The sequence below is a fragment of the Populus alba genome, chromosome 6, assembly GCF_005239225.2.
Source record: "Populus alba chromosome 6, ASM523922v2, whole genome shotgun sequence".
Lineage (NCBI taxonomy): Eukaryota > Viridiplantae > Streptophyta > Magnoliopsida > Malpighiales > Salicaceae > Populus > Populus alba.
This window is the reverse complement of record NC_133289.1, coordinates 16,124,691-16,196,779: the sequence shown is the minus strand read 5'-3', so window position 1 is coordinate 16,196,779 and position 72,089 is coordinate 16,124,691. Positions and strand designations below refer to the sequence as shown.

The window sequence follows — 72,089 nt, the reverse complement described above, 5'->3', positions numbered from 1 at the left end:
TATACATTTAAAAACACATTATTCAAGAGTCATGGGGTAAGGGTATTTTTTCTTTTCTTTTCTTTTCTTTTTTTTTGAAGTTTGGTCACCTCTATGAAGGAGTTGCTTGATTCACTTGTCATTCTACAAGTAGAATGTCAAAAATATCGGTTTTTGAATAAACATCAAACCATTTTCGAAATCAAAATGCCAGATCAATTTTTTCAAAATTCCAATAGTGAAACTGATTTTGGTAAAAGTAATGAATTGAATCTATGAGATCATGCGAGGCTTCAAGGGTGTATTTATTGATTCTTTGAAATCAATAACATTTATGAGAGAGAGAAAAGATATGCAAAGTGAATTTCTTGGCCAAACTTTTATTGATTTGATGAGAACTTATACAGTCATCAATGACTCAACAATCATGGATAATATTTCTTTACAGAATCAGAATTCACTGGCCTACTCAAATCTTCTCCATCCATTCCTGTTAGTATCAATGCTCCTCCAGAAAATGCCTTCTTTACTACATAAGGACCTTCATAATTGGGTGCCCATTTGCTGTGGTTCTCACTAGGTAGTAATAAGATTTTTCTCAATACAAGATCTCTTTCTTTAAACTCTCTTGAATCGAACTTTTTCTGTCATATGCTCTTGCTATCCTGTTTTGATACAGTTGATGGTGACAAATCGCCGCTAATCTCTTCTCACTGATCATATTTAACTATTCATATCGTATCTCAGCCCATTTAGCCTCTTCTAGCTCAGACTCCATTAGGACCCTTAGAGAAGGAATTTCTACTTCCAAGGGCATCACTGCCTCCATTCCGTAAACTAGTGAATAAGGTGTAGCCCCAGTTGACGTCCTTACTGCTGTTCGATATGCATGTAGAGCATAAGGAAGCCATTCCTGCCAATCTTTGTAAGTAACCACCATTTTCTGGACAATCTTCTTTATGTTCTTGTTAGCAGCTTTAACAGCACCATTCATCTTTGGTTTGTAAGGTGATGAATTGGAATGCTTGATTTTCCATTTAGTGCATAATTCCACAATCATCTTCCCATTGAAGTTCTTGGCGTTATCGGTTATTATCCTTTCTAGCAGACCATACCTACAAATTAGGTCTCTCTCAATGAATCGCTTGACCACCTTCTGAGTCACATTAGCATATGAGCAAGCCTCTACCCACTTTGTAAAGTAATCAATTGCGACCAAGATAAATCGATGCCCATTGCTGGCTTTTGGATTAATAGGCCCAATCACATCTATTCCCCACATCGCGAATGGCCAAGGTGACACCATATTGAATAAGGGCACTGGGGGTGCATTGATTTTGTTGCTATACACCTGACATTTATGACATTTTCGGACAAATTATATACAATCCTTCTCCATGGTCAACCAAAAATACCCAGCTCTTTGCATTTTTCTCGCCATCATGTGTCCATTTGCATGGGTGGTGCAAATTCCTCCATGCACTTCATACAAGGCTTTATTGGCTTCTGATCTGTCTAGACATCTTAGTAGAGTCCCATCAAATGACTTTTTGTATAAGATTTCTCCATCTATAAAGTATTCCATTGCCATTCTTCTCAGAGTCTTCTTATCTGTTTTTGAAGCTTCATAAGGATATTCCCGATATTGGATGAATCTTTTTATATCTGCATACCAAGGACTTCCATCCACTTCTTCTTCTACTAAACAATAATGAGCAGGAGAACTTCTGATATCAATGCCTATAGGATGTACTCTGATACCACAATCAATTGTGGCCATTGAGGCTAAGGTTGCTAAAGCATCTGCAAACTGATTCTTATCCCTTCCTAAATGATTGAACTCTATCTCTTCAAAGTCTTCAGCCAATTTGGAGAGATATTCTTGATATGGTTTCAATTTCTCATCTTTCGTCTGCCACTCCCCCTTTGTCTGGCAGATTATCAACATAGAGTCTCCATATACCTCTAATTTCCTTATCTTCAACTCCAATGCAGCTTCCAATCCATGAATACAAGCCTCATATTCAGTTGTCTTGTTTGTGCAATTGAACTGCAACTTAATGGATATGGGATATTGTTTTCCTTCTGGAGAAATTATTACAGCACCAGCTCCATTACCAGATACATTTACCGTACCATCAAAGTACATGGTCCACCAATCACCTTCTATTACCAGCACATCTTCATCAGGGAAGTCAAAATTTAATGGCTCATAGTCTTCAATAGCATTATCAGCTAAATGATCTGCGATTGCACTTCCTTTCACAGATTTTCTTGTTTTGTAAATGATATCATATTCAGCCAACAACACTTGCCATCTGGCGAGCCTATTTGACATGTATGGTTTTTCAAAGATATATTTGATAGGATCTACCTTTGAAATTAACCAAGTGGTATAGTATAGCATATACTGTCGGAGCCTTTTCGCACTCCAAACCAAACCACAACACAGCTTCTCAATCATGTTGTAACGAGATTCACACTCAGTGAATTTCTTACTCAGGTAGTAGATGGCTTGCTCCTTTCTCCCAGACTCATCATGTTGGCCAAGCACACAGCCCATTGCTGATTCAGTCACTGTTAAATACAAAATGAGAGGCTTTCCCGGCACCGGTGGCACCAATAGAGATGGGTTCTGCAAATATTGTTTAATCTTATCAAAGGCTTCTTGACAGTCCTCATCCCATACTCCGGGGTTTCTCTTTCGAAGTAACCGAAAGATTGGTTCACAAGTGACTGTAAGTTGTGAAATAAATCGAGCAATATAATTTAAACGCCCCAAAAAGCCTCGAACCTCTTTCTCAGTTTTAGGAGCTGACATAGCTTGTATGGCCTTCACTTTATCATGATCTACTTCTATGCCATTATTGCTCACCACAAATCCCAATAACTTCCCAGACTTCACCCGAAATGTGCATTTTGCAGGGTTCAGCTTTAATTGATATTTTCTCAACCTTTCAAATAATTTCTTCAGAGCTGGGATATGGTTTTCCTCATCCTTAGACTTAGCAATCATATCATCCACATAGACCTCAATTTCTTTATGCATCATATCATGAAATAGTGTCACCATTGCTCTTTGATAAGTTGCCCCAGCATTTTTCAGTCCAAATGGCATAAACTTTATAGCAATATGTTCCCCACGGGGTAAACAAATGTTGTTTCTTCTTGTCTTGCTCGACCATTTTAAATCTGATTATACCCAGAGAAACCATCCATAAAAGAGTAAGTAGAACTCTTAGCAGCATTATCTACTAATACATCTATGTGGGGTAAAGGAAAATTATCCTTCGGGCTTGCCTTATTCAAATCTCGGAAATCCACACAATACCCTGATTTTGTTGTCTTTCTTGGGTTACTACTACGATATTGACACCCCATTGAGAATAATCAACTACTTCCAAGAATCCAGCATCCCACTGTTTTGTTATCTCTTCTTTCACTTTGATTAGTATATCCGGCCTTGTCCTCCTCAACTTTTGTTTAACCGGCTTACAACCTTCTATCAAAGGTAGTTTATGTACCACAATATCAGTATCCAGACCAGGCATATCAGCGTAAGACTAGGCAAAAATATCAATGTATTCTTGTAAAAGAGCAATCAATTCACTTCTAACGTCAGCAGAGATTAGCTTCCATATTTTCAACTCTCTTTTATTATGTAATGTGCCCACATTTATCAGTTCTAGTTCTTCTTTTGCAGGCTTCCATGTGCGATCAAATTGTTCCGTTAACTTTGCGAATTCATGAATATCCTCCTCACCAAATTCTTCCTCATCCATGGCAATTATAGTTTCATCAAAGTTAGGCCAATTATCCACAGTGCAATGAGTTTGTGGGGTGTACGACGATCCGCTTTCAAATTTCCTGAAAGCGGAAAGTGTTTTGGTTATGAGTGTATAGTTCTGGGAAAGTAAATAAATGAACAGAGAAGAAAAAAAAACAACACGATTGAAAGAAAATATGCATGATCTCATTGAAACTTAAAGGATAGAAGGGCTTAACCACAAAACCTTATTGCCAATCTCTTAAGCCATGATGATTTGGCAAGGCATAATTATTCAAACAATACAAATAATGAAAAACAACGAATAAGCAATCAAAACATTACTTTTTGAAAACAATTGGGACTTCTTGAATTTCCCAATTTGCTAAATCTTCTCCCTCAGCCAGTTTCCTCACTAATTCTGATGAGTCGTCTTCCAAGACACCAATAGTCAGCTGGGGAAACTGTTCATGAGCATTATCCTCTTCCTTTAAATCTTGTTCACCAACGTATTCAAGATAATTAATAGTAGCACCATTGAATTCTTTTCTTAGTCCCCCCTCATAATCCTCTGTTTTTATCACATATGCGGATCTTGGAAATGTTACATGGATTGGTGGGATCTCTATTCGGTCTTCATCTGGTTCTCTTCTCTCAATCCGGGCTATTCTCTTTTCTCTTTTAATTTCAGCTGCTCTTTTGAAATCTGCTTTCCCAGGCTTAAACCCTAAGCCAAACCTTTGATCCGCGCACTTCATTTTTATCATATTAATCCTCTCAGGCATTCCGGTAGTATGGTCATATTGAAATGGCAGTCCATGCTTTAAGAAGTTATTTAGCAGCCATTTTTGCTACTTCGGAAATTTCTGGCTTTCTTCGTACTGTATTTTCGGGTACCCATTCAACATTTACAACTTCAAATGCATGCAAATTTCCATCCTTACTTTCTTCAGTTTCTATGTAAGGGATCGACACATTTTTTATCATTGACAAAGTTTCCTCAGCTCTCACAGTCACCAAATTCCCATTGATGACAAACTTGACTCGTTGATGTAAAGAAGATGCGACAGCTCGGGCTGCATGGATCCAAGGTCTTCCAAGTAACATACTATATGATGGATGAATGTCCATTACTTGTAATGTGACTTGAAATGGTTGTGGGCCAATGATTAGTTCAACATCAATACTCCCAATGATTGGTCTAGGTGACCCATCATATGCCCTAGCAGTCATGGTACTTGGCTTCATGTGAGAGGCATCAACTGGCATTTTATCAAGTACATGTCTTGGCAATACATTGAGAGCAGAACCATTATCTATAAGCACTTTAGCAATCACACAATCCTTGCATTTTACCGTGATATGCAATGGTTTATTATGACCGGTCCCTTCATGATCTAGCTCATCATTGGTAAAATAGAGGTAGTTGCTAGCTTGAATCCTACCCACCAAATGTTCTATGGAGTCTTGTGTGATATCCTGAGGAACATATGCTTCATTAAGAACCTTCTGAAGTGCGTTCCTATGCAATTCTGAACTCAATATTAATGATAACAAAGAAATCCTAACGGGTGTTTTCTTTAGCTGATCAACCACACTATATTCGCTGTGCTTCATCAATTTCAGAAATTCATTAGCCTCTTCATCACTTACTGGCTTATTAACCTCATCTGTCTTTGTCAATTCCACCATGTCCTTTCCTTTGGCTTTTCTATGGTTTTCCAACTCTTCAGGAGTAAAACATCTCCCACTCTGAGTGAGTCCTCCTATTTCAGCATGAAAAACAAGGGCAGGATTTTGTGTTGTGACAAGAATAACCATAATTATAGGGTTGGGCATTATAGCTTCCGTTAACAGTATTCATAAGCTTAGTTATGATCATTTTTGGTGGACCCTTTTCGGTTGGTACATATCTACAAACTTCCACTTTTTTGTTACAACCCATCATTGTTCCTACTAACTCATCTTCTTTGAGTTTCATCAATCTTAACATTCCCAACGCCATCATATTTTCTACCTCCAAATGAAACTCCTCGCACGAGTCAATATCATGCCTAAACCGCTGATGATATTTACAATACTCATTCGCATTCCTTACAGTTTGTATTTTGACTGGTGTCTTTAGATAATCTGTTTGCCTTAACATCCCATACAATATATCCATTGTCACCTTTAAAGTTGATGTACCTCCCTTTCCTATCTCCAAGCTATTAACTCCCCCACTTCCAGAAGCATGATTTGGTAGAGGGTTAAACTTCACATTTGGAGACTCATCAAAAGAAATCCACCCAGCTTTGATGAGCTGAAGGATTTTTCTTTTGAATGCAACACATCCATCAATATGATGACCAACAGCACCAGCATGGTATTCACATTTTTGATCGGGTTTATACCAAAAAGGAAATGGTGGTTGTAAAGGTTCTAAGGGAACAGGTGCTACCTGACCAATACTAAGCAATCTTTGGTGCATTTCAGTAAGAGACATGGGTAATGGTGGAAGTTGCACTTGATCTATTGGAAAATTTCTTCTCGGACGGTAGGCATTATTAGTTTGGTTGTTTATTGGGTTATTTTGGGTGTTTGTAGGTGAAGAGAATTTTATATTGGATATAGAGGGGGTAGGTGTAATACTGTTGAAGCTGTAATTATCTTGGTAAGTGTTCTTCCCTCTACTTTCCCTTTCAACATTGTGAACTTCCGCTTCTTTTCTTTTTCCAATAAAACCTCTTTTTTCAGTAGGATCCATGATCCTACCAGTCCGAACAGCTTGTTCGATCCTTTCAGCTATAACAACCAAATCAGAAAAATTTTGTGCAGCACTACCTACCAAGTATTCAAAGTATGGGGCTTTGAAAGTGTTGGAAAATAAACCAGTCATCTCCCTTTCCGACAATGGAGGATTTACTTGCGCGGCTGATTCACGCCACCTTTGGGCATATTCTCTTACAGACTCCTTATTGCCTTTTTCCATGGCTTGCAGACTTGATCTATTTAGGGCAATGTCCATGTTGAACTTATACTGTCTAATAAAAGCTTCAGCTAAATCCTTCCATCCTTTAATCTTGGTATTATCCAAACGCATATACCAAGCAAGAACAACATCACTTAAACTATCTTGAAAGAAATGGATCAATAACTTCTCATCATGGACTACTTTAGCCATCTTATTACAGTATGCTTTAAGATGGGTGATTGGGCATTGAGTTCCAGTATATTTAACAAATTTTGGAACTCTGAATTTTCTGGGAATAACCACATTAGGCACTAAACACATTTCAGCAGCCTTTACCGGATCATACAAACTATTCCCCTCTATTGCCTTCATTCTTTCTTCTAAAGTAGCTAGTTTTTCCTGACCATTTTCCTCTATGATCTTGTTCCTTTGAAGTTCTTCTTCTATCAACACAGTATGGGGGACCCTCATTGGATGTGCTAATTGAGTAGGTGCGAAATGAGCAGCATGTTGAGGCTCAAATGGCGAAACAATAGGAGGCGGAGGTTGAGGTGTAAATGTTTGTTGAGAAGATGTCCCTTCTCCAACTCTAGGCCTCAAAGCCTGTTCAAGCAAGTTGGTAAGCCTTGCTACATCCTCTTTTAGGCTTTCCAGCTCTCTTTGGTGTTGAACCAGCTCTATTTGGTGTTGAATTTCTAGCTGATTTCTCTCTTCATTTTCCATTTTCTTTCGTGAACGAGTATTATGAATACGTTTAGGTTGGGGACCTATATTTCACCTGTTATATGCAGAATATGACAATCTATAAGCAAATGTATATGATGCATGAATGTGAATGCCACATATTGGATATAGATTCGCTTTTTGTTGGTGACATATGGCCATCATTCTTTGGATATATGGGTTGAGCTTGAACTTGATATCATTGTTGCGATGTCGAGAAGAAATCTGCTTAGCTTTTTGACATTTGGGCTTTCAGCTATATACACATATCTTTGCATTGAAAAATATGGGTCTCAGCCCTCTTATTACTTATTCAGAAACTTACAGTGAAAAATTAATATAATCTATTACAGGACAAAAAAACACTGCCTCTAGTAGCTATTGCTTTCAAAAAAAGATCGGTGTTATCCATGCTTCTTCGATATTTCATTATATCTCCTCCCACCTGACGAGCTTCCACTCGTAATAAATGGGCTTCTGCAGCTGCTCGATTAATCTGATCTTATAGTTCCCTTATCCTCTCAGTATGAATCAAGTTGTTTCTAGACAAAAAGTTATTGGCATCATCCAATGTTTGATTATGTTGCTTTATCATTTTTTGGTTTCCCATAAGTTGTACGGTCTTTAATTTTTCTTTGTCCAACTTAGATCTCAACGCTTCTGCTTCAGCCTTATGATTGTTCAACTCTGCTTTCTGCTCTTCGTGCATTTTAGTTAAAGCCTCCGCTCTTCCCAATTGGTCTTTAAACTTAACAATGTCTGCCCGACGCATTTTCAATATAGCTTGTGTCTTGATGGCTGACTCTTCCCAATGCTTAGCTTTTTCCATGTAATATGTCATGTCCTGATTAATTGTCTTTTGTGTTTCCAAGTCAGTCTTTGCCTTTATCAAGTCTTGACCACCAGAGTCCCTTTCTTCTTCAGCTATTTTCCTTAAACCCTTTTCTTTGGCTAGCTGCCGCTCTAAAGACACTCTATGTTCCTCATTTTCTTTAAGCTCAACGTGTAACGCTTTTACTTGTTTTCTTAATTCTTCTTCACAGTTTACTCTTTTTCTTCGAATGCCCACAGACTCAGAAACTTCTGCCATATAAGAGACTCCTTCATTACGCCATTCAGAATACTTTTCACTAACTGTAGGATTCCTTAATCCAGTCTCCTTTTTCACAAGTACCAAAGACTTCCAATCCTGTTTAATGCTCTCCAACATCTCCATGGTAGCTCCTTTGTACACTCCAGTAAATTGAGATAAACCAACCGTTCTTGGGATGCTTTGTATGCCCCCAAACTGTCTTGCAACTAAAGCAGGCGCATAGCTAATATATCCAGTCACTCCAATCAAAGGTACCCAAGGCTTCTTCCCGCAACTCATTAAGTACGTTACATTTCTCATCCAAGGAGCTCTCCAATTAAACTTGCTTCGTGGAATTCCTTGTAATTTTACCCCCCAGTCATCTTCAGAAAAAATTTTCCATTCACTTGATACCAATAACTCTAGTGGCCTTTGATCAAACCACCAAAAATTCCGCAATATTGGTGTCTCGGATTCTATATGACTTACCATCCAAATGAACAATAATGGCACACAACATCTCATAGAACCTTTTCCAGTCTTTTTGCAATGATTGAGGGATAAAAAAGTTTCAGCCAAAATCGCAGCAGAAGGATTAATTTTAGTCTTCTCATACTCAACAAACAAATGGGCTGCCTCTAAACTAACAATTCCAGCAAATGAAGGGCACAAAATCAACCCAAATATTCCCAAAGCCAATATTCTGTATACTTCTACTTTAGCACATGGATTAGACTTTTTAGCAATCAACAACTCTTCTAGCCGTTTCCATCTCAAACCCCCGGAATTATTTTTTTCTCTATACAAACTCATTTGCTGAATTCCCAATAACTTAGCAAGCTCCTCTATAGTATCCTCAGTCTTATGATGAAAGTAAACCTTATGTATATCCTCAGGAAATTCTGTCAAAACACCATATTCTTCAATGGTAGGAACCATATCGACATCCCCAAATGTAAAACATCGATAATCAGGATCCCAAAAATGAATCAGAGCTCTTATGGCCAATGGCAGTACCGGCACATTTAAAAGATGCAAAACTCTCCCATATATCTTAGTAAATTCTGTCTCATCATCCAAGTATTTGGTGAGTGGAATCAAACGAATGGCATCATTTATTACACATCTCACCTCTTTTAGCAGCGGTATCCCACTATCATCCAGTCTAGGGCAGTCTCCCTCGGTTATATGCAATGATTCAGATTCAAGCCCATACTCAATAGTGTTGACTTCTTGATTAACAGCCATTATATCACCCGAAATAATAATCCTGTTATGAAATGATATATGTTAAGCTTTACTTTAGTGAAACTTACATAGGGAACAACCTAAAGGGTAAGTTCTAGTCATTACATGCTTAGGGTAGGTTGTTATCTAGTCTTTGAAAGGTCTTTCGCATGCTCAGTGATCTTCCTCGAAAGGTTGATGTGAGGCTTACAAGTAGCGTGAAGATAGAGGCCCTGAATAATATCAGTTTAGGCATACCAACCACTATCAAGTAAACAATCAAGCGAAAGTTGGATGGTTTCACGAGTCTTACCCAGGCCAAAGCTATTGGGGTACCGCTACTCTCCAACTTAACATAAAGTTTGTATAACAGATATTTATTATGAAATGCGTGGTGTGTGAAGGCACAAATCTATATTCAATGTATATGATGACATGAAAAAAATGGATGCTAAGGCAATAAAAAAAATAAACTAAAAAAAATAAAAAAATAAAAAACAACACAACAAACATTTATAGCAATTTTAACAAATAAAGACAAAGCTTAGTCTTAGGTTCCCAGTGGAGTCGCCATTCTGTCGCACCCGACATCGCGGCGGCCTTAAAAATTAATTCTCAAATTATGGAAAAAGAACAGATTTCTGGCATTGTGTTCTTTTAGGGGAAAATGTCTTTGTTTAAGGAGTCGCCACCTAGTACTATGGTCACTAGGAACCCTAACTGGTCAACAGAGATTCTATTATCTGAGACTGGTTACGTAAAAGGAAAGATATTATCACCCCTTAAACGTCCTACCTAAGGTAGGCTGCATTGCTGGTCTTTGTTATTAATTGCTAACATTTTTATTGGTTTATACTATGATTTCTTGTGTACAATATTCCTGACTCTGGCTATTGGTTTAACCCAGCCCACCATATATATTTTTGGGGCTGGGCTGGGCAAAACCCAGCCCAGCATACATACCTTTGGCTGGGCTGAACCCAGCCAGTGACCCGGTTTAAAAAAGCAGATGCACGCGTGAAACAGATCACGCGTGCATCAACAGTGCGAAGGTAATTAAATTACCTTCGCACTGTTCAAACGTTATTTGAACAACGAAGAACAGGAAAAAAAAAATAAGAAGGCACACCTGTTTCTGGCGATTGAAGAAGATTGCGATGCTGGTGACTGTTGCCCTCGTCCGGCTGCTCTCCCTTCTCTCCTCGCTGTGACCCCCCTTTGTTTTCCTTGCTTTTGATTTCTCGATTCTCAGTATGAAGAAGCTGAGAGGTAATGGGTTCTTTGAGGGTTTTCTTTTTACTGATTTCGGGTTGCTTTTTCTGCAGGGATTATCACAATGGCGAAGCTAATTCTCCTTTTTAGTCTAGTTTCTCGTTCTCACTTTCACTCTGTATATTTTTTTTTGGTTCTGTTTTGTTTTGCTGCTTGTGGATTGCTCTTTTTCTTTTTGGGTTACTTTTTTTTTGCTCTGTTTTCTCGTTCTTCTCTGTTTTTTCTGGGTAAATTCTCTGGTTCCTCCTCTCTTTTTTTTTGTGTTGTCAATTTTTGGGTATTTATAGGGATCAATTTTCCTCTCCCTCAGCCTCACGTCTCTCCTCTTGATAAGCACGGCTGAGGGAGACGGTTCCTGCTAGGACTCGAATTCGAAGTGCCATCTTTATCTCGCCAGGCTGTAATTATCATGAAGATAATTATTGCTTTTCTATATTTTGAATGGGCTAGGATACTGGTGTTTCACGCTTTTGTTTCCTTCTTTGTAGGCAGACGTTCGGTGTTTTGGAGACGAAGATGACGGACAGCACCTGATTGAAACGGTGTTGTTTTTGGGCTGAGAATGGTTATTTCCAATCTAGTCCTTGAAGTTTCTAAATCCTTGCATTCAAACCCCTGGTCTTTTAATTTTCAAGATTTACCCTCCTTAAAATTAATTTAACAATAAGTGAGTCAAAATTTGGTTACAACAATGGGCAAAAAAGAATTTGATGAACTGGGATCATGAAAGCAAAATAAAATCTAAGAGTGTAGGTGAAGGTTGCATATTGGAAGAAGAAAATGGGAATACATTCTCATTAAACTGAGCATGTCGAGTGACAAATACTCGATGTGATATAGGATTACGACACTAAAATCCTTTTGTAGGAAGAGTGGTAACCGAAAAAAATGCAAATGAGGCTTTTTGGTTCAAACTTGTGTTTGGCATAATCTCACAGGTTTGGAAAACATAAGTATCCAAAAACTCAAAATGTAGCATAGATGGGAGACTTATCATACAAAATTTCAAATGAAGATGTCTCATTCAAAATCGATGTGGGCAAGTGATTAATTGTGAAGACTATTGTACTGAAGGCTTCAACCCAAAAATAAAGAGGGACAGTAGTATGAAAGAGTATTGTGAGGCTTGTTTTCATGATATGCCTATGTTTTCTCTCAGCTCTACCATTTTGAGAGGGTGTATAGGGATAAAAGAATTGATAATGTATGCCGCATTTGGTTAAGTGAGAATGAAAGTTTGTATTAATGAATTCCTTTCCCCATATCACTTTGAAAATTTTTTATTTTTACCAGGAACTAATTTTCAATAAGAGTTTGGAATTTTATGAAGGTTTGGTAAAAGTTAGTTTTGTGTTTTAATGGATAGAACCAAGTAAAACATAAGTGATCATCAATAAAGATAACATAATATCGATATTCTGATATTGAAGTTATTGGTGTTGGACCCTATAGGTCATAATGTATCGGACCAAGTATGGTTTTTTATTGACTATCATTTGTTGGAAATGGAAGTTTATGGCTTTTAGACTTTTAACTACTAACACACAGAGATGGATTCGGTAATATAGAAGTGAGAGACAGAGAGCCCTTTTTATTAAGCATGAAAATTATTGTTGATGAGACATGGGCTAAACAGGCATGCCAAAATTCAAAGAAATTACAAAAATTAGGTTTGCTAATGACAATAGAGAAAACTTAGTTTCCACATGTCAATATATAAAGACCACCAACATGATTACCGCTTACCACCACCTTTCGAGTTTGACGATTCTGTATGATAAAATCATTGTTAGTAAAAGAGACGGACAAAGGATAATCATTAGTTAGTTTACTGGAAAAAATAAATTTTTTGTTAAGGTTGGCATCACAAGAACATTATTTAATTGAAGAGTGGGAGTAGGAAAACAAGAACCGATATATGTGATGGGTAAAGAGGGTCCATTACAAACAATAACTATGTCCTTGCCAGTGTATGGTTCACCTTATCAAGTCGAGACACATCGGAGGTCATATGGGCAGATGCTCCCGTATCAATATACTAATCTGTAATGTCATTGCTAATGGTGTAGTTGGCAAGAGCTTCATCAAGGTTTGCATCAGATTTGGTGTATCTGTTTTTGTAATTCGTGACATATTCCTTTTTCACAATATATTTGGCATCAAGGGAGACATTTATATTGTTGCTTGCTACGGTTACCTCTCTTTGATTAGCCTTTTTTATATTTGTTTTGATAGTTGTTTGATATTTTAGTTCGGTTGGAAGGTGCAGGGGAGGAATTAGCCACATACACAGAGACACCACCTGTATTATGATCAATGAAGCTAGAAAAAAGATCAAAGCTCTCTACTTTAGGAACAATATCTTTGAAACTTAGGATAGGAATTAAAAAGAGTTGAGTGGTAGAGAAAGTTGAAACTTCATGGCCTAAACCACATAAATACCAATGCACTTTGTCAGTGTCTTTAATTGGACATCCCATTGCTAATAATTAATCACAATGAGCCTTGAATACTTAAGAGTATTCAGAAACACTACGAGAGCCACATTTTATGAGATGAAGTTCATCTTTTATTTGAAGTTTACAGACCTTAGATTTGTGGCTAAAAGCAATCTCATGAGAGTGTTAGACATCTCTTGATGTTGTAAGGCCAATGGTAATAGAGAGTGCTTCCTCTGTGAGAGAGGAAAGAAAGAGGCTCATAACTAGTTGGTCAAGTTGATTCCAAAGATTGTGGACTATGAGATCAGTGGTAATAGAGGGCATTGAAGAGCCATCAACATATCTATAAAGTTTTTGGCATTGTAGTAGAGAAACAAATTGACTGCGCTAGAGGAGAAAGTTAGTGGATAATAGCTTGATGGTAACCATGTGAACCATGGTGTTGAAGGAGAGAATAGATGAAGAATTTTCTAAGACCATAGAATTGAGTGGAGGTTAATCCTATAGGTCATCTGATACCGTGTAAAGGTTTAAAACCAGTAGTGAAACCACAATGAATGCTTATTGTGTTGGGAGTTTCATTATATAGAAAAACTTTACAAAAGTAAAAGCTAAGCAATATTTGTACGTGCTATACACGGAATGGTATCCATACATTCTATAATTAGAATTAATCAACTCCTAAACTTTGTACAGCAACTGTAATGCCATAATTTTCTCCTCAATGCTTGGACAGATTCTCTCCTTTATTGTTGTCTTAATTGTCTCTAAAGAATGATCCTGTGTTGTCACCAATATATCCATGATTGTTTACTCCTTATCGATCATGACTTCTAGTTTTCATGATCATCACTTCGACTTCTAATCTCATGGTCAATTATTCTTTATCTTTTCTAATTGATTTGGATTCTTCCAATAACTTATTGAATTTAGGCTTTCTTTTCCTATTTTATAGTGAATACCTACTATTCTTACTTAGTTGACATGTGAATATTTATTTTTTAATGTAAAAAATAGTCATTATAATTTTTTAAGAACAAATAAAGAAATATCCCACATCATTTGATAAGATACTTAAAGCAATTATCATTTGATAATATATACTTGATACGAAAAAAAAAAAAAAAAACAACATAAAAAAGATAGTAAGTACAAACAATACAACATTCTTCCGAATAGGATCACCATACAAAAATTCTAATTCAAAATTTTAATATTGAATCTTTACTCTTCATGTATAGTCTCCTAAAATACAAACTTAAAAATACTATTTATACTAGTCCTAAATCTAAACTAAATACGAAAAAATAAAAATTCTAAACTAAATTTTTTCTAAATCGAGTGAGATAAAAATAATTATGAATTTTTTTCCTAAACTAAATAGGAGAATAAAAGGACTATAAAATTAAATATCTTCTTAAACTAAATGAATAAAAATAACTAAGTAAATAAATGATTTCTCCTTAAAAACCCTCTTTTATCAATCTTCCCAGGTTGAAAAAAAAAAACTCATGTTCAAATTATTCTTATATCTATCTTACGGATGTTCAATCAAGACTCTCCAACATCTTCTCTTTCTTCACTTCAATTGTATAACAATTTTAGATACTAACTTGAAAAACATCAATTGACAAATGATTTCTTTTCCACTAGCTTGTAGAGTAATGAATCACAAACCTCTAATTTGCTTTATCAACAAATGATGTATCCATATAACATTTGAATAAATCTATCTATGTGATAATAGTAAACTTGTAAAAAAAATAGATTCGCATAACATAAATCAATTTTTTGATGTGGATCACTTTCCATGTTCTTTTTGCAACTACTCTAACTTATTAATGAGGGCACTATTGATGACATCATCATAGTCATTGTTGTCGTTTTTATGTTATCATTGTTAACATAATTATCATTAAAATAAATATCATAAATTGATGGAGAAAACAAATCCATGTATATCTCATTATAAATGGGATCACCAAAATTTGCATAATATTCTTCTCAATCAAGAAGCTGCCTCATTTATCATGCATCTTAAATAGGTTCTCAAAATTAGCTATGGATTCATGATCACTCACCTCCAATTTTTTCTTCTTCATCTCTATTAATTGACTTAATAATTCTTCAACTTGTCTATGCAAGTTTATCAACGCTAGTTAATAGGTTAATTCTGCAATTTATCTCTACATGTCTTCTAACACTAATTCCTTGATGCCTCTTTCTTGAGAGGGAACCTCTTCATCCCATGCTATACATGCATGTTATGTTCTATGATCACCTCTTTTAACCATAATTATTCAACAATACATAGCAACTAACCACTAAGGAATCGTTAAATTGTAATACTAATTGACAAAAGCTTATATACCAAATGATGTAGACAGAAAAAATATACATAAAAAAAAAAAAAGATAACAAGCAGAAGCAATACAAAATTCTACCGCAAAAGGTCACAACATGAAAATATATATTAATTCAAAATTTTATCACTGAATATTTTCTATTTAACTTAGTCTCCTAAAATACAAACTAAATAACCATACGATTATACTAGTCTAGCATAGAAGTTCTCTTTGAGCTTGTTCCCTTCAGGTAAAATGCTTCTTACCCAATCAATAATTTTGTCATACCCGACCTTACTCAGCCCGTGATCTGACTTGATGGTAAACACCTGTGCCATGGCCGACAATTTACTATGATTTGTGCAGCCATCCCATAATGATTCGTCAGAATCTTTCAACAAATCAAAAAATCTAGCTGCCTCTACATTAGGTTCTTCTTCTACAATTGGATATTGACTGACATTACCTTGATTCATTCTCATTGCATCCATAACCATGTTTCTGTAAGGATTAGTGTTGTTGTTTGCCGCTTCATGCACGTTGCTAGCATTAGAAGTTGACCCAACCACCGTTTCTCTCATTCTCCTATTACTAACAAATACCTCTCCATGTGCATACCAACACTCGTAATCCTCCACAAACCCTTTGTGTAGAAGATGCATCATTACAACATCTGGATGCAGATACTTTTTATTTTGACACTTCCTGCATGGACACCTAATACCGCCTTTAGTAAAATTTATGGGAATAGATGTTGCGAAATTAATAAAACCCTGAACCCCGTTACAATAATCCATCCTCCACAATCCTTGGGGTGAATCTAGATACATCCATGAACGATCATCCATGACTTCTATCGAACCTCTATAAAATTATGATGACATCATGTATATATTAATTAACTAAGTTCGGTAAATAAACTTGTAAATATATTACTTTACCTCGAGATTATCCAACAAACCAAACATAACTTCTCATAAATATTAAATATTCATTATCATTTATCAATGTCCATACAAATTAATATATTATATAAATTAACATAAATTACCACTTTGCAATACCATCGATAAAACTTAAAACGGACCAATTAAGCAAGCTATTAATTATTTCAAAACATAACATGTAATTCGGTAATTCCACAAAGTTTTAACAATTTACAAACAAATACAATCTTACAAAATCTAAAACAAACCATAACAGGTATAAAATTATACATTCATAAACTACAAGTTTGTTTGAGAAATAACAATAAAACATGTACATCTACTAACAAAAATACATATACTAAAAAAACAATAAAATTGACATTTAAATGTTAAAATTTAAAAAGATAGAATTACTTACAAAAATTGATAAAATTCATCGGTAAATCAAAACACGGATGTTGTGACCACAAAACTTCAAGAAATACAACTGCTGAGATGAGAAAGATTTTTGTTTGGAGGTGAGGGGGGGCTGGTTTATTGCAGATGGGGAGACTTAGGATTAGGAAGAAGAAGGAGAAATGAGGGAAAAGAGTGTCGGCAGGGCGGCCATATATTCACTTTTTCCGAAGGAATCACCGACGGAATAACATCGTCGGTAATTCTGACGGGAAATTGACACGTCACCGCACGGACCTGTTTTTTAAATCCCTCGGTGATTCCATCGGTATTTTTGACGGTGCATCGGTCACGTCACCCGTACGGATCTGGCCTTTCAAATCCGTCGGTGATGTCGTCGGTATTTTTTACGGTGAACCGGTCACGTCACCCGCACGGGTCCCAGGTTTTCAATCCGTCAGAAAAATCACCCGCCAAAATGTACCCGCCCTTTTTTCATTAATTCTGAACTTTCCATCCATAATTCGGTCGGTAATTACCGACGGTTATATTCTGTCGGTAATTACCGACCGAATTACGGACGGAAATATTCTATTGGTAATTTCGACCGAAAAATACCGACAGAAATATTCCGTCGGGGATTCCGTTGGTATTTAGCGAATTTCTAGTAGTGTAGGTCTAAATGGAATAAGAAAAAATATAAAATTACTAAACTAAATAAGAAAAATAAAATTTTTAAACTACATAGAAAAGAATAAAAAAACACATCATAAAAAATCTTTCTAAATTAAGTAGAAATGAAATTAAATAAATATATAATAAATAATTTCACCTAAAATACTCCGACATCATTACTGCTGTTTCTAAGGGAACTATATTATACTTTGTCAATCTGTCTGATCGAGAATCCAGGCTCTTGTAGCAAAGACAAATTGCTAGTTAAGAAAGTAGGCATTAGGGGTAATGGACTCGAAACATAAATATGTAGGGACAATCACATGAGGTCGTGTAAGAAATAAAACTAGAAAACTGTCCCCAACCGTTCTCGTGACATTAGTAACATCAGCCATTAATGTTTATTGCCCTAATACTCCAATTATTTAACCAATATGAAATTTCTTTCTCTCCTTTAATGCAGCCACAGCCTGTACTTGAGGAAACAGCTGTGCATTTCAAATCTAATTTGGATTCTTCCTTACATTTATTGTGCTAAAAAAACTGGTGTTAAATAATGTGTCCACGCATTTTTTTTTTAATTTTCAATTTATTATATTTTTCTTTTTGAGACTATGAGACCTTTGGATTTTGAATTACAGTACAGGAAGTCTCTCCTCTCTTAGCTCATCCTAAGCGTAGGTGGAGTTTATGATTAACCTTTGCTAGTCTAGCACACTGTCTTTTTTACAGGTGAATAACTTGCAGCATCCAGGTGATGATTTGAGACACAAGGAAATGGTTCTGCAGCAGAAGACGATCCAAATTGTAGATGAGAAAAGTGATTATGCATATGATTTATTTATAGTAAATTAGTTGGTTGCATGTGATATTAAATTTTATTTATATAAATGTATTTATTTATTTGACAAAAATAGAAATTACATAAACATATAATTATATATTATTTAACTGTGATAAACTGTGATATTTTATTTAATAAGTATAATACTTCAAATATTGTTATTTTTGAACAACTTATTTATTATACTATCATAAATTGATAGATTATTGAATTTCTCATAAGCAACATTGTTGATTTTTATTGTCCAAAAGCTTCCAAGTCAGTTGACTTTAAGCTATTAGGTGTTAAAACACCCCTTCAGGCTTAATTACTTAGGTTAGAGAAACTACAAAACCAAAATTATCTATGTTTTTGTTATCATTAATATATATATTTTTTTGAAAATTATATACTATCTATTTCTCTTAGTTAATATATTTAACAAAAGAACATAAATAATGTAATAGTCCAATGTGCAACTCACATCATATGTTAAAGTATGTTTGTGAAATAGATAATACTTGTTATTTATGTAATACTTGTTAAATGAATATATTTTAAGAAGTATGATAAAACCTTGTTATGAATGTTGAAAATAATCATTGAAAAATATTTAGTAGGATACATCTCAAGAGTCCATAAAATTCCTTTTTATTCTGTCATCCTAACAATGTTATGTCAAATGGTTTTAATAACAACAAAAAGTGAGTTAGTTTTTTTATTTTTTTGTCAATTACAACTCTCTCCTCCTAACCAAAATGAAATATTGTCCTCAATGTTCTAAGGTAAAAAGATAGAGTATATAAGACATCACCTAAAACAACTACTACTGACAAACCTAAAACACATTTAAACAAATCTAAGAAACAACAAAACACAAATATTATGCTATTAATAAAATCACAAGACACAATTTCTTACAAAATAAGGCTTCAATTGTAGTTGTGATTGTGGCTCACATCTTCCCTGAGTTTTATATCCAAGAACGGCTTAAACACCCTCTATGGATCGGGGATAGGCTTCCCATCTAGTTTTCTTAAAAACTAACAAACAGGGTCCTTTTTAGTCAGATTCTTATGACTATATTGATCATGTTCTTTATGAAAATTGGGCCATAAATCATGAATTGCACGATGCAAAAAGACTCCTTACCCAGGCCATCCTTAATGAATTGTATTTTATCTTCACGGTTTATAGATACCATTCATAAAGAATGATATTGTGCATTACAAGTCCATCTGGCATATCGGTGACAAACTTTCACTCGTTTTGCATGACGTTTCTTTGTAAAAGTGCTTTTACCTATCCCAAGCATGTATGAAATAAAAGAATTTGAGGACTCACCTGATAATCAGACCTTTGCTTCAATCATCCAACGAATATCTTTAGGAATTTTATGGTTCATTAACAACCTTAATCTTTCATACCTAGCACGGTAAATTTTTGCAATCGCATTTTAAGGCAAAGCGGGAAAATACTTTTTCAATTTTTCAAGAGTGGTGTCCATTTTTTAGATGAGAAGTGGAAAAGAGATGCAAAGAAAAGAGAAGGAACAAGGAATTGAACAAATATATACACAGATATCAGTTATCATGGGAAACTAAAATAACCAACTTAAAGGTCATAGAGTACCGTTATCCATCATTTGACCAGGATGAGATAGACTAGCAAAACAAGAGTCACACCAAAAAGAAACACAAAAACAATGTGAGAAAAAAAAAATCAATCTTTATATACAAGATCAACTAATTTAATGGAGTTATTTTCAACTAAAAAATTATCAAAGTAAACTTTCAAACGATGTCCATTTACCTTAAAAACATTGTCATTCTTTAGATTCTCAATATCAAATGCCCCATAAGGATACATATGTTTCACAATAAATGGACCACTCCATCTTGATCTTAGCTTTTTAAAAAATAAATGGAGTCGAGAATTATATTTTTTGATCAAAATATTCAAGTTATTAAGATATTAGTTTTCAATAAGATATTGAAAATAGAAAATTCAGTTTGGTTATATTTTACTCTAAATAATCATACTATAAGTTAGAGGAGTTCCAAACAAGAGACCAAAGTAGATTCTACAATTAAAGTTAAGTACACCTCCATGTTTGAGGGAACAAAAGATGATATTTTGATCAAAAAAATTATCATTAAACTAGTTGTGGTTCCTAAACTTTGTTGATCTAGTAGTCATATATGGTGATAACAATAGAGTCATTGCAATAAAAAAGTAACCAAAGTCTCATCAATGATCTAAAGAATAAACTTAGATAATTTCAGTTGATTGAAGAATTATAGAGAGGAAATATGTAAAGATATAGCGAGTACTTACTGAAGAGAATCTTGTAGATCCTCTTACTAAGTCATTGTCCTAGAAAAAGCATTATCATCAAGTAGAGCGGTATGATATTTTATACATCAGTGATTAGATTTAGTGCAAGTGAGATACTGTTAGTGTATAAGCCATATAGCCACTACCAGAAAATCAATAAATACAAACGGAAATACTGAGGGAATATTTCCGTCGGTAAATTTTCGAGGGATTTTACCAACGGGAATATTCCCTTGGTATATACCGAGGGAATTACAGTGGGAAAAAAATTAAAACAGAGCAAAAAAAATGATGACGTGTCATTTTTACCAACGGAATTACCGACGAGCTAAATTTCGTAGGTAAAATCTATCTGTAAATCCGTTGGTAAACTGTGAACACTATTCATCATGTCAATTACAAAGGGAATCATTGATGGAATTTTCCGTCGGTATTTTCCAGAGAACTCCAGAACTGTTCACTTTCCAATTGCATTGTTAATTGTTGTTCTTTACGGAAAAAATTACTTACGGATTGAAAACTCGTCAGTGTTATTTGGCGATTTTCTAAAAATATTAAATTGATTTAAAATTTTCATTTAAATATTACAGACGGAATCACCGACGGATTGAAAAATCATCGGTAATTGTTGACGGTTTCTGAAAACTGAAAATTTAAATTAAATATTACCGATGGAATAATTAAAAAAATATTAATATTCAATTATCCATCAGTAAATCTGTCACTAACACGCCCCAATAAAAAAACCTAAATCTGTTTATTTCACAAGAGACAGACTCATTTCTTCTTCTTCTTCTTCACTATATGTAAAAGACATCAATATATATTTCTTTCTCTTCTTTTCTCTCTCATCTCCTTCTTTTTTCCTCCATGCTCAGGTATGTCGTTTTCTTCTTTCTTCTTTTATCCTCTTAGTTGTTTTTTTAATTAATATGTTGTACGAAATTTTTTTCTCTCCTTAACTTCACTTACAAGTACATTAAAGTAAGATTTTTTTTCTTCTTCTTTTTTCTTGATTTTTTTCACTATATTTGTTTTTTATTTTATTTTTAATTTTTTTTTCTTAATAATTGCATAAATGTTGTTGTGAGATTTTTTTTTTTTTCATATGAGATCAATTTTTAGTTGATTTATTTATAGGATTTTTAAATTTTTAGCAATTGCAACTTCATTTTTTCATATGAATTTTTTTACTTGAATTTATTTTTTTTTGTTTTATTTATTTGTTGCAAATTTGTTTGAGTTGATTTTCTAATTCTTTTTTCCAAGCATTTTGAGTATATATTATACAATGTTGATTTTATGTTAATTTAATTATTTTATAATTTTATAAAATGATTTTTTTAAAATGTTTTTAAATAATTACCGACGGAAATTTCCATCGGTAAATCCATTGGTAATAAAAAAAATATATTATTACCGACATGTCTATTCCGTCAATAAATCTGTCGGAAATAATATTTTTTTATTACTGATGGGTATACTGACAGACAAAAAATTACCGACGAAAGATTCATCGTCGGTGATTTCATCGGTAAATTAATTACCGACGGAATATGTGTCTTATGCCGACGGAAAAATTTCATCGGTAAAACTGTTAAATCTTGTAGTGAGCCAATCAGTTGGTTACATGTGGCATTGACTTTGTTCATGTAAAGATATTTAATTTATTAATAAAGTTTTATTTATCTTTAATATTCATCAAATATTTGATTAAAGAATTCAAAGTAAAGATAAAGTTCATTAGACAAAAAAATTTTGCAAAGAAAATTATAAAGTTATAATTATAAGATTCTTATTGCATCAAAGCATTATTCCTAAAATATTCCTAGTCAATAATATATTAAGACTAGATATTAATTAGAGTTGTTGAGACTAGTGCATATTATGTTCTTTTCTTTGTGAAATAAAGCATTTATTCTCATAAATTAAGGTATGATGGATACCTAGAACTAATATGTATATGCTTATCAGATGACATGTTTACTAAATTGACTCACATGAGAATTCCATATAGAAAGATCACTCATGTCTATAGAAAGGCTCACACAACGGTTGTGTAAATGATCTTTAGACTTAAGATCATTAAGTTATCTTATGTATGGAGTGTTATGTTTTGATTATACTACACATTGTCATAATCAAGGGTAACAAATGGGAATATATTAGGTATAACATAAATTATATAAAGGTATTGAACTAATCAAGAGAGGATTCATCACTATAGGTGAATTAGAAAAAAAAAATTATTTATTCTCAAATAATATTGATTGTAAACCATTGAGTAAGGTGGAATTATATTTGTAAAGAGTTTTAAATCTTATTTAAATAATCAATGTCTATAATGTTTGATGTTGAGAATAAACATGATTTGACATAGAAGACACACTTCATTGTTAATCAGGGAATAATAATTATACTAAGAAAGTGGTCACTGAAAGGTTAAGTCAAACCACTTATAACTTTTTTAATATTTAAAGGATAATGACAGGTTGTTAAACAATTTATTTGATCTTCAAATATAAATCAATCAATTGTTAAATTGATAATAAATTAATTTTTTAATCCTATTTTATTTATGATTGTGATTTATATTTGGACCAATTTATTAGGGAATCTAATGAATCACGCATATAAGAACCATTGGTAAAAAATTTAAAATAGGATGATTAATCAAGTATTACTTGATTATAAATAAGTTTTAGAAATTGAGGACTAGAATGTAATTTATACAGGGAATTACAATTCTAGACCTAGAAAAATCAAATAGGAGCTTGATTGAATAAATGTATAAATTTAGCATAAAATAAAATATAAGATAGTATTTAGGAAGCAAATTAATATTTTCTTATTTATAAGATTTTTAGATTTTCCTATAAATAAAAAATTATGTCTCTTATTTCCTGTGGATGATGACAAAGATAAGTAGAGTACAATATTTAAATATCTAAAACACAAAAAAAAAAAAAAAAAACCACTGTTAAGTATAACAATCACTCTCTCCAAAAAGAATTCAAGAGATTTATCGATGTTAGTTCGTATTGATTACTGTTAGAGGCCGGACAATTAGACAACTTATGATTTGTAACAACCCAACCTATGAAGAAAATATTCAAAGCCAAAACTAACATCCAATCTTCATGTAATTTTCGTATAAAACCCTAAAACAACTCTAGATTTATCTAATATAATAATTGGGATTCCTGAAAAAAATTAAATTTATTATTTTTGTTGTGTATATATGTTTCGGAAAACCGACATTAAAACAATAATTTATCTAGCAAAATTTAAATTGATGTGATCGCTTGAATCTTCTCTGCGAAAAAATCAACACACCAAATTGGCACACTAATGATCGACAAACCCATTTAGTGGATGGATTTTGGTGCATTTACCGCTGTTCAATCACTTCCAGCATCTCCGATCAAGAATTGTCAATCAAACGCTCATGGACCCGATGAATATGATCAACTCTTTCTGAAAGCTCAGTAACTATGCCCTCATTAATACACATTAATGGCAACTGGCTAACTTTTACCTGACACTACCATTGAAGGAAAAGCTACCATGATGCTTACTTAATGCATTTGGGATTTCATCAATTTGCAACGCAAATTATTATTCTGAAAGTCGAATTAATAAAGCAGCGAGTTTCAAATTAGTCTACATTTTAAGCATGCGAAACCATGGAAAGGCAGAGGTTCTTGACCATGAAAGGACAAAAAGAAGACAATCATACAAGAATAATCTATGCTCCACTCCTGGAATGCTGTAATGTGAAGAAAAGAAAAGGAAGAAAACAAAAGCATAATGCAGTGTAATTGCATCAATTTTGTATTTTTGGATAATTGCTTCTTTCTTTTTCGAGCTACAGATATTCCAATTATGCCTTGCACAATGAAGAAAAAGAAGATTACTTTCCCAGGAAAAAGTATCCAGGAAAAGTTGACAAAAGAATGCTAGACATTAGGTGTAAAGGATGAGTGAACAACCTTGTTTTGTCTCCCCACAAGCCAAAGCAGAGTCCTCCTTGCAAATGAAGGCGTTTTTTCTTGCAATTCCAATCTATGACAGCTCTGACTCAGCACATTACCACCCGATTGACCACCTCCATTTTCCCACCTGCCAAAGCTTATTTCAGAATTAGTCCTTCTCACATCACCATCCCCCTTCCTCATCTTCAAATCATCATCAGAAACAACATTTTTATTCACTGGAAATCGAAAGGAAAAGGCCCTTCTTGAAGATTCCCCAGTTGAACTCTGCTTCTCCTTTTTCCCTCTAAGCCATATCTTTGATCTAGAAAAGCTCTCTCTTTCGCTTCTACCAATGGTTTTGCCACTGCTAGCAACAATACTAGCACTCCCATTAACCTCTGCACTTTTAAGACCTTCAAAGCCATCAAATTCTCTTCTTGATTCACAATCACATTCAGACATTGCTAGCTTGTGACCAGGTGTTAAAGGCAAAGTCGTCTTCTTGCTTGACTGTTTCTTCATTGGAGTCCTTATAGGTACTTGCAATGAAGAATTCTCATCCAATACGTACTCAAACGACCCCATAGAATAGCACCTTCTTGAATCAATAATATTTGTGCTACTCCCTTCACCAACATCCACATTCCTGTACTTCCCTAGCTTAACAGGAACAACCTTCTCCCCTGAATCTACTGCTATTTTGGGGACAGAATCATCTTTTGTCAAACTTTCACTTGACTTGTGTGAAATATCCAAACGCGATGATCCCAAAATCAGTGTCTCCGTGACAACCCAGATTGGAATGTGTAGTCAAAACTGAACTGGTTCTGCCAACATTAGCCTCTCTATTATTAACAAGCTCTCTTGAGCTCTCACTTCCAGATTCAAGAACAAGAACCAAGGGAGAGCGGGTATTGTTCGGAGAGAAATCAGAAAGCAAGCAAGCTCTACAGAGAGGGCAAGTGGAGTGAGACAACAGCCATGTGTCTATACACTCCATGTGAAAGGCATGACTACATTTTGGCAATAACCTTAGCTGATCTTCAGGCTCAAATTCACACAAACAAACAGCACAGTCAAAAGGGTTCTTCAATCCAATAATGGCTTTGTATTGGAACACAGGGAGAGCATCTATAAATGTCTGGTCAACACCAGCATCGTGAAGGTGAAAGAGTTGCTGCAATTGGCCTTGAAGAGCAGTCACGCTCTCTAAGTCATCAGGGTACTCTCTATTAGGTGGTCTTAAAAGAAATCTCACTAGGAGGTGAAGCAAACCAGAAACAAAGAAAATAATGGCTAGAATAATTATGATAAGCAATAGACTAGGACTAACCTTGGTGTTCAAGTTGAAACCATCGGTATCAAGATTTGGTTGTGGTGGCGGCTGAGAAAGAAAATATGGTTGCTGGGTTGGAGAAATAAAGGTGCTTTCTTTGATTTTAAGGAGAACCAAGTTCATGTTTTCTGGATGAAAAAACTGAGAGAGACTCAGCAAGATTGAAGCTTTAGACTTGAACCAAGTGATGATACCAATAACTGTCTCATCTGCTACTACAAAATATTAAATCCAAGCCCCCATGATGCATCCCCAGAAGCTATTTTAAGGCCAGTGTCGTGAATATAAGCCGGTCTACTGGTTGAATTTTGAGATTATAGACTGGTAGAGTTTTTACACAATTTTTTTGTTTGTAAAAAAACCAAGGAACTGCAAGTCAGATGCAGAGAGAGAGAGAGAGAGAGATTAGGCACTTGAAGAGCTGATATAAATGGCGTGGTCAGTGCTAGAAGGTAAGACTTCAAAACTATAGCAATAAATCCCCCCACCAGTGCAAAAATAAATGAGATTAGATACAGTTGGCTTAATCTTTTTTTTTTTAAGCAAAATAAATTATTAAAACATTTTTAAAATGTAAAAAATAACATATTCTAATTTTATTTTATTTTTATTCATTTATTAACCCTAATGTTTTTTTAACCTTAAAAGATATAGTTTAGCTGGTCAGATTTTGTATTTGTTTTCTAAAAATTATTAATTTAAATTCTATAAATCTTAGGGCTATTAGAAAGCATATGATTGTTAATTTTAGGTATATGAAACTAGTTGAAACGCATATAAATTGGTCTAAAAATCTATATTAATAAACAAATATTAAAAAAAGAAAAAAAAAAACAAATGTTCCTGCAATACAGTTTGTGTTGATTTGGAAAATGCTCGTTTCTTCCCTGTCCTATCACACTGAGGATATTTTTTTGCTTTGATTACATTCCTTGTCATGTCTTCTATTCCACTTCTAGTATGACGTGCTTATATTCTAATTGATAACTCTCCCTCCTCCTTGTATAGGACAACAAACGAAGTGGAGTGAGACCTTTTAGGATTTTGTTTTTTCTTATTACAAGAGCATCTTCAATGTAAAAAGCAATTTAGAAATGCTAAATTGTTGATACAATTTTTAAATAGTATAAATATGATTTTTTTTTATATGTACTATAATTAATATATATATATATATATATATTAACAATTTCTTTGTATTTTAATATATTTAATATTAATATTTTAGTTTTTTAAAAATAATAATTTTTTTCAATAATTTATTTTAATGTTTTGACACTTTTGATAAATATATAAGAATAATTCTTTTTTGATATAAAAGTCATTTTGACTTTTCATTTGACTCTCTTGCCAGCGCTGCAAAATCAAGGAAGAAAAGATAAAAAATAGGTTTTAAAAAAAAAATAAAAAAATTAGAGATGGTCCTAGTATGTTGATACACAAATTATGATAGGAAGAGAGATGTGAGAGAAAGAGAAAATAAATAAATAAAAAGATTACATAGGCATTGAAGTTTTGATTATAAAACCATCAATATTATTAAAAAAATCTTGAATAGATAAATTCAACAACATGAACAAAGGTCACTAAAAATAACTAGAGTGGGTCACACTTGTCATCCAAAAATAATTAATGGCTTTTTTGTCTTTGGTAGCGAGCATATATCATTCTAGTTATTACTAGTTACATACCCCGCGCAATGCCGCGGGTCAATTTTTTTTTTAATTTTAAAAATAGCCAAAATTTAAAAGTGTTAGGTTTTTTTGTAAAGTTATATCCAAGAGTCTCAGGTTTGGTTGTATCGCCTAACCCAAGAGTAATGTTTATAATATTAATAATAACATTAAACTTGGGTTAACCCTTCGCATAAAAGTGTCTGAACTGCAATACCAGACACAATAGCATTGGATGTGGGTCTGGCTGTAAGGTTGTGTCATAAAAGTATGATAATTAAATAGATTAGTTAAAAAGAAAAAAAACCAACAGGAAGAAAAAAGATTAATGAAAAAAAATGAATTAATTGGGTTAACTCTTCAAACCAGGTTAACCCGTCATATCTTAAATTCGCATCATGAAAGTTTGATAATTAAAAAAAAAACAAATTAATGGGTTCACCTAGAATTAACTGGGCTAACTTGTCAAATCAGGTTAACTTGTCAAACCCGGAATTCATGTAATGAAAGTTTGATAACTAAATAGAAAAAAATTTAATATTAACAATTTAAATTAAAAGAAAAAAATTAATTAAAAAAAAAACTAAAGGCATCAGCCGAGAACTACTTAGAAAAAAATTTAATATTAATAAACTAAATTAATCAAAAGGAAAAAATAAAAGAAAAAAAAACCTCTAAGAAGAAAAAAAACTAAATAGAAAGAAATTTATCATTAACAAACTAAATTAACCGAAAAAAATAATTAAAAAAGAAAAAAAAAGGCAAAAAAAAAATTTTTGGTTAACTCGTCAAACTAAGTTAACCCGTTAAACCCGGGATTCGTGTCATGAATGTCTGGTAACTAAAAAAAAAAGAAGTGAACATTAACAAACTGAACTAAACAAAAAAAATTAATTAAAAAGAAAAAAAATCCGGGTTAACTCATCAAACCATGTTAACCCATTAAACCCATGATCTGTGTCATAAAAGTCTGATAACTAAATAAAAAAAAATAACATTAACAAACTAAATTAAACATTTATGAAAATAAAAAAAAAAAAAAAATGACGGGTCAACCCGGAATTAACTGGGTTCACCCGTGAAACTCGGGATATGTGTCATGAAAGTCTAATAACTAAATATAAAGAAATTTAACATTAACAAACTAAACTAAACAAAAAAAATTAATTAAAAAGAATAAAAAGCAAAAAAAAAAAAGTTATATTTTAACTTGTCAAACCTGGTTAACCCGTTAAATCCGGTAAATATGTCATGAAAGTCTGACAACTAAATAAAAAAAAATTTAACATTAATAAACTAAATTAAAAAAAAAATTGTTAAAAAAAAAAACAAAGGAAGAAGAAAAAAAAATCCCAAAAAACATAAAAAAAAATAGCTAAAAAAAAAACCTCTAAGAAGAAAAAAAAAACTAAATAGAAAGAAATTTAACATTAACAAACTAAACTAACCGAAAAAAATAATTAAAAAAGAAAAAAAAAGGCAAAAAAAAGAATTTTGGTTAACTCGTCAAACTAAGTTAACCCGTTAAACCCGAGATCCTTGTCATGAATGTCTGGTAACTAAATAAATAAAAAAAAAAAACATTAACAAACTGAACTAGACAAAAAAAATTAATTAAAAAGAAAAAAAATCCGGGTTAACTCGTCAAACCATGTTAACCCGTTAAACCCATAACCTGTGTCATGAAAGTCTGATAACTAAATAATAAAAAATTAACATTAACAAACTAAATTAAACAAAAACATTTATGAAAATAATAATAATAAAAATTAACGGGTCAACCCGGAATTAACTGGGTTCACCCGTGAAACTCGGGATATGTGTCATGAAAGTCTAATAACTAAATATAAAGAAATTTAACATTAACAAACTAAACAAAACAAAAAAAAATAATTAAAAAGAATAAAAAGCAAAAAAAAAATTATATTTTAACTTGTCAAACCAGGTTAACCCGTTAAATCCGGTAAATATGTCATGAAAGTCTGACAACTAAATAAAACAAAATTAACATTAATAAACTAAATTAAAAAAAATTGTTAAAAAAAAAATAAAACAAAGGAAGAAGAAAAAAAAATCCCAAAAAACATTAAAAAAAAAACCTCTAAGAAGAAAAAAAAACTAAATAGAAAGAAATTTAACATTAACAAACTAAACTAACCGAAAAAAAATAATTAAAAAAGAAAAAAAAAAGGCAAAAAAATTTTTTTGGTTAACTCGTCAAACTAAGTTAACCCGTTAAACCCGGGATCCTTGTCATGAATGTCTGATAACTAAATAAAAAAAAATAAACATTAACAAACTGAACTAAACAAAAAAATTAATTAAAAAGAAAAAAAATCCGGGTTAACTCGTCAAACCATGTTAACCCGTTAAACTCATGATCTGTGTCATGAAAGTCTGATAACTAAATAAAAAAAAAATAACATTAACAAACTAAATTAAACAAAAACATTTATGAAAATAATAATAATAAAAATTAACGGGTCAACCCGGAATTAACTGGGTTCACCCGTGAAACTTGGGATATGTGTCATGAAAGTCTAATAACTAAATATAAAGAAATTTAACATTAACAAACTAAACTAAACAAAAAAAATTAATTAAAAAGAATAAAAAGCAAAAAAAAAAATTATATTTTAACTTGTCAAACCAGGTTAACCCGTTAAATCCAGTAAATATGTCATGAAAGTCTGACAACTAAATAAAAAAAATTAACATTAATAAACTAAATTAAAAAAAATTGTTAAAAAAATAAAACAAAGGAAGAAGAGAAAAAAAATCCCAAAAACATAAAAAAATAGCTAAAAATACTAAGACAACTTAAAAAAATAAAAAATAAATAAAGAATCAGTGTTTTACTGTGGACTGCATTGTGCAGTCCACAGTAAAACACTGATTCGTTTTAGTATATTTTACAATTGGTGATTTTTTTTATTTGTTATTGGATTTGTTTAATTGATATTTTTTTTTATGAAGGTCTTAATGATGTTATAATCAAAATTTTAGAGTATTTCTAGTTTTTTTTCTTTTATTTTTTTGGAAAGTTAGCGTTTATGAATAACTATAAATTTAAAAAGTCATTTTTTTTTCCATTATAATAATATATATAAATTGTGTTATTTGATATTTTACTAATTAAAAAAAAAAGGAACGTTTTTTAAGAAATATCTTTTAGCTAGTAAAAATAGAGAGGTGGTTGACTGGCTGTTTACTGGACCCCATATTTGCCTAAAAGTGACGCTCATTTTTTTCCCTCCACTTTGTCACGGATTTTGGTTCTAGCTTTTTGAGTTGCCTGACATAAAAAAAACACGAACAGAAAGAAAACTTTTTATACTTTTGATATCCTAATTTTAAAATAAAAAATTTTATTTTAATATATTTTAAAAAATACCTTTTCCCCACAGTAATAAATTAGATGTTTAATATAACAACTTCCAAATTTTTCCTTGGAAGAATCAAAAGGTTTGCGTGTCAATATATACAGTAACAAAGAACATAAAAAAAGAAAAGCATGTATGGCTTCATTTTCTTCTTCAATTCACATTTTTAAATAGCAAGTCTATAGTTTACCTAAATATATTTAAAACTGTCGAGCTGTGCTTTCTAGGGTGAAGTGTATCTAAATGTTTCACTTAATATTCCAATTCCCAGCCAAATAAAAAAAGCATAAATTGGCACTAAGGGCTTGGCTTGGCGGTGGGAGGAGCTTGTCTCCTTCCGCTGCTCCTGAGTTCGAGTCCTCATGTGTACGCCTGTCATCCCCACGGTGTCTTACATGTCTATTGGGTTTGCAGGGTGTTCAGTGGGCCGTAGGATTAGTCGTGGTGCGCGCAAGCTGGCCCGGACACCCACGTAAATAAATAAATAAAAAGAATAAATTGTGGAAATTAAGCTCGTAAAAATTTAGTAAATAGTGCTCGCATAAGCTTCTTGGTGTTCAAATTCAAAATAAAACCAAGGAGATAAAAACCTAGCTAAAAGGAAAAATTCATACAAAAACACATTATATAAATGTCAATACAAATTGGTATGGTGTTTTCCGTCCTTTAATGAAAACCTACTAGATTTTGGATTACATAATTATGACATAACTAGTAATTGATATGTTTGTCGTAATTCAATTTTTTAATTTTCAAGAAAATACATATTAAAAAAAGTGAAAGAAAAATAAATTTGAAAATTAGATTAAGACAACACAAATTGAAAGTTTAAGGACTAATAAGGATGAAATTATAAATTTAAAAGTTAATTTGATAAAACATTAAAAGAATTGATAAGTTTTAAGTCTTAATTAAACTTTGATTTAATTAATTAATGCAATCAGAGGTTTAATTGAATAAATATCAAAGTTTAGGATCAATTTAGATTTAAATTACAAGAAATTAAGGTTCAAAGACTGAATCAAATAGACAGTGATACTATAAAAGGGCTAATTAATTTTATTAGGGGTAATTTTAACAAAATTAAAAGTTGATGAATCAATTAAGAATTGGACAAATGATTATTTTGTAAATGACCTGAAATCCAGGGTCCAATTACAATTGATGAGGGGCAAATTTAATTTTTTTTTTAAAAAAAGATTTTCATAAATAAAAGTCTAATTGCTAAATGTAAGACGATCAAGGGGCAAATTGAAGATAGCCATTTTAGTGGAGAAAACGACGCCGTTAAACGCATTGTTAATCCCCTTCCTCTACTGAAACAAAGGAAACCACCTGCAAAAGAACAAAAAAATGTTGGTCTGCCATCATCTCAATCCAGGCCGAATGTAGACAAAATGATCTACCACAAATCCCAAATCAATCGATTCTCCTTCGTCCCACAACATGCCTATGGTGTCCAGGTTAAAACCCATCACCAACAGTCTAACCATGGCAGGACTGTTGGTGTCTCCAATCCTTCAAACATGGATAAACACGCTTATCTTCATCCTCGGGATCGTTCTCCTATGAAAGAAAAGATGGTTGTCAATAAACATCCAGGAATCTAGCCTTATAAAGGCCAAACAAAGGGGACAAAAAAAGAGAGAGGAGAGGACGGAAAGAACAAAAAGGACTACAGAGACAGGGGAAAAAAAAAAAGCCAGAGAGGGAAGAACAGAAAACAAAAAAAAAGATGGTGAGGATCGGGGGCCAATTACGAGGACCCAACCAAAAGAAAAGGAACAAAAAAACTTGTAAAGAAACAATGGAAAAAAACCACACAGAGAGAATTAAGGAAGAAAAAAGACAGAATAAAAAACAGAGAGGCAGAGGAAGATAGAACCAAAGAGCAGAGGAGAGGGGAAGCCAAAAGCAGAAGAGCGAACTTTATTCTTCTTCCAGAATCCCAGCAACAAACGTCCTTCCACGTAAGCTCTTCCCCCCCCCCCCCCGTATGCAAGCACGCGTGAATTAATTCACGTGTGCCCGCTGCTACAGCCTGGTCACTGGGTTTGGAACTCCAGAAGGTTATTTGCACCATAACCATTTGCAGTAATTGACAAACAATCATTCGAACCTTAAGAACAAAAAAATACGATCTTTATCTGTAATTTTTTGTAAGGACTTTCATATACTAGTTTTATATTTTGTACTTATCTTAAATCTAATTTATTCATGAATTTTATATCATTTTATTGATTATATGTTTAGTTGGAAAATAATTACCGTAAATATCACTATTACTATTAACACTATGATGGAATTATAATTGGTAATTTAACGATAATATGTTATAATTTACTGATAGCTATACTGACAAACAAGTAAAAACACTGATGAAATTATATATGTTATTCACTCAGTTATATGGTAATATTCGAAGAGGAAATATCAATGAAATAAAGTGAGTAAAAAAAATTAAACCTGTTTTTTTTTGTTTGTAAATCTACCAGTAAATTTATTAGAGATGGATTCATTGATAAAATATAAATTATTAGTTTTATCATGGACTATTTTTTTTACGAGTCTATCAGTAATTATTTACCTAATGAACTGTGAATGTGGATGCTAATTGAAATTTCTATCAGTAAAACTGTAAAATATGATAGTTTGGTGCTCTAAAAGCTGAAGGCATAGGTCTGGGTGTTATTATCAGAAACTCTCATGGGGAAGTAATGCGTTAAGCTTATGAATTCTGTCTCCCAAATAGCTAGTACTGATATTCCAGAAGCTTTGGTGGCGAGACACGGAGTCCAATTAGCTTAAGAAATGGAAGCATTGACGTGTCTGCGATCAATGGAGACAATGCTATTTTTAACTTGTCGGGCACTCTGGCTCAAGACACTAAATCCATTCCTAGTCACTCTATTTCTTTCAATTTGTCGTATTAGAAAGCTAGCTTTACCTTTGTGTTCTGAACACGTTTTGATTAATCAAAGTCTAAATCCACTTGCTAGTTCATCACTAAAATCATTTGGAATTATTTTTTGTTGTTATTATTAATGTTGGTATTCAAATCAATTTATATATATTTTAACTAATTTTATAGACTTTGCCTGAGTAAATCACCTAAAAATTCTTAAAATAAAAAAAAAAATAAAAAAAGAAACAATGTCTTTTTAGATCTTTAAGGTGTTATGCCATATAATAAATGGTACGCAAATGAGAAAAAATGGTATAAGAATGAATTTTTTCGCTATATAGTAAATAGGATGGACTTTGTAAGTAACTTCGAACGGATGACACCCCTAGACACAACTGAGTTTGACTTATTTGCTATTTATTTTTGTGTTTTAAAATATTTTTAAAAAAATTTAATTTTTTTTTAATTTTTTCTCTTTACTTCAAATTAATATTTTTTTTATATTTTCAGATTATTTTGATGAGCTGATATCAAAAATAATTTTTTTTTTTTTTTTAAAAATATCATTTTGATACATTTCCAAGTGAAAAAATACTTTGAAAAATAAACACAATCACACTTTCAAACAAGTTTAAACAATAATTATATTATATGTTATGAGAAATACTATAAATAAATAATTAGATATAATTAACTTAATTTTAATAAAATATTATGTTACGTTTATCCTTTACATAATTATATTAATTATACTTGAATTGTGACTAGATTTATGTTGGATATGTGAATTATGAATTTATTTATTTTTTTTGCATGGAGTTAGTGACCGTAAACTATATCTATAAATATTTCTTGATCAAGTCCCAGATAATAACTGTAACTCATATATCATAAATATTAAGTGTCATTCGAGAATTGCATATAATATTTACGATTAGATAAAGTGTGCTAGATATTTAAATATTTTCTAGGTTGTGCTAATTTTTTTTAATTGTGCTTAGGTATATAAAAAAAAAAACTCTCCGAAGTTGTCTCACAACATATTCACATGAAATTTAAGGCTGTATATATGTGTGTGTGTGTGACCTTAAACTCCAATCGAACTTCCCTTTGTTTTACAGGTTTCTCCATCCCTCTGACATCACAAACCTTCCATAAATCCCAGTCTAAGAAGAGCACGTTATCAATAGGAGTTTTTTTTACAATCGCATCATAATTAACCATGAAAACAAAAGAAAAGAATAGGTGGTGTTTGCAATGTTACAGCGTTGTAGCTGAGAAATTATGCACCAGAAAAAAAAAAAAAAAAAAAAAAAAAAAAAAAACCTTGTTGTTTGAAGGAAGGGTAGAAAATCTTCCGTGGATCAAGTACAAAACATCAAGCTTTTATATATATAATTTCAACTATTTTTGTACATTTGATAATTGCTTTCCTGATGACCTCCAATTCCGGCACCTGCTACATCCCTGGCCAGGGAAACTCACATTTGAGAAAATTGGAATTTTAGTATTTAATCCTTTATTTTTATTTTATTTGAGTACTTAACCTTTTATTTAACTTATTTAGTGATCAGAATTTGATTTTTTTTTCTATTTAAGACTTGAGGCTATTATATTATAATATAGTCGATATCAGCTAACAAGTGACCATTTTATAATGATAGATGATAAAAAGTGAGGCTTGCTCCAAATTAGAGAAAATTTAAATTTTAGTACCCAACCTTTTAAGTGCTTAACATTCTATTTTATCATTTATTTTTCAGCGGTTCTTGGACTTCTCTACTTTGGAGGATAGCAAAATCATGGCTTCGGCTGCACATGAGCATGTCAACCATAATTAATAGTACAATCTGTGGCTTTTTTTCCTGGCAGAAACAATGTGTTTGGCAGAATGCATAGAGTTTCCCTTGGTATTTTAATCTACTTGATTAATTTGGAAAGAGAGGAACGAGAGGGTATTTGATAATTCCTGCATTCCTGTATCTCTTGTTTTTCACAGATTCCAAATTCTTTTTAACAAGAATACATTTTTTTTGTTGAATACATTCTTTTTAACATGAATACATTTTTTTTCAGGGTGGTTGTTTTTTTTTTTTGGTTGGGGCTGCCGGTGTTTCTTTTGCTGCAGGTGATGGCTTTTCTAGGATGGGGTTGCTGTATTGGTTAGATGTTCTTCTTCTTTAGGTTGTAGCTGTTTGGGATGTCTTTCGGTTGGCTTGCTAGATGGTTGTATTGATGGAGGAAACAACCCTTAAATCTAAATCAGTTTAATTACTAATTAAACTATATATAAAGCAAACATTTCATGTGGCTAATTGGTCCATTAAGATGCAGGCTTGATTAATTTTCCTGTAGTCTGAAAAAGTCGTACAGCTCCCAACAACAATAAAAAGTAAGATATTAAATTCTACAAAATGTTATTCATATTAATCACGAATACTTGCCTTCGAAAGTCAAGATCGATGAAACCCTCTTTTTCCCAACCAAACCTGCATATAAATTGTCAAAAACAAGAAAAAAGATTAGGTATAAATATTCAATGATTGAGAGAGAGAGAGAGATAAATTTAACTAATCCAATGCAAATTTCTCATAATCAACAAACTTTTTGACCACTTTTGGCTTTAATTTCAAAGTTTAGTTCATTAACTCACCAAAAATATGGAAGTCCAAGGTTTGAAAAACAACAATCCTACCCCGTTAAAATAACAAAATGGTCTTACCATGGATATCCAAAATCTTAAATAAGTAAACAAAACACAATAATTAATTAATCCATGCAGCAGACGAAGACTTGTTGAAGGAGAGAATGAGAAAGCAAGTGCATGTGGAGGATATATTCCTTTTTATTTAATATAAATTGTTGGGATCTGTCAATGTTTGGAGCTATATCTCAAGTCAATGCTTCCAAGAGGTGACCAGAAACCCTGATAAAATAACAGCTAGACTTCTTGATAAATCTCCACGTTGTTCGGATCTTAGCAGTATTTTATATCTTAGATTTTCTTCATGTACACACGAGCATAGGAAATCACCTTATTTGAGCATTTTTTATTCAGCCTAGTTTTGGATCAAAATAAATAATAAAACTGATTTTTTAAAATTTTTTGAACCGAACTGAACTAAAAACCGGTTTAAACCGATTAATTTCAGTTTGATTCGGTTTTTTTCCCTTCCAAACAGGTTCAAACCGAAATGCATTTAGAAGCCCTGGAATTGACAACCAGATAGAGGTTGTGTTGTCGGAGGAACATCTTCTTCATCCACCATTGGATCATCTCTAATTTCAAATATGTTGTGTGCCTTAACCCCCACCTAAAACTGACAGTTCGAATATTTGAAATATATCACTGTTTGAGAGATTTCCTTGATCTAAGTCCCCCCCTCAAAATATCTTTTCTGGTTCTATTCTGCTCTCATCCTTGTTTTTTCTGTCAGCTTCTACTTCTGACCATCCATGACCACCACCAGTCGTTTTCCTGCCTCAAGGCTAGCCACACAGCCTTCTCCCACTCTCAAACTACCACCCATCCCCCAGTTACCCACCCTCTATAAACAGACGAACAACCCCCTTTATATACCCACCTTACCAGCCAAATGAAAGAATAATCAGCAATTTACCTCTAATGTGGCAAGTTTGAGAGATAAGAGACAAAGAGCATATAAGAATAGAAGAGAAGAGGATAGATTTGACTCAAATATTGAAAGGAAATATTGAAGTTTTACCTATAATCAATTATTTTTCCTTTACATTGACCTTTAGAATCCAATCTATCTTATATCCAAATCATTTGAGAGATGTGAGATAAAGAGGGGGCGGTTGACATGCATTTAGGTTTAAGGTTAAAACTATTTATATTTGTTTTTTTTAAAGCGCTGGCCTGGTTGAAACCGATTCGGTTTGGTTCAGTTTAATTGATTTCAGACTTTAGAAACCGAAACAAAATCAAACTGGAACTTTTTTGTGATTTTACAATCGGTTAATTCGATTTTTTTTTTGTTTGGTTTTTTTAGTTTTTCTTTCTAGTTTTATCAATTTAATCAGTTATTCGATTTTTTTTGCTCACCCTATCTGATCCTACTAACCCTATTTTATAGCAGAAGTATTTTTTTAGGGATTCACTTGCCTGCTGAATAATAAAAGCTGGAGTATGATAAGAGGCAATGAGAAGCTAAGGGAGTGAAGAAGAAGAAATTTGGTTGTCTGCTTGATCAAAATATATAAAGCATTGCTTATACTTCATTTTAATGTCATATATATGGAATTTCCTTACAAATATAGAATTAATTTAGGACTATTAAGAGTCTTTTTTTTTTTTTGTTATAATTGTTATGCTTTATTCACGGGTTTTTTTTCACTATCCATCTATTATTATTATATTTTTGTTGTTGTTGTTAATTTTTTGATAAAATCCATCAATTAACATACTCTGGGTTAGAGAAAAATAAAAAAAACTTGGTTTGTGAATCTTCAAAGCCATGGGACAACAACAATGAGCAGGTCCCTATACAGTTGTTTCAGGACGAACAACTCAACATCTGCTTCCATTGATGGCTGGATTATTTTAGAGGCCAATATTGTTAGGAATCCTTAATGCTCTAAATTAGTTGGGCTCAGACACTCACCTGGGGATTAGACCCAAAACAGTCTTTTCCCCTTGTTCTAGTTTCAAGCACGGCTAGTTTATTCTTGGACGTGATTTCTTTTGTTTGTGGGCCAGCTGATATAGGCTATTGGGCTTCAGCATTCTCCATCCCCTTTGAAATTGACAGGCAGCAGCTGACGCACAGCAATATTTCCCTCGTGCTCATGGCCTTCATCATTTTATAAGGAGAAGAACTGTTGCAGCAGAACATGGATGCATGCCCATTCAAGGAGTTTGAAAGGCCACTGTAAATTACTAAATTCAGATGAAGCCAGTGATGGCGTAGTTTAAAAATGAATAAAAAGAAAAAGATTTATATTCTATATAAGAAACACTTATTTTTTAGTGTTTATAGGTATGATTTTCTATTCTATAGTAGATTAAGTGTATATAGAGCCTATAGTGGATGGACGCTCCTACTAGGCTTTCTAATAACCGGACTCTCCTGCTAGATTTTCCAATGTTATTATATGAGTATTTATAATATCAAAAGATAAAATTTAGTTACTTAAACTTGATTTGTCAATATGATTATTTTTTTGTTTTTGAGTTTTTTTCTTTTAGTTTTCGTAACTGTTGAGATAAAATTAAATAGTTGTTATTCAGTGTAATTCAAAATATAATTATTTTATTAATAGTTACATAGTTTCATTGTCAATCATATAGTTTGATTAAAATATTTCAAGTCTATATAAACATGTTATCAGTTATCAAACAGAAAAAAAAGATATACAAAAAATATATTTTCTTTTCTTCTAATTCTTTCAGAGGTTTAGATGGTCTGGTTGTATTTTAGGGTGTTGTCTCTGCATGAGATAAATAAAAAATTTAAAATAGTTTTTTTCACACCTTTTAGCCAACTCTTTATGTGTTTCCATACCTAAACAATTTACTAATAAATATAAGGTGTTTAACAATAGAGACAAATCTAAATTCAAGCGTCAAGGTTGCTAAAGATAACAAAATTCAATTGGATCATTTTGATGGCACAAATTACACAAGATAGATGGACATGATGGTGTTCTTGTTTACTTCAATAAAGATTTACTAAATTCTTGATCCAAATTTGCCTACACTACCTAAACCACAAGAAGATGAATATGTTGTTTTTAAGAAAGAAAGACTGAAACATGAGAAAGATGAAGTGTTTTGTCAAGGACATATTCTGAATACATCTTCTCCAAATTAAAGTTATTAAAAGAGGTTTGGACAACCTTAGAGACACACTACAAGTAAGAAGTAGGTTTTGATTGTTTTCGAGGAGGTTGGAGGTTGAGATGAAGGATGATGGTTAACGGGGAGAGTGAGAGCGGAGAAGAGAGGCTGAAGGTTGGTGATTGGGAGGGAGAGAGACTTTTTATTTTTTTTATGAGGAGTTGCAGCTCCTTGGGGTTGAGATTGGCAAGAAGAAAATCAATAAATGGGGGCATTTAATAGCTGGTTTGGGACCAGGGAAGAAGAGAGGAAAAAACTGATGGGGACGAGGCAACGACGGCTAGTTTAGGATTCGCCGTGCCCCCTCTTTTTTTTTCTTTTTTTTTTTTTTTAAGTTTCTGATAATGGCCTTCTCCTGGGGTTTTCTCTGCCTTTGGGTTTTTTTTTTTTTCTAATCGTCCTCCCCCCTTCTTTGCATACACTGAGATCAATATTTATAGTGAAAGTCTCATCGCTTGCGATAAGTAAAGTCTCAATCAATTCATTTTTTTTTAAAAGTTCGAATTAAAATCGAATTCAAAACAAACAACTATCATTATCTTGAAGGTAAGGATAGAATGACAAAAGCACATTGTAGTCCCTAGTTTTCGTGCAAGCTGGAAAATCACATTTTTCATTGAAATAAATCTTTAATATTTTAATTTTACATTTTTAAACCCCTTAAAAAAAATTAAAAACCAATGGGCCAAAATTGGGTTACAACAATGATCAAATTATTTAACTACTAAATATAAGAATTAGATGGAATCGCTTATAGAAAGAGATTGAAAAATATTTTGATAGAACATTGTATGTCTTTGATTGATATGTTGATGATTGGATGTAATATAACATTAATTGTTTGATTTCAGGTTAATCTCAGAATTGCCAGAAGCAGCCGAATAATATTATATTATCATGTATAGATTCAGGTAGTGACCAAGAGCTTACTATGGTCCGAAATGTTTTGGGAATATTTATATAACTGGACTTAAGTTTATGGCATGCACCTTAAATAGCTTAAATTTTAATGTATATGTAAATCTTAACTCATGTATTTAGTTGTAAGATATATTTGTATTTAATTACCATGTATAATTTGTGTATGATCTAAATTGATATTTATTTTATTGTTAAGAGAATTAATTATTATTTGTTGTTGATGAGAAAATTGTGGAGTTATTATTATACGATGTGAAAAAACTATCCAAGATAATTGAATCAAGGATTTAAAATTTGATAGGTGATGTGAGAATGCAAATGTTGATAACTTGAGATATTCTAAATATATAAAAGAGACTTTACCAAAATCTCAGTAAAAATTTCAATAAATTATAGTTAATATTAAAGGACTAACATCATATTAAATGAAATATATTTATTAAAAAAAAATTTACTTTCTTTTCTTGAGTTCAAGGTAGCTTGATAATCATTAAAATTACATGGTGTTACATTTAATCCATCATCAATCATATCCAAGCATATAAAAACACATCGCTAAGAACAAAACTATCAACCTTGTGCATTAAATACACAATGATGGAGGAATTATGATTTGCCAAGAAAGCCAAAGAATCATTATAATTGAGGAAATTTTATTTTTTTGAAAATGGCCAAACTAATTAATACATTCATAACATACTTAAATTACTTGTAAGAAAAAAAGATATATAAGGACCTAGAAAAACAACAACAAAAAAAATCTAATTATAGCTGAGAATGTTATAATTGTTGTCCAATAGTGCTCATTTTTTAGAGTTGTTATAATTGGGAAAACATTGAATGTCCCATCTACTTTAGTTTTTAGTTTTTATCATAATAATAATATACCAAATACATAATTGAGACAAATGAAAACAAAAACTAAAATTTTGAGTTATTTTTTAGATCAAATAAAAACCCTAATTTGTTGTTTTATTTTTTAATAGTTCTTCTCTTCTAATGATCTACCCTCAAGAAAAGGGATTACAACTATTAAATAGGCTTTGAACTAACTTTTATAAGATATAATAATCATAATTACAATTCGAAAAAAACAAATAATGTAAACTCAAAAATTAAGCTAATTTTTTTGAAATTAACTATAAAAATAACAAAAGCGAGTAGTTGACCTTTGATGTTTCTTTTATTTCATGCTATAATCAAGGTTTAATCAAATGAATATGGATAATTCCAGTCTTGAGAAGACAATAGGTTGAATGGTAAGTTTTTATCATTAAAAGTATTCTAGATTCCATCAAATTTCCCATGTTAAAATGGTCCCAATATTTAATTATCTTTTTCCATTATGTTTAAGATGTTTACTAATACTTTTTATATGTGAAATACCAAAACTTAGAATAGGTTATTGGAATGTTCTAGAACCAAAATTTATCATTTCAATAAGAAAAACAAAACGTAAGTTGGATGCTACTATAGATAACTATATTTCACACCTCACATTTAATTATGCACATCAAATGAAAAATGCTAATGTATAGCTAATCTTCACTCGAATCACTCTTGGAAGCTAACATACTTTTTTTAAATGGCTAAGGTAGCATCCCCATTTTTATAGAAAATCTCTTTACTATTTGAATCATATAAAATAAGATTTTTATTGGCTACACTTTCTTTCTCGTATTTTTTTTTATCAAAAGATTTTTGCTTGTGAAACTCTCTTGCTTATGGAATTCAATAAAATGATGCAACTATGCACCACATCTATAACATCAAAATTCAAAACTTGAACTGGAACTCTAGCTTGTAGTTTCTAGAGAAGTTGGTTTAGTTTGACTAGTTATCCATTGATATTATAATCAACCCAAAACCTATTAACCTAGTCAGTTTGAAAACCTCTATTAGTTTCCTTAGTTTGCTATTTCTCCACAACTAGAGCCCTATGATAAGCTTTTGAAACCATCCATAATGATTGCAAAATAAAAAATAAACACGTCTTGTATGAAGTGTCATAATACACTCAACTATCACACCACCAATTTCTTCTTTATTTTTGACAAACCATTCCTTGCTATTAGTTGATAGAACTTATCACTATACTCATTAAGACACTCTACCCCTTACCTTATTATGTGGAGTCATTGGTACATGGGCTGAGTATATCTTAAAGAAAGAAGTTACATTTTATCTTCTATTTTATTTTTTTCTAGTCATTAATCTTTAATGTTATTTGTCTTTATATGGTCATCTTTAGATTATTCTCACCAAGTAAATTTTTTTTTTTTAATATAATAGTGATCAATTTCTCCCTCATCTATTTTGAGATCTTTTTATATTAAAGGTTCTATCCATTTCAAGCATCCAACTCATGTATTCCTTATTCTATAAGGTTCTTGAAAAATCAAGAAATTTAATATGAAATCCTAATAAGTCTCATGAAATTCATCATATTCAAAAGGTTGCCTCCATGCTCCTCATGCTTTTGAAAAGGATTTTCTAAATTGTTTACGGATATATGATTACTCTTCTCATGATCTTTCAATTTTCTTTTCTTTAATCAAAGAGTTAATTCTAATACACGTCTCTGTAAATGTAAATCTTTAATCATTTGTTCGTGGACTTTTTGCTCCTAAATATGTCATATTTTGTAACTTTTTTCAGTCGTGGTTTTTCCACTTTCACAACAATATAATACTAAGAATTATTGGCTATAATATTAATTAACACAATTGAAACAATGAAAAGGAATCAAAGAATAATTATCTTCTAATGGTATATTATTAAAATAAAGATCAACATCTAACTTGCTCAAAATTTACTTGCTATAGATAATTTTGGACGAAAATTTATTTGCCATGAAAAAAATCCAATTGTTTTGTGATTACCAAAATTTAAAACATTACTATGCTTATTTATATTTTGGATTCATTTTCTGAGATATTTTTTGAGAACGTATTTGTGAGATTTATAATTATAGCAAAGAAGATAACAAATATAACCGCCAAGTTAAGAGCTGACTTTTTTACATTCCCTCCACAAGAAACAGAGAGCAAAGCATGAAACGAAAGTTGACTGGCCAAGAAAGAAAGAATATCCAATGATGGGAGACACGCCTTTCATGCACGTTTGCTCGTTCTTTCTTTTATTTTGTTGGTTAAAGTTTGTAGCTAAAAGTCGCTGTCTTCCCCCACTTCTATTTCTCATCTCGTCCAGTTTTCAATTTTGCCTATTTTAAGTACTTTTTTATTTGTCAATTCTTTTCTAATCTTGATCAAGCACCTTTTCTTCTTGTATTATCTTTATCTCTTCATTAAGGGAGATATATGATCTGGGTTTTGATTTTTTGAGTGGAATTTGGGATTTGTTGTTAATATTGGGGGATTTTTTTGGATGTTCTTTTGTAAAGTTTGTTTCTTTGAGCCAAATTAATAGATGAGTTTTTGAAATCTTCAACCTTTTTGGAATTGGGGCATTGGAGATTTGTGTTTTTTGAGGGAATTTTGATATTTGAAGGAGAACTGGGTAGCTTGAAGGTTGTAGTGTTCATCTTGGTGAAGTAAATACGATGTTGTTAGAAATTGATTTGGGAATTCATTATCGTATTATTGGATTGGTTTCTCGAAATTCACGAGATCTTTAACTAACCTATGAAGTGTCACATTCATCTTCTTGTGTTTTTTTTTTTTTTTTTTTATCTCAAGCGAGTAGTTGAAGAGACTCTTTTTTAATTCTTTCATTTGGGATTTAGATTTCGACAGCAGTCCTTTTCTAATCTCTCTCAAAAAATTCACCAGAGGTATTATGAAATGGTCAATGAGATAATGACTGTTGCAACCAATTTGATTTATTTTTGAGTTTTGGATTGTTGTTAGTTGGATAGTTACAAGGAATGTTTTCTCTGTTGTTTATGTTATATCATGTGTATACGAGGTTGTAAATAGTTTGGGGGTTGGGGATGGAAAAGTTCTCTTTTACTGTTTGATTTGTGGAAGATCAAGGGAGTTGTATTGGAGCTAGAAAAAACAATCTTGATTCTTGCACAAATCATGAAATTCTTTAGCATCATTGGCAATTCATTTGGTTGTTCTGCTTCTGGAGAGCGTTTGGTTTCGGCTGCAAGAGATGGGGATATTCAAGAAGCCAAGGCCTTATTAGAATACAATCCAAGGCTTGCAAGGTACTCAACGTTTGGTGTTCGAAATTCTCCACTCCACTACTCTGCAGCTCAGGGTCACCATGAGGTATTTTCTAGTTATATCTTTTATATTGTGCAATTATTCGTGTCTTTTTGTTGTGGTGACGGTGATTTTACCTTTTTTTAGATAGTTTCTCTCTTACTTGAGTCCGGAGTTGATATCAATCTGAGGAATTATCGTGGTCAGGTAATTTCATCATACTTCAATGAAGGTTCCAGGTTTATTTTTTCGTTATTTTAGCTTTTATTTGCTTGAACCAATCATTCATATAGCCTTTTAGGTATTTTGAGAAACTGCTAGACAGGTTAGCTTCTCTATGAAATTATAAAATATCGAGTTCTTTTTAATTTGTGTGCATAGACTGCTTTGATGCAAGCTGGTCAACATGGTCACTGGGAGGTTGTGCTGACTTTGATGCTTTTTAAAGCCAATGTATGTAGTTTACTTTCAAGTCAACTGGAACTTGTTTGATTAAACATGAATAGCTTACAAGATTTGGGAACTAGAATGTGACATTTGTGGAGTGTTGGATTTTAGATTCACAGAGCAGATTATCTTAATGGGGGTACTGCACTTCATTTAGCTGCTTTGAATGGCCATTCTCGATGTATACGCCTCCTCCTTGCAGACTACATACCCAGCATTGCTGATTGTTGGGATATATTGAGTAAAGGCTCAAGGGACAATGGATCCATCTCTGAGTTTGATGGAAGGTAACTATGGGCTCCCTTCGCACTTATACAATCTCTTTTCCATTAATATGATTTTATTTGCTGAGTTGTGCCATTTATTTGCACCAGTGCTCTTCGTGAGGTTATCAATAGACCTGCTGATGGAGGCATAACTTCTTTGCATATGGCAGCACTGAATGGGCATGTTGAAAGTGTGCAGTTACTCTTGGACTTGGGAGCTTCTGCTTACGAGGTCACTGTGGAAGATGGAACTACTATCGATTTAATTGGTAAATCCTCATTTTACCTTAACTGATGATCACTGTTGCTTGTACTTTTAGGCCAACTTGCTGTTAATTTTAGTTGAATAGCAATGGCATTTTTTTAGTTCACAACTTAAACAGTGATGCCATTCTCTACATTTGCCATCAATGTTAATTAATTTCTCCTGCTCAGTTTCTCACAAGGAGACTAAGACACTTCTTAAAATGGAGATCATTTAATCAATTTGTTTTCAGATCACTGTTGCAACTCTCAGTGAAACCAGTATACAGAGGAATTGAGTTATTTGTATCCAAATTCAAATATACTAATGGACATGGTTATCAAAATGGCAAATCAACTTGTGGAATTCTATGGTTTCACTATCCAGAAATGATCAAGTCAAGTGGTCATCTCAGCTAAAACCTTGTTTTGGACCTATTGACCCAGTGAAAGGGTGTTAGATGCTCTTTTTGTGAGTTCCAATTCCAACAAGTTACTTTTGGAAATTCTTCAGCTTGTCCAGTTTTGTTTCATCTGAGAAGTCTCGAAATTTGAAAAGATATTTGCAAAGTTTTGACTTTGCATGTCTTCATTGAGATCTGAATTTTGTTTTTTTTTTTTTTTTTTTTCCTTTAAAAACTGGTTTAGGGTTTTTCTTTTAGAGGAAAAAGAAATGAAGCTTCAAATCCTTTTTTTCCCCTTCCAAGCAAGTCTCTTACTTTTTTCTTACACTACTTCTTTGTCTATCTTGAAATTGATAGCTTAGGAATTCGACATACTTGAAGCCTCTTAATAACTTCTAATTCCCAGTAACTTTATTAGGAAAGTTAGAACACTAAGGAAATACTGTTTCCCTGCTTAACATGAATTAGACAACATGTTATTATGTTTGTGTTTTCTACCTGGTTTTTTTTATTGTGTTGTGGTGAGAGCCAATGCTGTTACAGGTTATAGCATTATTACAATTTCAAATGTTCTCTAATATCATGAATATTAAACATGGTTAGCAAATATGCTAGTGATTTATTATAATAATCAGAACATTTTGTATAAAGATACTAATATTTGAAAGTTACATTTATTCAAAACTAATTTCACATTGTTCGTAAAATCTTGTGTTTTTATGATAGATTTTCTAGACCACCACCATTCCTAAGGAATAATCAAATCTTAACAACCTCAGTATTAATCAAATCATACATGTATATGGAACTCGAATTTTATTGCCTTTTTTGTTGTTGTATAGATGATAAAGATTGTCTCATATGGCAACTTTGTGACATAGATCAGACAGAAGATGTTAAAGCTTGATTATGGGAAAGTCTCATTGAACATTTTCCTACTCTCTGGAGAGAGAAATAGCTCAATTTTAGTTACATAACTAAAATCCTAATTTAATGACATCATTTGGCTATCAATACCCTATTGTACTGTAGATCTGGAAGGCTAGGTCCTACTGTTTTGGATAAGACCTATTTACAGAACAGGTAGGTCTCTCATGTTGTTGTAAAAATAATAGGCACGGAGTGAATACCAATGGCACACCATTATTCTGAGCTGAATTGTTTAGCTTGGAATACCATCTATTTAAATTTGTATCCCCTGTTGTTGCTTTCCAGGTGCTGGAAGCACGGCTCTTCACTATGCTGCATGTGGTGGAAATCCTCAATGTTGTCAAGTACGTTTACAATCCAAGAAGAAAATTGTGAAACTGAAAATGAGTTACGTTTATGCTGAATCTTTATCATGTTCATATGTGTTGTGATTCAGATTTTGATTGCCAGGGGTGCCAGTTTGACTGCTGAAAATGCAAAAGGGTATGCTTCTAACGTCTTTTAGTTCTCCCATATGTTCAATATACATCATAATATAGTGATTTGCAAGTGGAATCTCGTTGCATCTTGCAGCAATGATACTTTTTTCTTCTTTTCAACTAGGTATAAAAAATCCAAACGGTTGAAATGTTTTCCTTTACCGGATGCTATTTTGTTCAGCCTACTTATATAGTGTTTGTGCTGAGAGAGTAGGGTGGGGAGCAGAATTCGGGATTTTTTAATTGGTTTAGGATGTAATGATTTTGGGTTGGAAACCACTGGGCATGTCTTTCAAAGAAAACCATCTTAACAAATTGGCATTGAGATATATTGATAAGAATTTAATGGTCATAAAACTGAAAAATCCCAGGGCAGACTAATGTGACCATGGAAGAGTTGACACTGATGTCAATGTGGCATCAGGTGCTGACTCAATGAATTTTAGACGTTGTAATATACTGCTTTCCCCTCCCTTTGTTCCTTGTAACCCTTACTAAAACTAAAATATGAAAAGTGCCTATTTGTGACTGCTTCGTATTGTTAAAGATCAGTTGTGAAGGCTATTAACTTTAAATCAATAACATCTTTACTAATGAAGAAGGGAAATATTTTAGAAATTTCACGGAGTATACTTTGGCTTCTAGGTAAATTGTTTCTTTGGAATATGTTAGGATAATCAACCTTTTCTGGGTCCTCCCCTTTTAATGTAATTTCCCTTGGGACTTCCTCTACTCGTCCTTTGCAAAATGATAACCGCTGTTAGAATGTACCCCTGGCTTTGCCAATGTCATTCATGTGAGGATGAGCACTCTTTAGAAGAATTTCTTGGTTTCTTCACCTTATACACCTATGTGCCTTTTGTTGCATTATATTTACATGACCTTGGGAAATAATGATGATTTTCACTAATAGTAAGATCAGAATCTTTGATTGATCTCCACTTAATATAAAGTCCACATGCTGACAATAAAATACATCTCAAGCGTAACATAATTAGTTTTTAAGATCAGTAAAATCTGGCATTCGAATCATTCCATTTTGGAATAATGTCATTTCAATAATGAATCTGTACTTTAAAACACAGGGATTAGCAAATGTTCTGTACTGTTGGATATCCATTTGCCCCATTATTGTATGGACTCTGGTGAGATAAACCATATCATTGTGTTGACTTACCTCTGGTTTTCTTTTGTTTGGTTCAAGGTGGACTCCTCTGATGGTTGCTCGTTCATGGCACAGAAATGAACTTGAGGTGATTCTTACCACACAGCAAGAAAACCAGTCTCAAATATGTCCTTCTCCATATATATCCATTCCCTTTATGAGCATTGTCAAAATTGCCAGGTAAATACAGTTTGTCATATTTTGTTGCAAACTTTACGGTAATGCATTGACATATGCTATATTCTGTGACTTGCTTCCTCAAAGTATAATAGCCCTTGAATCTTACACTTGTGTCTAAACTACAAGGTCTTCCAAAACTTCCTGGGAAACTTTTTTTCACTTTTAGTCTCTTTATGTGTGATAACATCTTGCCTGGCTGATAATGTGGCTTTCAATGAAGTTCCAGATTAGTAACTGCTATGAGGGTGACTTTTGCAAAAATGTGGACCCCTAGAAGCACTAAAGGATAAAACTTTTGCACATGATGTTAAACCACAACACGTGTTGTGGAACTCTTCTAGTTCAGATTGAGTTCCATGTTAGAAATCACATATACCATGAAGTTTTTCTTCATGGTCATTTTGAGGCTAGGCGTCTCATTTACATTTATGTCAACTAATGGTCCGTTTCCAAGCAAAATGGTTAATTCCATAATCATGGAATGTTAAGCTATCCTTTGTTGGGATCATCTGCAGAGAATGTGGATGGAGGAACAATGATTCCCTACCTACATGTGATGATACATGTGTTGTTTGTCTGGAAAGAAAATGCACAGTTGCAGCAGAAGGTATGTTACTAACAATTGCTAATGGTTTCCACTTTTCTATTATGTTCTTTATTGCTTTCTATAAATTTTATGGAACTAATATTGTCAAACTGAAATTGTGAAAGTAAAATTATGGGAAAAAATGGGGTAAATTGATCATGTAACTTGTTGTCTATACCTCTTCTGGAAGCTATTGTCTAGAGCAAATGACAGACGTTCTTTGGCTTGCAAAGTAAATGTTGTGGGTTTGAGACCAAGAGCTATCACCTCATCAAGAAAATCTGGAGGGTAGAACTTCATTTTTTGGTCGAATTTTATTTGTTCATTCTTAATTTTTTCAGTTTTGTCACCAAAAGATGGAAACGTGGAATCTTAAAATTTTCTCTTAGATTCATTCCCCCATTTATGTGTTTCATCAACATAAATGTAGGCTTTTTACACATGAATACAGAACTGAATAATCATTTTACGCACCAAAGCTCCAGAATTTTCATGGGTATTATTTTTATGAAGAGCAAGCAAATCAAACTTTGTCATTTCAACCTTTAGGACCATCACCTCACTTCTCCAGGGTTGTGTTTCTGGATTCACCCAAGTGGTGGTGAGAGTTGGATGCTTGGTGCTATTTTTAGGCTTAGTAAAGAGTGATGTTCGGGTGTGATATTATAGAGCAGTAGTGGCAAATAGAGATAGAGGTGGTCTGTTACGTTCATGTATGTTATTGGTGGTTGTTAGGATTAAATTTATTGAGGCTGTAGGTATATACCTAGATATTCGCTATGACAATCAACTAAAATCTTGGGAAAGAAAACAAAATTTATATGCATGGCTATTAAAACTCAGCATGTACAATTCAATCCGTAAAGCATCTACAAGGAATGTAATTTTCCAGGTAACAGAAAAGTCTTGAGTATGACAGGTTTTAATAGCATACTCACTTTTTTTTTTTTTTTTCAATCCTGGTGTGATATCATTGCATGCCATTCAATAATCAGTGCATTATTTCATGTATAACATGGCTTTTTCCTGGGTACTTGTAGACAGACACCTTTCATGGGTTCCATTGCTTTTATCCATTGATCTTTACAAATTATATTTTTTTTTAATTCTACAAAAGTCTTCCTGTTTGGAGTAGTTCCATAAAGTTATGTGATTTTTGACAAGCTCATGAAGTTTGTGTATTTTGTGTCACCAAAATAATAGCTGAAATCTGAACCTGTAACTGATGTCAAACTATATATTCTCAGTCTGCTCCCTGTGTGTTTCAACTGAATAATCCTGTCATTTATAAAACAATATGATGTGCAGGCTGCGGACATGAATTCTGCACAAGATGTGCTTTATATCTCTGCTCTACAATCTGTATCTCAACAGTTGCTCAAGGTCCAACGGGGTCAGTTGCCTGCCCTCTCTGCCGGCATGGCATAGTTTCATTTGTCAAGCTTCCAGGAACAAAGCCAGTAGTTAAAGCTATTGCCAGAACAAGTTTATCTCTATCATTTTGTACATGTACGGGTGAAGAACCAGATTTCCCTTCAATGACAACCCCACTTCGCAAGCCTGATTTCCAGTGCACCAAAATTTCCCCTCCATCTTCGTTCCGTTCTTTAAGTTGCCAAAAGTTCCCATCTATGAATTTCAGTGCTAGCCGTTGCATGGGAGCTTCAGATACAACTCCTTTAGTTCCATGTACCATCGATCTGAACTCGAACTCGCGTGAACGCCAAGTCAGGTGTTCGAGATCAAGAATTAGACGATCAACCTCCAACCCAGAGCGCAGAAAGTCTTGGTTATCTGCGCTCAATCAGTATGTGACTACAGGAACTGGGTGCTAATTTCCTTGTTAACCTATGATGATTATTTTTCCTGCCGTGTTGCCCATAATTTTGGTTGGCAGTGATTATCGGGCTGTAAATTTGGAAGAGAATCAGCAATATCTACAAATGAATCGCATCGATACTGTTGCTTCAGCATGTCCTACATTATAGGACACTCAAATTTTTGTTGCTTGTTGCCTGGAAGATGATAGGGTGGACCAAAACATTGGAACACCATGCGAGTAAATTGAAAGAATCGCAGGTTACTCATCAAACTGGATTTCAATTAACAAGGAGTTGGTTATCTATATTATAGTTTATTAACTTTTTTTATCTTGATCATCATTGTTCTGCAAAAAAAAAGGAAAAAAAAAAAGAGAGGGTAAAACGAACAGCAATAGGGCTCTTCTGTCTGTATCAAATGGGAGGGCGTTGCCAGTTTGAAGGGTGATTTCTTAATGAATACGGCAGGTGATTTTTCTTTTGACCATATACTAGTCTAATTGTTTGCGTTGGGTTGTGGTTTTTTATTTTAGTCTATGAATACAGAATTTAGTTCCATGTATTTATTTCATTTTACTTTATTTACACAGAAAATTTATGAAGGTTAAGTTATTTTCAATAAAGTGGTGAGTAGAAACTATCGAGATATATGGATACATGTGTCGGGCAAATAACTTTAGTTTTTTAATAAAAAAATTTCCAAAAGTTTTTGTGGTAAGGTTATCATAATTAAAAAGTAAGTTTTAATGATCTCTTTATGTGACTATATGAAGTTCAAAATTTTTATGTGACATTTTCTAGCTACCTTTAATGACTGAAACATAAGGTTCAAGTACTATAATTTATATATAAAAATATATATAATAGAAACCTTTTTGAAATTCTAATTAGTTTTAAAACACAAAATTAAATTAAATATTTTAGATTTGATCACTTGGTGAATTTTTTTTTCTGGCCAACTCACTCTCATCTCCCTCTACATCAAAACTGTAAGAAATTTAATAAAGCTAATAAGGAGCTTAAAAACACCCTGGTGTGTCAAGATTGCTAAAAGAGTTGATGGAAGAGTTTGCTTATTTGTTATGGAAAAGACCAGAGGAAAAGAGTATTTTCCACCCTTTAAGGGTACCTTAGTCTTGGAAGATGTTTTTCTAGGAGATTGAGTACAATAAAGTTACAATTCATTAAGTGCTAATAAATGAAAGTTAGCCAATCTTGCAACCGAGAGTAAACACTTCGCCACCATAAAAGAGATAATGATGACTTGCCGACTCAGCTGCAATGTAAACATACTCTTAAAGAACTTAAATATATATTTATATTTTGAAAAAAAATTATTTTAATTGAAGTTGACTTTGCAAATCTAAATTAGATAATATTATCAGGAATAAATATTGAGATTACAGTGTGAGTGAATTTAATTCACTCAATACTAGTTTTTCAGAAACAAAAAATATTGTTCACATGACAATACGAGTTAATTTAATTCACTCTAAACTATATTTAAAAAAAAAAAAAACTATTCACATGAACAGTATCGCATTATTTACTTAAAAAAAGTAAAGAAAAGTAGCCAAAAGCTGCTTCGGCAAAACCTGTATTTTAAACGTGAAATGAATTGGTCCCCATAAAAAATAAATTGCATTTTTAATTTTATCAAATATTTGTTTGTTGTAGTTTTTTTAAACGTGGAAGCAACCATGCAAATAAACAGACTTATCAAGAGGTATGGATTGGAGCAGACGAAATAGATGCTTTACGAACAATGCCAGCAGCAAGCTTAGTTGATCACACGATTGGATGACCATTTGGGGCAGTAAGTTACCTAGCAAGATGAGTTTGTCTCAATCATGCAAACTCTGATAGATGAGAGAGAAGCTTGAAGAAGGGAAGCACAACATTAGGCTTCTGAAACCATGTGCTATCATGTGCATGCTGAAGATGGTAATAATTATGCCATGAGATTGAGAGGTATAACTCAGCAGGTAACATAGGGCCGATCAATTTTAAAAGAGAAAACCCTACACTATTTTGGTTAGATTCGAGATTTATATTAATAAGGTTGTAGTATATCCTAGTTCGAGGTTTGAAAAGAATGAGCAGAGTAGTTTTGTTTAGGACAATAATTTTCAAAAATAGTTTGTATTATATTAAACTTATAAACTGTTGTTTCAGATTAATGAAAAGATATTTTATCACACTTTTAGATATTCGATGACTTGATTTATATTTAAATAAATTATAGTGAGAGAAATTTTTAGGCCAAAATTCTCATGAGTTGGTGTTCTTACTAAAAACTTTAACACAGTTTATCCTCACAATCCTAATATAATAATAATAAAAAAAAAAAATCAAACAATAATAAACATGCATACTCGAGCTCTTTACATGTTAGAGTATGCATGCAACTTGGTCCATGAAAAAAGAAGGACCGAACAGTTCACTTACAGACTTCAAAGCTACAAAAAAAAAAAAAAAGATTTAAGGACGAAATGTAAGAGAGAAGCTCAGGATAATCCACTCCAACAAAATAAAATAAAAATTAAAATGGTACTCCTCTCTTCTTCTCCTTCCCTCTCAATAACTTCTCCAAATTACCGTTACTCCCCTTCCCGTCGACTTTGCCTCTGCCCAATCTCAGCCACACACGTAGTCACTCCACACCACATTGACAAGTCGTCTCTTACAATCTCCGAAACGTCGTCGGAGGACCAACTCTGGGCCGCCGCGCGTCTCCGTGTCCGTTCCTTCAACGAATTCAAGCCTTCCACTTTCGGTATCCAAGTCAGTCTTTGATTTTCTCTTTGAATTAGTAAATTTATTTTTGAATTTTGTGTTTGGTTGCCCACAAAATTGAAACTGATTAATAATTGTTAGGATCATAAAAGATACCTAGCAGAGCGTGAATTCGAAGCTTTAAAAGAACGAATTGCTGGTAAAAGAACCGGTTTTAATAGAGTTTCGTGTTTAAACGCGTCGCTTCCGTTGTCACAGTTGTTGAGCTTGCCTAATGATGATTTATGCGCGCAATGTAAGGTTTGTTTAATTGATTTTATTATTATTATTTCTGTCCGTGTTAAATTTGCAAGTGATAATAATGTTGTCTTTTTCTTCTTCTTCTTCTTCTAATTTCTAATTTTAATTAATTGTAGTTTATTGAGAATGGAGAAGATAGAGTGGTGGTGGGGACACTCGATGTAAATCAATGTATGAGTCTTCCTGATGAAATTACTGGAATGAAACCTGAGGTAATTTTTTTAAAAAAGTTCTTTAATTGTGAATTATTATTGTTCTTATCTTGATTATAGACGTTATTATAAAAAGGCAGATTTGGGGATGTTCAATCTGTAAAAATAATAAATAAATAACTGAATTGCTTAACCCCACGTCAGAAATTAATTTTACTATCTCTGTGCGTTCTTTGTTTGCATTACATGTACTTACATTACTTTTCTGGAGTAGAGCATTTATTAGGCTTTCCTCTAGTTTCTCTAATACACGCTATTTTTTTTTTTTTTTTCTGGTGCTTAAATGGTCATGTTTTGATGTTACTTTCACGAAAACATTTCCTTCGATGAAGATCAAGTATGATTGTGAGGGAATGCTAAGTGGGCTGTATTTTCTTTGATCGACACATTTCTATTCTTGCTTAAATTAAAACTTGTTTAACTACTTTCTGTTTACATCTGATTTGGTTTCAATGTCTCTCCTTCCTTGCTTCATGCTTTCGATAGTGTTCTGTTTTTTTTATCAATTTGGTTCATGAAAAACTGTTCTTTTTTATATCCACCCAAGAGTGCCAATAGACAGTGTACTCGTGATCACTTGTTTTTGAGATCTTTTCTTATTTCACCAGTTTTTTCAGGAATGCTAACACAGTTGTAATTGCTTGTGTTTAATGTTATCTGAAAAAGTTACTTTTCAAAGCTTTCCAATCTTTTTCTTGTAGAATAGTGTACTATAATACCACAATCCCACTCCGTGAACACCATCTTAATGGATAGTACTTAGGAGTACTGTGATAGAATTTCTGATCAACCTGGCATGATTTCCTTGGACTTTGACACGCCCATCATGAATTGTTCCTGGCCAGGTCAGGCCCAGACCTAAGACCTGATTACTTTTCTTGTGCATTCCTGGATTGAACAAACCGTAGCTCCAGTTTTGAATATTTTGCTCAGTAAGGTTTCTTATGGTTGGGCCAGGCCAAGAGTCATCTCTCTTGTGAAGAATAGCTAGAATGAAAATTATTCTAATGTGTGTTTTTTATTGAAAATGTATGAATTTCTTTCCCCAAATGTTTTCTGAAACAACAATTATATAAACAATGACAAGAAGAACTTAAAAATAAACTACCACTCATTGTTGCACCCCCAGTATTTATTAGTTTGACATGGGTTCTATTATGTTGTGAATTTTGAAATATTGTAGTGGTTTTCCATGTTGCTTTGACAGGGTATTGAAGGTCAATTTGCTAGGGGATACTTGAGCAATGTTTGTGTTGCCAATGAACTTCATAGGAATGGATTGGGTTATGATCTTGTTGCAAAGTCTAAAGCAGTTGCTCAGAAATGGGGTAAGAACTTGTTAAAGTCATTTTCGGAGCAGCCATACCTTCTCTAATCTTTCAGATGCAGTACATGCACATTGCTACATGATTCTCTAAACATAGAAAACAAAGGAAGGGAAAACCGGAAAATAATGCCAAAAATGAGATTGATATATGTTTGAGAATTGAAGTACCGAATGTGTTATTTGCAATTGCTCTATATCGTTGCTGATTAATAATCTTGAATAGGCATTACCTGGATACAGATGGAACTAAGGCTCACGCCTATACTTTCCATCTTGAGTAGCGTGCTTTAAATTTCATTGAGATGTTTTTGCCTCTTTCTGAATTCTCTACTAGCTTGTTTAAGTTCTGCTTATGAATAATTTAGTTTAGTTTGATGAATTATTTTCAGGCCTAACCGATCTCTATGTCCATGTTGCTGTCAACAATGAACCAGCAAAACAGTTATACATGAAAAGTGGTTTCGTCTATGAAAATGACGAGCCTGCATGGCAAGCCAGGTTCCTTGATCGGCCACGGAGGCTTCTATTATGGCTTGGTCTCCCAGGTAACCAAAACTGGTGATGGGGTTGATGATGTGCCCTACTTGTTTAATCTTCATATCACTTCATGAAATTCTTTTCCGTGGTGTCAGTCAATGTTAATAGCATTTAAACACACCTTTTTTCTCCTTCTTTTCACTTTAAATTTTAATTTGTAAAGCATTTGGTAACAAGGTGGTCAGAGGAACTGGTATAAATGTGACAACGAAAAATTATGATTATATTATTGAGAAGTTGTTTGAGCTCAATGACATTTGTTTTCCATGACTTTAATATGTTGATTATATGAGATTATTTTTCTCTTCACTGCTCTCAATAGTTGATTACAATTCGACGAGTCAACAAGATGTTAAACCATATTTGTGGTTATATGCATGCATGCCGTTCTCTTATAAACTCTAACGATTGAACCTCCAAAATTTCCTCATCTCTCTATTACCTTAAGGAAGCTACTATGCTTCTCACCCACCTTTTACAGGTGGTTTGAAACTGTTACTGCCTTTTTGGGAAGCTTATATTGTTTGCCATTTTAGCTAGTTTAGGTCTCCCTTGGTCTTGAATTAATAGACAGCAGTAGGAGGCAGCAGTGATGGCTGAATCATTTATGGACTGGGCTTAGGGTCCGATTTGTCTCCTTTTATTGGATCTTTTAGGTTCAATAATTGTACCATTGCTGTGTAGTGTTCCCCCTTGATTTGTTTGGCCTTTTGGTGGTGTATTATGGAACCAGGAAAATGTTCCAACGAGGTTAACCTCTCTCAACACCTGCAAATCAAGCATTTTCTCTGATAGCCTGCATATTTCCCTTTTCTGCTGTAGCTCAGCATGCCCTTCGGAGCTTATTATGAAACCGAGTGCAAAGACAAACTGTTTGGGCAACTAGTAGTGCAAGACAATAGAGGTGCCAAGCAAGCACTAAATTGGCACTACAATGATGATTATTGCAGTGTTCTTCATTAAATTATAATCATAACTAGTCTCTCAGAAATCTGCTCTCACCATCATCATCAAAGCGGATCATAGCTTAAAGTGTCATTTTCATATTTTCCAGTTACCAGTTTTTATACATTAAAATAAGAAGAAGAAAGAAAGAAAAAATCATCTTCTAAGCATAAAAATGATTTAATACCAAAACTAACAAAAACTAAACAGGAAAGTTTGAATGACTGTACTTTACAAGGATATCTGTTGCTGTACAACCAAGACTGAGTATCTTTCAGTGGTTTCCATTGAAGCGAGCAGATTTCCAATAGCACCAAGCTCTGGGTACTCGTTCATATAATCAAGACCTGCTGTTTGTATTGTTTCCACATCTTTCCTTCTCCCAACAATAAAGAAGTCATATTTATGGAGGATTGATCGGATTTTGTTTGAAGTTTCCAGTCCATCGCTTACCGTCTCCTCAATGTACGTCACTTCTCTATGCTCTTTAAAGTCAGGCTTCATATTCCTCAACCTGTCAGAATCTTGCATTTTCTCCCAATCAGATTTAATCTCACCAGTTGAGAGAACGAAATGGATTATTGTTAGGCTAATGTTTCTGTGCTGAGACATGTGTTTAGCCAGCACCAGGGCTTCTCGATCATCTTCGCCTCCGAAGAATATCAGAGCAACAAGTAGGGACTGCTCTCTTGATGATTCCCTGGAAATGGAATTTACTTGATTGCCATGGTCGATGAGGATCCCCACTGAGCATGGTGCTCTCTCAAGGACACAACAATTCAGTGTCCTAAATCTAGAGTCCTGTGATTCAATAGACCCATCAACAAGCCATTTTAGATGAAATGGAAGCACTATAAATGATGCAAGTTCATCCAATGCAAGTGTGCATATGTCCTGGTGCATGAATTTGGTTGGAGAGATTGATGTGAAGACATTTACAGATTCTATCTCGCAATTGTTTCGCCAGAAGTTGCTGAAAGAGAGAATGACATTCTCAGAAATGGAGCGGGCAGAGAGAGACCTTTTCTGCTTCTGGTGGGAAATGAAGAGCGAGGTGGCTCGCCCGCTGATCTTGATAAGATGAAGTGCACAAACAGAAACAGGGCTCTCTAGAGTTGGACACAAGGCTTGGAGAAAATTGATGATGCTGGTCACATTGTCTGGCCTGTAAATGCATGCTAGCACACACAGATCTTTGCTATGCATAATGTTCCTTTTCTGATAGCCTGCATATTTCCTCGATGGATCATACAGCCAGTTCACGAAAATAGGCGAGACGGTTGCCGACACTAGAATGGTAATGGCCAAAAAGGAGAACATCCCTTCTGTAAATAGCTATTCTTGGACACGAATAAGAAGAAAATGAGAGAACATTAGAGCAGAATTAGATATCGGACACGCTAAAACTGATTGGCTAACAGTTATGCTATAGAACTCAATGCATCTAATGTCAAGGGTTGATTAAATACCCCTGATTCTGAGATAAATGCATACGCGCCCAGCTCAACGATCCCTTTGGAGCTTATTATGAACGCAAGTGCGAAGGCATCCTGTTTTGGCATCCTGTAATAGAAGAGAGTTACCAAGCAAGCTCCAAATTTGGTCAAGCTGACTACAGTGACGACGATGGCTGCGCCCTTCGTTAATTTTTTGTCAAAACTGATCTCCCTAAAATTTGCTTTCATCGTTGTCACAGGCGCACATGGCCATAAAGAGAGGTATAAGCACGCCTGAGACCATGCATTCGAACTTGTCAACGAGAGCTGATGCAAGAGGAGGTCCTGCTGGTACAGCCAATCCAAAAGCAAGTGACCCAAGGAACATGTTCAGACCAATAAACTGAAATATTAGACCAGAAACCAATGCGCCTAGAACGACAAAGGAAATATATAAATCTCTGACAGGCCTTCCTTCGGGTGTTTGCTTGATCACCCAGAGCATTGCCGGTCTCACCACAAAAACAGTCAGAATAATAAAGGCCGTAGCTATTGCTACAGTTTTAAGAGCTCCTTGATAATGATACTGGTAAAAAATGCCTACAAGGAAGGCATTACATGCAAGAAATTGGGTCAGTAATTCACTGCTTAACGCTGCAGAGAGTCCTAATCTGCCAAGCTCTGAATGGGTTAGTTCGAGGTCACTGACAAAGCTACAGGTGACGGGAAACGGAGTCATGGAATGCACTAACATCACCAAGGAAAGCGAAAGCTTATCTAGTTCGAGTAGCCCCAAGTAACTGTTGACAATCGACGTGGTAACCGCACCAAACAGTACAGGCATCACCATGGACAGCACACCGCTGCAAAGTGCCATTCTCCCCGTCTTTCTTATCAGGCTTAAATCCATTTTAACTCCATTTAGAAATGCAAAGAGTTGGAAACCGAATCCTCCAATTGTGCCAAACAGTTGGTCACTGTCGATCCCAAACATGATACTTCTGTAATCTGCTTGCAACCCGAGGCCTGCCTTGCCAAGGATCATTCCAGCCTGGTACAAGAATCGATTTTACCAAAGTTTGAGCATATGCTCGATTATATATATATAATCATAGTATTACATCGCAAGATAAATAACACACATTAAATCAAGAAGTTAATGCATTATATATAGCTAGCTTGTTAGGCAGCTAAAAAAGAAACAGGGATCAGACAAGAAACATTACATAATTATAAGATGATCAGAACAATGAACAATACGTACAAGAATCTGAGAAACCAACAAAGGGATGCTGAAGCGCTTAAGTATGAAATGAAAAACATGGCTGGTGAAGAAGATTGCAAACATAAGTAGCTCCAACCTGGGCAATGTAGCCTCCAAAAGGTTACTGTCATAAACTCTACCCATTGTTGTTTCTAGCTTGATCTCCTCGGGATAGAAATTAAAGATTCCAGTTGTCCATTTGCTTTTATCAACAACAAAAAATAATAATAATTCTTAAAAAAGAAACAACAGAAAATCGAACTGTCCAATTACTTTTGAAAACAACATGGCACTGAAAATTGCAAGAAGTTAGCTCCATTTGCTATAAATGGGCATGCCAATTACTTCATGATACGCTGTTCACAGGTCTAGGAGAGGCTGTGTCAATGTGTTAGTACTTGTGTGTGTTGCCTAATTAGTTATTTATAGTGTGGCATCAAGTATTTTTCACTAGTAAAGATAATTTGGTGTTCTGATAATATAATTTTATATCCTAAAATTACAACAACAAAAATTAATAGTGAAAATCCAAAAAGTTAAATGGGATATTCGAAGTAAAATAATCTTTTTAATATGTCTTAAAAACTCAACTTTATAACAAGTAATATGTAGCTAATTGTTACCAATTCAATGTTTGTTAAAAAATTATCTCAATCCCCATAACTTAATTTATATTATGTTCTAACAATGTTAAAATAAAAGATCATGATAACTTTTTTTCTGAGTCAACTAACTTTTGACTCTCAGCTTTTATAAAATATATAAATAAAATCAAGTAATGCATTTTCATACAATTCTTCTAAATTTTTTTATGATTATATATATATATATATATATATGATTGTTAACCATTTTTGCATGTTTTCTTTAGTCTTGAATGAGCAACAAGTGAGTGAAAAACAAAAGAAAAAACAGATAATAATAATAAAGGAAGCAAAAAAAAAGAAAGTAATAACAGAAAAGGAACGAGAGAAAATTAAAAAAAAAAATCCATGTAAAACTAGCCCAAGCTTAGATAAAACCATTACCGAAATAATCAAACTACAGAATCACTTTCCCCCTAAAGGTGGATCATTGGATAAGTAAACCTTCGTGTGGTCTTTTCATTCCCATCCAATACACCAAAAGTTTCTTTTCCTAGGTAGTGTTTGATTAGTGTTATGAAAAAAAATATCAATAAAATATATTATTGAGGGATAATTTTATAATGAAATATTTAGGAGTATAAAAGGATATATCTCAAAGATAATATTTAATTTTTTTTTGTAAAATATCCTCGTAAAATGTCTTAATCAAAATTATCCAACTAAAACATGTAAAAATAAAATAATTATTATCATAGTTTTAAAACTCAACTCAAAAGATATGACTTCCATTCAAGGCCTAGATCATATGTCGAGAGGGTCATCTTGGTTGACCTAGGTGCTGGGTTAACATACGAATAAAAGTGATTATTATCATAGTTTTAAAACTCGATCAAAGAGTCAACCCTGGGTAAGGTCTGGGTTATAGGTCGAGAGAGACAACTCATGTTGATGCAATATATGTATATATAAAGAATCAAAGCAGCCTAGTTTTGACCCCCAAATTTTTTTTTAAAAAAATGTTAACAGGTTTCAGACATGTTTTATCCTAGGTTGATTAGGTAGGCAAGTAGACCCGGGTTTTTAACTACATGAGGTCGGGTCAATTCTTTCTTTATTTTTTTCTTAAATCCTAACCAATCCAAGCCCTTGGTCTGTTGATCCTTTATCAACTTTCTCAGGTTATTATAATATAGTCTAATTTTATAACTAGAGTTATTATAATATTATTAATTTCAACATTCAATATAAACTAAAATAAAAAAATAATAATATTTAATTATTTTTAAAAAAAATATGTAAGTTGAAAGTAATGCATATTAAAGGTAAAATTAACTTGTTTTATATTTTATTTTTTCTTGTCCACCATAACAAATATATATATATATATATATATATATATATATATATATATATATGAGAGAGAGAGAGAGAGAGAGAGAGGAGAGAGAGAGAGAATCATTATGTTTAATTATATACCACTATCAAACACCAATTATATCTCTACTTTATTTTCAGTTTTGTTTCCATTATATTTGTCTCTTTTATCCTAGAATAGTAACAAAACACTACCTTAGTGTCCACGCTTTGCCACGGGTTTTGGCAAAAAAAGATGTCCAGGTGCCGAAATAAGGTAAAAAAAAAAAATGACATAAAAAAATTAGTCATAACTAACCAATAACTTTGGTAAACAAGGTTGAGCCAACTAGGGATATTCCACCAAATTCGCAGACCAAGTCATGAGTTTTGAATAACCGAGTAAAAAATAAAAAGGATTATAAAGCCTTTTTAAAAATAAAAAAAATCATGTTAACTTTTCAAACTCATGACCCGAGTCAGTAGACCCAAAGCATCTAATCTAGAAAAAACCATGAAGCCAAATTCCCAAACCAATCAAATGTTGAAAGATGAAATTGAAAAAATAATTTTAATTATACAAAAGGATTTAAAATATAGAAATTTAAATAATGAGGATCAAAATTAAAATAAAAAATAAATTTTATATTTAATTGAAGGGTGAAAATGAAAAAAAAAATCAATTTAGTAAATAGAAAAAAAATTAAACAATCGAGGATCATAATTGCCAAAAAAAATAAAAACAATGTTGTAATTTAGAGGGTGAAATTGAAAAGAATAATAACTTTTTACAAAAGGTTCAAGAAAAAAAATACAAATGAAAACAATGAGAATCAAATTGGAAAACATAATATCATCAATTCGAATTGAATGATGAAATTGAAAATGACAAACTTAATACCATCATGGAAAACTATTAGGTTCTTCATCTACGATTGGGCATTGACTAGCATAACTCTGATTCATTCTCATCGCATCCATAATCATATTCTTATAAAGATTACTAATGTCATCTACAACTCTATGCACATTGCTAAAATTAAAAGTTGACCGAACCATCCTTCCTACCATGGTATCGTGAGGAACTTATGGTTCTCTTTTTGCATACCAACATGTGTATTTTCCATGAATTGTTTTATAAAAGATGCATCGTTACAATATCTGGATCGAAAAACTTTTATTTTATATACCTCTTGCATGGACATCTAGTACCCTATCCATTAATATTTCTCGGATTAAATAGCATGTTAACTATATAAAACCATGAACCTTATTACAATAATTCATCATCCGCAACCTTTTGGGTGAATCTCTATATATCCACAAATGATCATCCATTACTTATATTTACTTATATCAAACTTATATACAATAATGATTGACAACATGTATTAATTAACTAAGTTAACTAAATAATTTGTAAAAATATTGATTTAGTTCAAACTTATTCAATCTATTTTAGGCTCCGTTTGTTTGCAGGAAAGTTGTTTCCTTTTGGAAAGTGAATTACGGGGAAAGTGAATTTGGAAAAGTATTTTTCGATGTTGGTAGTGTTATGGAAAATGAACTGGAAAACAATTTTTCAGTGTTTTGGTTGTGTTATGGAAAATGAACTGGAAAATAATTTATTAATGAATTAATTTTTTTTAAGTTTATCTAATATATATAAAATATTTAATCACTTACAATAATAAAAAAATGAAATCTAAAAAGTATAATGATGAATTTTTATTATATCCTATATTCATACATAGCTTATTTTATAAAATATAACTATATATGTCATATCATATTATAGAGAAATAAGCTTGTGAAATATTTTTTACGTAAAACCTATTAATATATTTTTGTTATGTTATGATTCCCCTTATTAATGTAACATGTATTTAAACATCCCACTTCACACGGTAATGGTGTAATTATTCACAATGATAATATGACCATATATAATTAAGGTAGCCATTTTACAGAATTACATGATAATAAGCAGAAGCAGATTTATGTCATTCATATGAATATAGAGATATATAAATCACAAAATAATAATAAAAAAAAAAAAAACAAGCTTTAAGCTTATTAAAACATTGTAAGCTCATTAACTCTCACACAAACACATGGAAAAAAATGGGAGCTCATATTCTCTGGTTAAAACTCTCATCATCTCTTGCATTTTCCTCACAAACACGCAGCATTCAAAGCTTCCTTCCCCTGACTTCACAAGTATAAAATTAAGCTTATAGTTCCATTCCCTCCCTCACGGTCGATCGGTCTCTTCCCCTCTCCCATTCCCCTGTTCCCTGTTCTCTCACTCTGTCCCTCTCGGTCGATTCCCCTCTCGGTTTCTCTCATTCCCCTTCCCTTGTTCCCTCTCCCTCTCGGTTTCTCTCGTACCCGTGTTCCCTCTCTGTTTCTCTCACCATTTGTGCACAAAAAAGCAAATATTGAAGACAAAGAAGCAGGACAAAGTTCAAATATTCAAGGGGCAACATGGCTCCTCCTTCCCAATTCTCCTCCCTCTCTCCCCCGGCTACTGTTAAAAAAAAAAAAAAAGAGCAAGGGTTGATTTTTCAAACGCTTCCACCCGGATATGGTGGTTGAATCGGGGATGGGGTAACAGGGAGGGGATGCTTTTTGCTGGGAAGATTGATTAACACAGTTTTGGGGATTTGGTTTGTTTGGTTAGAATAAACTACTGAATGTGAGTAATACATGCCTGAAGAAGAAAACTGTCATGGAAAAATTGTGTTTTTTTATTGTGTTTTTTGTGGCTTGCTTGATGAATTTTAGCTGTGTTATGAATTTTGTCCAGAGAAATGCTTCTACAATTGTTCCTGCTTTCAATCGTTTTTGAAGAGAGAAAGAGACCGTGATTTATGAAAATGGGTGTAAAAAAAAAGAAAGGTGTTTCCTTACTTTATCAGAAGGAAAACACTTTCCGTTAATAAGCAGCTTTCTTATGTTGACCGGAATTAAGTTCCATTGACTTGCTTTTCCATTTTGTTCCCAAACATGGAAAGTCAGGAAAACGAATTCCAGAATTCGTTTTCCTTGAAACAAACAAGGCATTAATAGTACTCTTGATTCATTATCAATTATCTACATAAATTCAAATTTCTATATTTTTACCAAAATTTCAACTCTGTAATAAAATTGATAAAATATAAAATAGACCAGTTAAATAAGTCATTGTTTATTTCATCACAAAACACCTAAGTTAAAAATTCAACATAAGTTTTATCAATTTACAAATAAATACGATATTACAAAATCTAAAACAAACCCTAACATGGACAAATCATAAATCCATATAACAAATTTGTATGAGAAAAAAACTATAAAACAAGTAAACACCTAAACAAAATACATATACTGCAAAAAAAATCAACATTTTAAAATTGAGTTCAAATAAAAAAATAGATTTGCTTACTTATAGTGAAGAATCCTCAATAAAATTTGAATCAAAACATAGATGCTAACAAATTGAGTATTGTGGTGGCTAAATTTGTTGTGGGAGGTTGAATTGTATTGGGATTGAGGGAGGAGGTGGCTGTTTGTTGCAGAAAAAATACATAAAGAAGAAGGAGAAATATGAGAGGGGGAGGAGAGTCAATAGTCCAGTCATTGACAACATTATCAATAAAATTATTTATTTAGTAACTTCATCGATCATTATGCCTATAAACAATGCAACGACACCATGCGATTTATCTTTTTAAATCCCATTGTAATTCTCTTAGTATAACGAGAAAAAATTTTCATCGGCATATTACAAACATGCTTTTTTGTTGGTAATATCATCAGTAAAAATTACATGACATCGTATTATTTGGATTTTTTTCATTCATTATTTTTCCATTTGAATTTTCTTGGTATATACTGAGAGAATTTTTTTATTAGTATTTACCGATGAATACAAAAAATAAAAAATTTTATTGTAAAGATTATCACAATATATTGATTAAAAAAAATTAATGAGTGTTTTTATTTGTATTTATTAATTTTTTAATATTGAATAAGATGTATGGAGGTATGGAAGACGCCCTCATTATATTAATTAAAATAAAAAATATCTCTCTCTCTCAGAAACAGTTGACTGTGTAAAAGTAATATTCCATAAGAACACGCTGTTTTCCTATTATTAGTTTTGAGCAAAACAAACAAATACCTTGAACGAGAATGAATATAATTTGATAAAAACAGCCATCATTCTTAATTATTTGAACCCATCAATTTTGGCAAAGATTTCTTGCACTTTTTCGGAAACGTAGTACATGTTTATCGCAACTATATGCTGTTATTGCAAATTTTGCTGGGTTACGATCCACCTGAAGAGAGAACTTCAAACCCTGCAAACAAGAAGAAAAAAAATATTTACTTTACCATTGACATATCAATAAAATATATAGAGACGCAACAAGAAGTAATTACTGAATGTAGTCGATGTTGATTATGCCGGCAACAGGGTTAGCGATTTGAGTGAAGGCTTCCTTGGAGAGGTCAAGCGTCGATGGACATCCAGGACAGTGATCCACAACCTTCACAGTTACAGTCTTGCCTGTGCATGGATGCGGTACTGGATTCCTGGGACCTTTACATGTAACCTGGAACACTTTTCCACAAGCAGCCCCGTTGTTCCATAAACTATCATTTGCTGCTGCTATCATAACACCAAAGCTTTTGTTGCCATAGCAGGCAGATGCTGTCATGTATTAATTTGAGAAAAAAATATATATTAGATAGACGTCATCGATAGCCAAAGCTCTCAAAGATCTTGGTGCATACACAATAATATATTTTCAATTGGGGTCATTTAGTACTATCACAGCATTATAAAATTGTTTTTCCATTACTATTCTTGTTTTTCAAGAAATAATTCAGAACTCAAGAAAAAGATGATTTTTTTTAATGTCAATTTAGTGGGAGAGGTTTGATCGGACTGGCAGATACTATTATATATGCAAAATATTCATCACTGTAAAACATGAAAACAGTGCTGTTTAAAAACCCTAGCTTTGAAAAGCACCATTTGTCAGAAAACTCACGAACATAGTTTGTGTAGAAAGTAGCGATTCCCGGTATAGCAACAGCTACAGAGAGAAGGCTTGCAAAAATCCCCATCACGATCAAAATCCTCTTTCCCATGGCCACTTGACTCTTTTCTCTAGTTTACTGGCTAATATCTACCTTCAAATCCTATGTTGTGAATAGTAAAATGATGTTTTGGTACGTCAGACCAATCTGGTCTCCTCCCATTATATAGGAATGAAACCTCACGACAGGATTTTTTATGGTAAGATATCAATAATAGGCTGCTTGGATTCAGAGTACCTACGATAAGTTTTTCATGGATATGTTTGCATTCTCAACAGATAATTTATGGAATTAAATCAACTCCTATTCAGTGAGGATAGTGTGAAATTAACTCAGGTATGGTTCCCTGTCTACAGATTTTATTTTATTTTTTTATGGAGATTCGATGGTGTCCATAACTGTTTTTAAAATTGATAACCTTGGTTTTAATGCAAAAAATATATATATCCAGGTCTGGAAGGAAAAAAATAATCATGAAATTAAAATCTAATGCATATTAGATGGTATTTTATTTAAATATTAAATATATGATATATTGTATAATCTTTTTAAGAACGTTGAGATGACAATATTATTGGATTGACTAGGATAAGTCTAAGCCAACCTTTCAAATTAAAAATCTGAATAATAAATTAAAATGGTGATAACTATATAAAAACATATTGAAACAAATTATGAAGGTAAATTAATTCTTAACTAACCTCATGTTAAAAAAAAAAATAAAAAAAATAAAAAAGTATGTAATTGGAAAGAAATAACAAATAAACCAGAATTGAATCAATCTGAGGTAGCGTGCTACATATGTAAATTGGATATTAAAGAATGAGTCAACTCGTATTAGCTCGTAAAATTCATGATCCAAGTCATGAAATCGGAATAATCTAATAGAAAATAAATTTAAGAAAAACAAAAAACTTTTTTTATTTAAAAAAATTAATGTTAAATGATAAAATCAAAAAATACAATATAAAACAAAAAAAATGTTAAGCAACATCAACTTTTCAAATCCATAACCCGGATTATTAGACCGGAAATATCATATATGAAAAAACATTGAATTAATACTAATACTTTTACCACCACCACTAATATTTTCTTAGAAGGAATAATCAATCCAATTACTCTAACCAAATTTTTTTATTATCCATTCAATAATTAATTTAAATCCAACAATTATATTTCATTGCCAAAATCATTGGTAATTCTCTTCAATTACTTTATCTCTTTGTCTAACGATCCTAAGGTATTTATTTACTAATAATTTCTAAAGGAAATTCTACAAGTCCTATGTTATCTTCAACATCAATGAATTATAGTATCCTCACATGGATACTCATTAATTTAGCATTTTTATTTTGAAAACCAATCAATTCGAAATTCTCTTTTGAATACAACAGAAATTGCTCACACAAATATTCATAAGTCTGGCATTTCTATTTATTTATTTATTTATTGGAAGCCAAATCAATCATGTTTTCTCTTATGAACTCTAGTATCCTCTTATAAATACTCATTAAATTTAGCATTCTCATTTTGAAAGCCAAATTAATTTGGTTCTCTTTTCTAAATTGCACATAAATTCTAGTATCCTCACATGAATGCTTATTAAATCTAGCATTTCCATTTTTTTAAGCCAAATCATTCTATTATTCTCTTTTGAATACCAATTCTCTACATATTAAGTCATTTACGTTTATTGCATGATAATTTCAACCAAAAAATAAAAGTAAGCATTATAGTATCTACAAATACTAACATCCTAAAATATTCAAATACTTTGATTTAAGGTGAATATCTTTCACCTACTTGTGGCTATCTGACGCACTATGGTTAACACGGTCTTTGACCCTCCTATAACTTCTCCAGCATCACTAAATTAAATTTATTTTTAGATTCATGAAATCTCTTCTTCTAGGAAATTTTTTCTTCTTCTTTCCTTGTCAATTTAAATTATTCTCATCTATATAATCTCTACTCCAAATTCCTTAATTAACATGTCCATAATGATTTCTTTTTTGAATTAATTCAATTCTTTCCATTGTATCTTCTTCTAAAAATAAAACTTCATTTCATAATATATGTGTATATCTTTTTAATATTCTCTTCTCACAATTAATACATCTTCTTTCATTTTGAATTCATTTGGCTTAACTCTATCTAAGTTTAACAATTTAAATTTATTGATTCATTTGTTACTTTTTTTTTTTAAATCAAATTCTTAATGGGGTGACCTCTCTCTCTTTTAATTTCTCACCTTTTACATATTTAATTTATCTAATCAACATATTTCTACATAAATCACTTGATGATGATGATGATGATGATGATGATGATGATAAAACTATTAAAAATAATTATATTAGTTATAATAGTTTGTTATAGTAGTGGTGGTGGTGGTGGTAATAATAGTTATGATAATGATAACAATAATAAAAATATTAATAATATTTATATAAGTATTGACAATAATAATAATAATACTTACGATAAATATGGAGGGCTGTACTGGGCAGCTGTGCCAACATCACCTTGAGATGTTTGTAAAAGGCTTGACATCGTTAACAAGTTGAAGAGTAGTGGGAGTGGGAGCAGACATTGAATTAGAGAACATGAGAGCCTCGACATTTTTTTGTTTTAGCAAAATCCCGAATAGGGGTTTATTCGACCTTCTCTCTTTCTTTTGCTAGCTAGGCCACCAAATCAACACGTACTATTAAATTTAATTCGTGGTCGTTGTCCACCTCACACGCGTATTTTAGCCGTCGATCGGGACCATTTGTTTTCCTTGAAGATTCCTCTCGTACGTACTTAAAAGTTTTTTTTTAAAAAGTCAAATAAAACAGAACTTAAAATAAATAAAAATGATGAAATAATTTATTTATTTTTAAATTTTAAGGGGTTAAAAATACATCTAATTAAAAAATTAAGCAAACATGCCATACACTAAATTAAATAATATTATGTAAAACATCATAAAAAAATGTTAAAAAAAATTATATTTTTTTAAAAAGAAATCCAAATAAAAAAACTCAATAAAATACAAAAAACGAAGCATGAAATTAGAAGGAAAAAAAAACTCAATAAAATAAAATTTTTAATTAAAATTCATATTTAAAAAAAAAATGAAAGAACCAATTTTTATTATTCAAAAGTACGAGGAATAAATTAAATATTTTGCCAAAAAATCTAAAAACACCATACATCTCTTCTGTATTTTTTTTATTTTGATCCTTTATTTTTAATTTTTTTTTCTTATTTAATAATTTTAATTAATTTAGCATTTAATTAGGTCACTAAAAGGAAAATTAAAATTTTTTTTAAAAAAAAAAAAAAAAACTTATGAGCACAGTAATACCTATGAGTGTGTCTATGGCGCGCCAGGCAACAATATTTTCCCATGCTTTTTTAATTATTGAAATAAGTTAAATTTCCACATCCTAAAATAAATAGTTTCAATATTTCTGACTATTTTGTAAATCAATTTCATTGACGGAACTTATTTTGTTGTATTCACTTGTAACTAATGTTTATTTGTTTGTATGTAAACTTTTTTGTTTAATGTTGAAGGAACATTTAAGGATCACCAACTCCCCTCGAGAATACTTAGGTACTGATGAAAACTACATCTGCTGCCCAAATCGATGCGGTTATGCAATTATGAATTATGTTGAGGAGTGAGAATTGGCATTTTCTTGAGTAAATTATAAATTACTCTCTTTATTTTTATAAAACGAATTAAATAGTCCTTTAACTTAAAAAAATCTATTAATTGGTCCTTTAACTAGTTTTGATCATACTTACTTTATTTAAAAAATATCTTATTTTATCATTAATCTTTCCATGTTATTTATTTTTTTCTATTTCTCCAAACAAAAAAATAAAATAAATGGAAAAGGAACACGACAAAGACTAATAGATTAGTTTTTAAAGCTAGAGAAATTTGTTGTGCAAAACTAGGGGGTAAATTTATAATTTACTCATATTTTGTGGATAAATGTGTTCTTCAAAAGCTAAAAAGTAAATCCCCTGAACTTTAGCACAAAAAAAAAAAAAAAACCTTAATTTTTATCCTAAACAATATGGTTTTTTGAAAGTACTCCTTCTATGGAGATTTCGGGTGAAATCGATTAAAAAACCCTTAATAATCCTTATAATTCCTTTTTTCCCTCTTCAAACAGGAAAAAAAGAAGCAAAATATGAAAAGAAATAAATATTTTGTTTTTACTTGAACATCATTATCAACAATCATCGCTCAAATCAAATTCAAACTAAACTAATAATGGATGATGAAGATGGGTTATGCTTCTTTTCTTATTTATTTATCTATAACGAGATGTGGGGAAAGAGGGGATATAGTGCGTGCAAAAAACTTAAACAAGTTTCAAATGACTCAACATATATATATATATATAACTTAAGGGTATTTTTATACTAAAAAAATATAATTACATTAGAATTAATTGAATCATACCTCTTTTATTTTTTTTCCAAGACATACATTTTTAGAGTCTAGTTCCCGCACATTGATAACAAACCAAGTGGAGGTCATTTTAAACCAACTTGTTATTACACTATACCATTAAACAGTTTTACCGACGAATTAATTCCGTCGGTAT

The 72,089-nt window shown here is 32.5% G+C and overlaps 5 protein-coding genes and 1 pseudogene across 9 annotated transcripts; 2 read left to right on the top strand and 4 right to left on the bottom strand.

Annotated features, from left to right (window-relative positions):
• Positions 1–404: 404 nt before the first annotated feature.
• On the bottom strand, positions 405–7,421 carry LOC140955705 (uncharacterized; annotated as a pseudogene).
• Positions 7,422–24,733: 17,312 nt separating this feature from the next.
• On the bottom strand, positions 24,734–26,705 carry LOC118058213 (RING-H2 finger protein ATL13-like). Its single transcript, XM_035070913.2, is given in 2 exon segments — positions 24,734–25,686; positions 25,688–26,705. Coding segments are annotated over 2 exon segments (1,476 nt in total). The 5' UTR covers positions 26,375–26,705; the 3' UTR covers positions 24,734–24,897.
• Positions 26,706–43,981: 17,276 nt separating this feature from the next.
• On the top strand, positions 43,982–51,990 carry LOC118058208 (probable E3 ubiquitin-protein ligase XBOS32). Of its 2 annotated transcripts, XM_035070909.2 has the most exons (10): positions 43,982–45,231; positions 45,313–45,372; positions 45,547–45,618; positions 45,724–45,899; positions 45,987–46,147; positions 47,741–47,799; positions 47,892–47,938; positions 49,139–49,279; positions 49,795–49,886; positions 51,174–51,990. In XM_035070909.2, the coding sequence occupies exons 1-10, from the start codon at positions 45,037–45,039 to the stop codon at positions 51,698–51,700; spliced, it is 1,530 nt and encodes a 509-aa protein (XP_034926800.1). In that variant the 5' UTR covers positions 43,982–45,036; the 3' UTR covers positions 51,701–51,990. The 2 variants fall into 2 exon arrangements, with proteins under 2 accessions (XP_034926800.1, XP_034926801.1); XM_035070910.2 differs by lacking the exon at positions 45,547–45,618.
• Positions 51,991–54,117: 2,127 nt separating this feature from the next.
• LOC118058231 (GCN5-related N-acetyltransferase 7, chloroplastic) lies at positions 54,118–57,106 on the top strand. Of its 4 annotated transcripts, none has more exons than XM_035070937.2 (5): positions 54,118–54,469; positions 54,680–54,721; positions 54,838–54,933; positions 56,141–56,261; positions 56,650–57,106. In XM_035070937.2, the coding sequence occupies exons 1-5, from the start codon at positions 54,233–54,235 to the stop codon at positions 56,820–56,822; spliced, it is 669 nt and encodes a 222-aa protein (XP_034926828.1). In that variant the 5' UTR covers positions 54,118–54,232; the 3' UTR covers positions 56,823–57,106. The 4 variants fall into 4 exon arrangements, with proteins under 4 accessions (XP_034926828.1, XP_073265900.1, XP_073265899.1 ...); XM_073409799.1 differs by having other exon boundaries at positions 54,563–54,721; positions 56,631–56,770; XM_035070936.2 differs by having other exon boundaries at positions 54,119–54,469; positions 54,563–54,721.
• Positions 57,107–57,700: 594 nt separating this feature from the next.
• LOC118058232 (cation/H(+) antiporter 4-like) lies at positions 57,701–60,526 on the bottom strand. Its single transcript, XM_035070938.2, is given in 4 exon segments — positions 57,701–59,077; positions 59,212–59,439; positions 59,441–60,229; positions 60,443–60,526. Coding segments are annotated over 4 exon segments (2,205 nt in total). The 3' UTR covers positions 57,701–57,973.
• Positions 60,527–66,806: 6,280 nt separating this feature from the next.
• Positions 66,807–67,524, bottom strand: LOC118058233 (putative EG45-like domain containing protein 1). The gene is made up of 2 exons (XM_035070939.1): positions 67,425–67,524; positions 66,807–67,081 (listed from the first exon to the last, which is right to left on the bottom strand). Exons 1-2 carry the CDS (start codon positions 67,522–67,524, stop codon positions 66,807–66,809), a joined length of 375 nt encoding a protein of 124 aa, XP_034926830.1.
• Between the last annotated feature and the right edge of the window lie 4,565 nt (positions 67,525–72,089).

Bases quoted from the DNA above. Each gene is read 5' to 3' on its own strand.
- LOC118058231 (XM_035070936.2), top strand. From the start codon at position 54,233: ATGGTACTCCTCTCTTCTTCTCCTTCCCTCTCAATAACTTCTCCAAAT. The intron at 54,934-56,140 runs GTAATTTTTTTA...TTGCTTTGACAG, and splicing joins TTACTGGAATGAAACCTGAG to GGTATTGAAGGTCAATTTGC. The intron at 56,262-56,649 runs GTAAGAACTTGT...AATTATTTTCAG, and splicing joins AGCAGTTGCTCAGAAATGGG to GCCTAACCGATCTCTATGTC.
- LOC118058208 (XM_035070909.2), top strand. From the start codon at position 45,037: ATGAAATTCTTTAGCATCATTGGCAATTCATTTGGTTGTTCTGCTTCT. The intron at 45,619-45,723 runs GTATGTAGTTTA...GTTGGATTTTAG, and splicing joins TGATGCTTTTTAAAGCCAAT to ATTCACAGAGCAGATTATCT. The intron at 45,900-45,986 runs GTAACTATGGGC...TATTTGCACCAG, and splicing joins ATCTCTGAGTTTGATGGAAG to TGCTCTTCGTGAGGTTATCA.
- LOC118058233 (XM_035070939.1), bottom strand. From the start codon at position 67,524: ATGGGAAAGAGGATTTTGATCGTGATGGGGATTTTTGCAAGCCTTCTC. The intron at 67,082-67,424 runs GTGAGTTTTCTG...AATACATGACAG, and splicing joins TTTCTACACAAACTATGTTC to CATCTGCCTGCTATGGCAAC.